Genomic DNA, 67,989 nt, shown 5'->3' with positions numbered 1-67,989 from the left:
ATATATATATCATTTTAAAATTAGATTTTAGTAATAAATAAGTGCTGAATTTTGTTAAATACTTTTTGCATCAATTATTATCATGTGGTTTGATTTTTAAGTCTGTTAATATGATGGATTACATTGACTTTTTTAATATTTAATTATTGCTGCATTCTTGGAATAAACCTTACTTGCCATGGTATAGGATTTTTTTTTTTAAATACATTGCTAGAGGTGCCTGGGTGACACAGTGGGTTGAGCCTCTGCCTTCAGCTAAGGTCATGGTTTCAGGGTCCTGGGATTGAGCCCCTCATCAGGCTCTCTGCTCAGCAGGGAGCCTGCTTCTACCACACACCCCCAGCCACCCCACCTCTCTGCCTACTTGTGATAGGCAGATTATCAAATAAATAAATAGAATCTTAAAAAAAATACATTCCTGAATTTGATTTTTCTTCTTTTCTGATATTTGCATTTAATGTGATAAAATTTACCTAGATGCATGGTTTAACTGCATCTTGGAAATTATTTTATGTTGCATTTTTATTTTGTTCAAAATATTCTCTAATTCCACTTGAGATTTCATTTTGATCCATAGATCATTTGGAATAATTAAAATAACTACCAAGTATTTGGAGATTTTTAAGTTACATTTCTATTATTGATTTCTACTTTAATATTACATAGAGAACTTACTTTGTATGATTTCAATTATTTTAAATTTATTAAGGTTTGTTTAATGACCCAGAATATGGTCTATCTCAGAGCACATGTGTACTTGAAATGTATTCTGCTGTCGTTGGATGAAGTGTTCTCTAAGTGTTTGTTAGATCCAGTTGGTTGATGAAGCTGTTCAGTTTTTCTATATCTTTGGTGATTTCTGTCTCCTGTCCCACTGATTACTGAGAAATGAAGTCACCAACCATAATTGTGGAGTTGTCCATTTTCCCTTTCATTTCCATCTGTCTTCACTTTTATTTTGAAGCTCTGGTACATACATTCATGTTTAAGATTGTTATGTCTTCTTGATGAATTTACCCCTTTATCATTATACAAAGTCTTTATTTATTTATTTAGATAGTGTGTGTGTGTGTGTGTGTGTCTGTGTGTGAGCATGGGGAGGGGCAGAGGGAGAGACAGAGAATCTCAAGCACTCCATGCTCAGCACAGAGCATGATGTGGGGCTCAGTCTCAGGACCCTGAGGTCATGACCTGAGCAGAAATCAAGAGTCATATCCTTAACCAACTGAGCTACCCATGTGCCCCATGCAATGTCTTTCTTTATTCCTGATAATTTTCCTCACTCTGAAGTCTACTTTGACAGATATTATTCTAGATCTTTCAGCTTTCTTTTGGTCAGTGTTTGCTTGGTATATTATTTCTTGATTCTTTTAATTTTAACTGACTCATATTTAGTGAATTTTTATAGATAGTGTATAAGTTGGTTCTTGATTATTTTATCCTTTATAATTGATGTATTTAGACCATCGAGACTAAATACAATTATATATTTAGCTATAGGTCTGCCATTTTGTTATTTATATTCTGTTTGTTCTATTTTCCATCCCTCTGTTCTCCCCTTTCCTAACTTGTTTGGATTATTTTAAATTTTGAAAGATCCCATTTTGTGAGAAGCATAAGTCAATCAGAGAAAGACAATAATCATATGGTTTCACTTATATGTGGAATTTAAGAAATAAAACGGATGATCATAGAGGAAGGGAAGGAAAAGTAAAATAACACGAAATCAGAGAAGGAGACAAATAATACGAGACTTTTAACTCTAGGAAACAAGCAGGGTTGCTGGAGGGGAGGTAGGTGGGGGATGGTGTACTGGGTGATAGGCATTATGGAGGGCACTGGGTGTTATGCAGTGGATAAATAACTGAACTCTTCATCTGAAACTAATGATACACCATGTTAATGAATTGAATTTAAATAAATTATAAAAATTTAAAAAGTTTCCATTGTAATTGATACAGTGACTTTTTAAACTTTATCTCTGTGTATACTTTTAAAAATTCATATTATATATTTTTTAAGTAAGAAATAAAAATACAGGGGCGCCTGGGTGGCTCAGTGGGTTAAGCCGCTGCCTTCGGCTCAGGTCGTGATCTCAGGGTCCTGGGATCGAGTCCCGCATCGGGCTCTCTGCTCAGCAGGGGGCCTGCTTCCCTCTCTCTCTCTCTCTCTGCCTGCCTCTCTGTCTACTTGTGATCTCTCTCTGTCAAATAAATAATAAATAAAACCTTTAAAAAAAAAAGAAATAAAAATACATCCTCTCAAGTTACTTCTGACTTTGTTTTCTGATTAAGTGACAGTTATAAATACAGTAGGGAATATAGAGAACTCTGAATGTAATTTATTTACTGTTTTTCATTTGTCTACTCCCAAAATGGATTTGAGGTAAACTTTATTGGTGTTATACATTTCTTTGCATGGATTCAACTTACTATCTAGTGTCCTTTTTTCAGCTTAAAGGATTCATTTCAGTATTTCTTGTAAGGCAGGTCTGATAATAATAAATTCTGCTTTTGTTTATTTGGGAATGTCTACATTTCTTCTTTATGACCCCCAATCCCCCAGTTTGTGGTTTTTTTTTTTTTTTGCCTTTTTTTTTTTTAAGTTTTGCTGGGTATAGAATTCTTGGTTGACCGTCTTTTTCTTTAAGCATTTTGAATATGTCATCCTACTGCCTTCTGGCCTCCATGATTTCTGATGCGAAGTCAGCTGTTAATCTTATTGAGGCTCCCTTATGACCCCAGTTAACCTTAGTTACCTCCTAAAGCCCTATTTCCAGATGCAGTCACATTGGGAGTTAGGGCTTCAACATATAAATTTTATAGGAGATACAATTCAGTCCATATTATTATGGCAACAGTGAAATTTTCATGTCAGTTATCGTACTTTTCAATGCTGGAATTTCTACTTTATTCTTTATTGATGTTCTCTATTTGGTGAGACACTTCCCTCATACTTTCATTTAATTCTTCGGACATAATTTCCTTTAATTCTTTGAACATATTATAATAGATGATTTAAAGTCATTGTCTACTAGGTTCACTTCTGGGCACTCACTGGTATAGTTTCTACTGGCTGCTTCTCCTCCCCGTTGAATGAGTCATACTTTACCATTTCTTTGTGTGTTGAAAACTGAATTTTGAAAATAATGTGACACCCCCACCCAACTAGTTTGGTTTTGTTGCTATTTTTTGGTGGTTTCCCTGAATTAATTCTGTAAAGTTTGCACTCTTTGTCATGGCCACTAAAGTCTCTGCATGGTTAGTTTAATTGTCAGCTAATGATTGGACAGATTTCCTTAAATGCCTTGAACCAATAAATCTCCTAGCCTTTGTTAAGGTCTGTGTGTGCATGGCTTCAGTGCTCTGACAGGCAGTTTACAACTAACTCTCCCTTTATCTTCACTTCCTGCTGTGAAGAACCTCAACAGTAGGTCAGAGGTGAGAGACTAGGGCCTTCTCAGGTCTTTCCTAGGCATGTGAACAGGCCTGCATATTCCTGTAGCCTTCTAGATACCTAGGAATATTCTAGGGCTTTTTATTTATTTTCTATATTTTTATTTTTTAAATATTTTACCTATTTATTTGACAGAGAGATAGAGAGCACAAGTAGGTAGAGCAGCAGACAGAGGGAGAGGGAGAAGGTGGCTCTCCGCTGAGCAGGGAGCCCAATGTGGGGCCAGATCCCAGGACCCTGGGATCATGACCTGAGCTGAAGGCAGCCCCCCAACCAACTGAGCCACTCAGGTGCCCCATTTTTGGGTTTTTTAGAGATCCCTTTGGGTAGCTCATTCCCAGATATTTTATTTTTAGTTTTTGTTAGCTCCAACAGGTAATGCTGCCTCAGGTAATGGTTGTCACTTATTATTTTTGATAATGCTTTGCAAATAGAATTGTTTGCACAGAGTAACCTCTGGATCAGATAAAATAAAGACATGCTCTGAGAAAGGAATTTTTTGGCAAACCGCCAGACATTTATTTATTTATTTATTTATTTATTTTTTTAAGATTTTATTTATTTATTTGAGAGCGAGACAGTGAGAGAGAGCATGAGCGAGGAGAAGGTCAGAGGGAGAAGCAGAGTCCCCATGGAGCTGGGAGCCCGATGTGGGACTCGATCCCGGGATTCCGGGATCATGACCTGAGCTGAAGGCAGTCGTCCAACCAACTGAGCCACCCAGGCGTCCCATCCGCCAGACATTTAAAATAGAGATAATTCTCTGGGGGATGGGGCTTTGGAGGAGTTCCAAACATGTTTTGTATTGCCACTTGCTGTTAGATTTGTGGTTTTCATAGCTACCATAGTTGTGATGTTGTTGGTTTTCAAGTCTACCATGGAGTTGGTGATAGGGGAGTAGGAATGGGGCGGGTTAAAATGTCACAAATCTCATTGTTCTTACTGAAACCTTTTTTTCCTGAGGAAAGCCTCCTTCAATTGTTGCAAGACTTTGGTTAATTTCCAGAGTTCTGAAAAAATTGATTTTGACAAATCTGCCTGTCTTGTCTTTGCTTTTACGAAGACTATATTTTTAGAAGTCCTTACTATGCCATTCCAGAAGTTGGAATTCCTAAATCTTTTTGAAGGGGTTGTTCTAGGGATTACAATATGTGTACTTAATTTTTCATAGTCTATTTAGAATTAATATATTACAACTTCCGGTGAAATATAGAAACCTTATAGCTTACATTGCCCTCCCCCATTTATGTTATAATTGTGATACATAGAGTACAATTACATCCCTTGAAAACTCCACCAGACAATGTCACATTTTTTTGCTTTCAACTCTCATGTGAATTTTAAAAACTTAAAAAGAGAGTTTCTATTATTTATGTAAATATTTGCCATTTTTATCATTCTTCCTTCATTCCTGACATTTCTGATGTGAAATTCACAGTTACTCTAATTGTCCTTTTTCTATGTGTGATACTCAGTTTTTCTCTGACTGTTTTCAAGATGTTTTCTTTGCCTTTGGTTTTCAGCAGTTCGATTATGATGCATTTGGGAATAGATTTCTTTGAGTTTTTCTTGTTTGGAGAGTGAGCTTCTGGAATCTGTAAGTTATAGGTTTTCCCCCATCTTTTGGAAGTTTTCAGCCATTATTTCTTCAAATATCTTTTCAACACCAAATATTTTTTTGAAGATTTTATTTGATTGTTTGAGAGAGAGTGTGCATGAGCGTGTGAGCACATACGAGTGATGCAGAGGTAGAAGGAGAAGACGACTCCCTACTGATCAGGGAGCCTGTGTGGGGTTTGGTCACAGAACCCCAGGATCATGACTTGAGCTGGAGGCAGATGCTTACCTGACTGAGCCACCCAGGTGCCCCTGTTTTTCTTTTATTATTGAGTATTATAAATTTTTTGGGTGTATGTCATTTGTCAGATGTACATATTACGAATGTTTTCCTCTCAGTCTGTGGCTTGCCTATTCAATTTCTTAATGGTGTCTCCTGATGAGCAAAGCCTTTTATTTTGGTGAAGTCTATTTTAACAATTTTCTCTTCTGATTAATGCTCTTTGGGTCTTTTGTGAAAAAATCTTTGTCTACTCCAAGTCTGCAAGGCTATTCTCCTATGTTTTCTTTTTTTAACTTCCTTTTTCCCCTGTTAGTGGAGATATAATTGACATACAGTATCAGTTTAAAGTGTATAACATAATGACTTGATATATGTATATACTGTGAAATGATTACCATAAATATGTTAATATCTATCACCTCACACCTCTATAATTTTTTCTTGTGATGAGAACTTTTACGATTTCCTCTGTAACTTTCAAATATACAATATATTATTGTTCACTATAGTTGCCTAATGTTTTTTATTACAAGCTTTATCATTTTTGCTCTTATGTTTAGGTCTGATCCATTTGATTTAATTTTGCATATGGTGTAAGGTAGAAATCAAGGTTCACCTTTTCTCTATAAATTTATCTAGTTGTTCCAGTGCTATTCATTGATTTTACTCTTATGTATTAAAAACTAGTTTTATTTTTAATTTTTCTATTTTTAAATGCATTATTTAATGCTTTACATTAAAATTACCAAAAAAATCACAAAATTTGTTAAATAATTCTTTTTCAATATAATTGATTTCCTTTGTAATTCTATATATTGTATTTTATGCCCTTCAAATTATTATTTTGAGAATGGGGCCATAAGCTTTAAGATTACCAAAGGTGTCCAAAACATACATATTTTAAGAGCCCCTGGTGAGGTAGAAAAACGTTTAGCTTTAGAATCAAAGAGACCTAGGTTTAAATGCTCATTTGCTGCTTCCTAGTTCTGTGACCTTGGGCACATCATTTAACCTTAATTCACCTTCCATTCTTCCACAGATTCCATAAATGTCTATTGAGCACCTACTACTAGCCACTGTATTAAATCTTGTGGATCTTATGGATTTAATACAGACAGATGGAGATAACCTTTCTTGTATAAAGTTTACAACTGACGGGGGTGCCTGGGTGGCTTAGTTGTTTAAACCTCTGCCTTTGGCTGGGGTCATGATCCTGTGGTCCTGGGATGGAGCCCTGCATTGGGCTCTCTGCTTAGCGGGGGGCCTGCTTTCCGCGCCCCCCCCTTCTCCACCTATTTGTGATCTCTCTCTGTCAAATAAATAAATAAAATCTTAAAAAAAAATAAAGTTTACAACTGAGTGGGGGAAACAAATGAGTCAAGGGGTCATTACACAACACTTGAGATAAGTACTTTGATAGCAGAAGGACAAAAGTATGGGAACTCAGGCATGGGATTCCCAAATCAGACTTACAGAGTCAGGAAAGATTTCCAGATAAGGTTGCTAAACACATCTCAGAGTTAAGCGGGGATTAGCCAAGCAAAAGGGAAGAAGAGCTATCCAGGTTGGGGGGGGGGGCGGTGAACCCTTAAGAGACATGGGGATGGGGAGAAAGTACCAGTAACACAAGGCAAGGACTGCAGATCGGGTCAGACGGAAGAGTTTTGTTGCCATCTTAAAGACAACCTAAGAGAAATGGGATGTCATTGATGGGTTTTAATCATTGACAGGTTGTGACAGAATCAGAATAAATTTTTAAAATTTTACACTACAGGCATCACCACTGGAGACAGGAACAATGATTTGAAGATTGGGGAAATCCTGTCGAGAGAAGGCAAGTGCATGGGTTGTGGCAATGGGGATGGAAAAGAATGTATACATTTGACATACAATTAGGCGGTAAACTCAATGAAGTGTATATTGGAGGCTCTAGGAAATGAGGGAGATGGGGCCATCTCAGATTTCCGGTTGGACCAACGGGATGAACGGTGGTGCCATTCACTGGAAAAAGAGCAGGCTTACAGGAAAACATAAAATCAGATTTGAATTTATCAGTGTGAGTGACTAAGTGAGGATGTTCAGCAGACTTTTGGCCATATTGTCCAGAAAATTGGAAGAGGGGATTGGGATGGGAAGCCATCTGTTTCCATATGGTAAGATGGCATAGGCAGAATTCCTTCTCTCCTCCCGGCCTTCGTTCAACATCTGTTGAGGATGTATTATACGCAGGATGTTGGGAATACAGCAGTGAACAAGGGGACTGGGTTTCTGACCTTAACCAGTTCACCATTTACCTCTCTCAACTTGCTCTTAATCTGTAAAATGAAAATAATAATGAGATCAGGTGAAATGTGACGACACCCGCTTTTTAAATTTTTTTATATTTGTTTCTCGTGCCTAGAGCGGGAAGGAAGATAACTGGGTTACTTTTGCTTTTGTACCCTTCCCCCTAGGCTCTTGCGCGCAGGCGCCCTGGACGGCCCTGGCTGGGGGTGGGGCGGGCCCGAACCCGTGTCTTTTTCCCCCGGGCCGGGACCCGGCCGCGCAGAGGGTGCGGGCTGCCCGTGACGTCATCAAGCTGCGCAGGCCGCAGGGCGGGACCCGAGCGCGACAGCGCGGCCGGCGGACCCGGCTGGCGGTGGGAAAACGAAACTGAGGGAGGAGGCGGCGGCTCTGGCAGCGGCAGGGCCAGGCCTGGTGGCGGCGGCGGCGGCAACGGCAGCCTGAGCCCCCCCCCTCTCCGCTCCCAGGCAGCTCACCCTCTCCCCTCAGCGTGAGTGCCGACGCGCGGCCTGGGGGGAGCGAGTGGGAGGGCGGGCGCGCGGGCGAAGCATCCCTCTCCCCTCCACCGCCGCCTCGGCCGCGCACTGGCGGTGGTGACCCTCGCCGCCCCTACTCTCTCCCCGACTTCCTTCAACCCTCCTCCGCCCCCGACCTGCTCCTCCAGCTCCTAGTATCCCGAGTTGCCGCTGACAAACGTCTCTGCGCACACATTCACACACTCACGTTGTTTTCAAATGAAAAGACTGGTCGGGAGAGAGAGGTGCTCATCTCCCTCAGTGAATAAGGGCGGCGAAACCGACACCCTGGGAGAGAAGACTGGAGAGGGGGATTTGAACCCTTTCCTTGGGGAGCAGCAGGTAGAACCAGGCCTTTTGCCTTACATGTAGAAGTTCCCTGCCTGGGCGCATTCTTCTGGCCTGTGTCGATCCGTTGAGCGGGGCACTGGTTAAGGTGTGCGGCCTTCCCTCTCGGGCGTCGGTTCTATCCAGTGGAAAATGAGAGGGTTAGAGTAGACGATTCGGAAGGCCTTAATCTAAGGTGGTTTGGGGAGGAGCATCAGTATCTTCTGCCTTTCACACAACTATTCACTCTCCTTTTTTGGCACCCACCCCAACGCAGTCCACATTGAGTTTCCCGTGCTTGCAGTCTCCCAGAGTCGTTAAGAATCAGATGGCCCTTTTCCCTTTTTTATGGGCATTTTGGGGGGCATTTAAGACGGTGGTTTAAAGTGAAACGTGGTTTTGCTTTCTCTTTGTTCAAGGTTCCCCGTTCTAACTTCCCCAGGATAGCCCCGGCCTGTGGCTAGTGAAAGGCTGCCTCCTTAGGATAAGATAATGTATTGGGTTGACTGCAAAGAAGTGAAACATGTGATTCAGGGTTTTGTGAGGTTGAGGGGATCAGTGGTATCGTTGCATTCATGGCTCTTGCAGCTGTGATCCAGTTAAAAGTCTATTTTGTACCTCTGCACCTCCCCTTCCTCAAGGAATTGCAGCCCAGCTGGTCACCCACCTGTTTGCTTCTATGTTTTGAGTTCTCTTTTCTGAGTCTCCTTATAGCCCATCAGTTGTGTGTAAACCACACTGTATTCACTACTACTCTCTTGTTCTTTAACTTGATCATTCCTTAAGGTTTCAGGATGGCATAATCACTTCATTCCATCTCATTTCCCGCCCGCTCCAATCATGCTTACCTCTCATATACCTACCAGTGGGCATGGATGATGGTGACATGGTGCCTGATCATCTCCATTTTTTTCATGGAGATGTATTGGTGTTGTTAAAATTATTTTTACACCATAGTTCATGATGTGGCTATCTCCAATTTGAATAATTTTCCCACCCTTCTATTTTCTTAGTCCTGAGTCAACCACTGCTTCTGTTCCTTATTCTCATTAAAAACTTTCCCAGTTCTTTCATGGTTTCAAACATCCTGAAATAAACCAAAACCAGCATTTGTATCATATTATGTAATCTCCGAATTGGTAAAATAATGATGGTGATGGAGCTATCATTCTGGGCTGGCCCCTTCACCTTGGAAATACTGGTTGATATTCACTAGGTTTCGTAATGTCCAGTGTACATTGTTGTCACACATGGCCAGTGTTGCATGAAAAGTATAGAATAATAAGTACCCAAGGCTTTTTCTCCCCTGTGGCTTGTAGAGTTGATCCATGACATTTTGGTAGATGACATCAAGGCCCTGAGGACTCTGGGTCTGTGAGCACCACACATTTTCCAGTAAAACTAACCGCTATTATTGAAGACTAGAGGCTGGCTAGTATCCTTCCTGGACCTCAATTTGAGAAAAAGACTATTCAAATGCTGGCATTGGAAGCTGTTTGGAATTGCCAAATCCCATCCCATTGATGATTTATATTTTGGAATCCCTGCTCTGATCCTAGTGGCTCTAACAGGGGCAGCTGACTATCTGGATTTATGGTTGCAGTAACAATGAAGAGGAGAAATGATCCAGAATGCACTGCCCCTATCAAGAAACAGAAGAAAAGAGTTGCAGAGCTTGCCCTGAGCCTCAGTTCTACGTCTGATGACGAACCTCCCTCTTCCATCAATCATGCAGCAAAAGGTATGCTTGCCCACATGATGTGAGGCCACTGGCCATCTGGTTGTTTGACTCCCTGGTGCCCGAATTGGGTAGAACACAGGAGTCTGCCCCCTAAGGGAAATTAGGCAAGTTCTACAGAGAGATGTTGGCTATAGACTCTCTTTCCTTCAGCCAATTCTACTAGGAATGGGCAACTTGTTTTAAATAATTGGAATTTTTACAGTAGAGCCTTAATTCTGTGGCTGGTCTTTCAGTAGGTGGCACTCTTTTGCTGCCTTAATTAAACCAGTTGGAAGTAGTGGTGAGCGCTGAGTGCCCTGTGCTGTTAATTGCTGTTAATGATCCTGGGGCTCTTTCACAGGGGATGGGCTCTTTGCTGCAGTGATCTGGCCTAATTCCCCTCAGGTTTTTGCATTCTGATTTCTCAATTCCCTCAACTGTTGTGATCAGAAACACCCATATGAATTGGAGCATCTCTGTTCACTGTTGACATTAAGCTCAAAAGAGTTCACTGATCTGGTTGAAACTAACATTTTGCTTTCCCTGTTTTTTAGGGTTATGGACATATGCAGTGTCCATAGATGCCTTTCTGTGAAAGAAATTGTAGAGTGCCTAGAAGCTTGCCTCAAATATCAAGCAGCTTCATTTGCATTTACCTTGACTTGCCAGCTGTATTCAATTCCTAGGGGTGCTGCAACAAAGTACCACAAACTGGGTGGCTTAAAACAACAGAAGTCTGTTTTCCATAGTTCTGGAGGCTACATATCTGAAATCCAGCTGTCAGCAGGGCCATGCTTCCTTTGAAGGCTCTTGGGAAGAATCCTTCCTTGCTTCTTCTAGCTTCTGGTGGTTGCTGGCAATCCTCGGTGTTCTTGGTTTATAACAGCCTAACTTCAGTCTTTGCCTCTGTCTTTCCTCTGTGTGTGTCTGTTGCAAATATTCCTTTTCTTAAAAGAGCATCAGTCATTGAATCAGGGCCCACCCTAATCTAATATGACGTTTTAAAAATTTGATTACATCTGCAAAGACCATATTTCCAAATATCATATTCCCTGGTGCAGAATGGACATAGCTTTTTAGAGGGACACTATTCAACCTGGTACGCCAGCAGTCTTGCATTTTGGAGCCTTTGCTGGATCATTGATCAATTAGAATGAAGTTTGGTAATAGATTGGTGACTGAAAGGGTGTAAAGCATCCTTTGAGAGTGGTAGGAAATACAATTTACAAGTGGTAGGCAGTTGTAATTGAAGGGCAGTTACTCATCAGTTGTACTGAGAAGCTGGTTCAGAAAGGAGAAGGCAGTTCAGCTGAAGCGTTCGGCGCAGCTGTGGTCTGGTTGAATAAGAGTCTCTCTTATAACCTTGTGTGTGAAGATATGAGTCCCTTTAAAGTTGTCACAGTGGATTCCAGAATAACTGAGAAAGGCTATCTGTAATTGAGGTACTAAGTAGGAAGGCAAAAACATAGTGGGTGTACTGGTTCTAGGGACTATGAAGAAAGGGAGTTTTGCTTTTCACCTGGGATTTGAGCAGCTTGGTGAAGGTAGAGTCTCCTTAGGTAGAGCTCTGGATTATTGGGAGAGATGACCTATAAGGAAAAAAAAGGGAGAGCATGTCTGGGAGAATAAATGTACTCAGGGGCTGGAGGTATCTAGTTCTAAGTGGATCTCAGGGGGCGTCTTCTTGTGGTAAAGAGAGGGCAACTGACAGGTAGAAGGAGGCATATGGTTAAGGGTCTTTTTTTTTTTATGATTTTATTTATTTATTTGAAAGAGAGGCAGTGAGAGAGAGCATGAGCGAGGAGGTCAGAGGGAGAAGCAGACTCCCCGTGGAGCCGGGAGCCCCATGCGGGACTCGATCCCAGGACTCCGGGATCACGACCCGAGCCGAAAGCAGTCGTCCAACCAACTGAGCCACCCAGGCGTCCTGGTTAAGGGTCTTTTAAGGGAACCAGTCTGATTTAAATTTCAAGCTTTTAAAATTGAATTGAGATTGTCCACCGCCCCCTGCATTTCCCTTAATTGTACCAAATAGCTTTAACCTTTTCTGGAAGTAGCACCATGTGATTCAGTTAGGATTGACTTGCTATTGTGTGTACAGAATGGAAATCTAAATGGCCAGTACCTTATATGCGTTTGGCAATAGGCCATATGGTACTTTATTTTTTGTTTTTTGTTTTTTTAGAATGTAAAAGAGAGAAAGGGAGAGGGGCAGAGGGAAAGAGACTCTTAAGCAGGCTCCATGCAGAGCCTGACATGGTGCTCAATCTCATGACCCTGGGATCATGGCTCGAGCTGAAATCAGGAATTGGACACTATACCCGCTGAGCCACCCAGGTGCCCCTCATCCTTTTTATTTTTCCGAGGCAAATAAACAATGCTAGATTTCCCTGTTTTAGCTTACTTTAGCTTTTTTGTTGTCATAAAAACTGAGGGCTGGAGTCTGATGTCTTTATCAGCAAGATTGCTCTCTCTGCAACCCCCCCCCACCCCATACCTGGCATGGAATAAATGCTCAGTAAATAGTTACTGAATAGAATCGATAGAAGGCAACAGTAGTATCTTTTCCAAGAAGCTTAAAATGCTTTACCTCTTTCATTTTGCCTATCCCTCCTCCATTCTATAGAAGATCATTTCATTAAGTAATTAGCATTTATATCATCTCTGTTCTGAATTGGCTTTTCTTTCTTTATTTTTTAAAAATTTTATTTATTTGAGAGCGAGAGAGCACGAGCTGGGGTTGAGGGGAAGGGCAGAGGGGTAGAGGGAGAGGGAGATGCAGACTTCCTGCTGAGCAGGGAGCCAGACAAGGGGCTTGATTCCAGGACCCTGGAATCATGACCTGAGCCAAAGGCGCCCCTGGAATTGGGTTTTCTTAGGTGTCCCTCGGATAGTGTGCCCTGGTAATTTACTGTCTCACCAGAAGATATATATCCGCTGAGATTTATATGCAGCTTTCCTAGTCAAGTCATTGCAGTAAAGCAAATGTGTTCCCTTTTGCTTCAACCACTTCTGCCTGGACGTACTGTTGAACAAGTGATTGAAAAACGCTCTTTAGGGAGTGCAAATAGAAAAACAAAAAAATAGTAGTTACTATTTCTGTCTTTCTGAGCCTTATTTGTGCTTTCTCTGCTAGATCAGTGTGATGCCTCATTAATAGATCTATTTAGTTTAATCAGTTTGTTTGTTTTACTTTATCAACAAGGTAAGTGTAGGGCCAGGTCAGAGATTGACACCTGACCAGAGTAACGAAAAAAAGGGATGTTGTTGTGATGGCCACTGTGGGATCATGTGTTCTTTTGAGTATTTTAAGAGGAGTTTGAAGGCATTTTTAAGCCTAAATAAACTCTTAGAAATTTGCTATTAAATAACAACCTTTTGAAGTAAGAAGAGGCAGATAGGGGTCATTTTTTTCTTTTTGGTTGTTTCTCTCAGGAAAACTGTGGTCTAGTCTCCAAGACAATTTTCTTTTCTCCTTAGCTGTGCATCCAGTGTGGGCTCCTGGCCCTCCCACAGCATGTTGCTTTGGAAGTTGCCAGGCCCTTTTGCAGGTACCACACTAGTAGTGCCTTTCCCTCTACCAGGTTTAATTCTTCGCTAAATAGTCTATTCTCCCTGAAACACCATTGCTTTACTGTCAGCCCAGATTCATGACCTTAATCAAAAACTTCCTTTATCGGTATCTGCTTAAATTGCTCTAACGAGTTACCATTTATCTGGCATGAAGGAGAAATTGAGTCTTTAAACAGGAATGAGTATATTCCATAGCAGTTGTTAGGCAGGTTGTAATATTTATTAAAACCCATAATGTATTCCTCTGTATCTGTGTGCTGCTCACCTTGGCCATTAGTGGTTGGAGCTGCCTCTCCGTATGTGTTGTCACTGTCATTTTTAATGTTGGCATGTTTGCCCTACTGTTCTGTTGCCATGTAAAAAATTTTTGCCCTGCTGTTCTGTTGCTATGTGAAAAAATTTGAACTTTTCTTCTTTAAAATGACTTAAGAGTAATGATTTCTATCAGGTAGAGAAGAAATCTTAAATGAAAACTCTAAATAATGTTTTGGGCTATCTTAGGTTTTAGAAGGGAAGCTCCTGGGGAGGTAAATGGGAACGCCACCCAGCTTTGGCAAGTTCTTAATGAAACTAATCATTTTAATAGACTGACCTTATTACTCCTGTTAATTTATATCTTCAGTACAAAATTGTCTGCTCAGTGTTTGCTGAATTCTTACCAGTCTCGGGAGATGAAATCTCCCCTTTAGTTATTGCTGCAGCCACAACAGTTGTCTTCTTTCCACCTGAAAAGCATGGCCCCAAAGGTCCAGGTGTGAAAATGGGCAGTGGCTGTGGCTGTCTGTGGACATCAGGACTAGTCTAGGCAGCTTTGTCTTAAATCATCAGACTGAAAACTTGCTTCAAATACCACATGAAATAAAAGACAAATAAGGCTTATCCAGCACACTTCTTGATCTCACAAAGAAATGCTTAGTAGGATGGATTTTAGCTTTCATTTACCTCACTCTCAGAACCTGTACAGACGTCTGTATGCTGGGTAACTCCTAGGGAAGGGGATGGAGTGGAAACATGTCTGTCCCAGAGTCTGGTGCTGGTATTTTGCGTTTAGGCACCACTGATTTGCCTAATGAGCCCCCCACCCAAATTTGGTTCTCCTTGTCATTTTGCTCCAAGAATGGTATGAAGACAAAGAAAACAAAAGATTTCTCTTTGAGATCTGAGGGTGGTTTGTACCCTGCATGGGGAGGAATGATGTTCATACCATTGATGAGTGCCCACTGCTGTGTCCTTAGGCAAACCTGACAGCCTGGCAACTCCACCTAGAGCTGGACCAAGGGCACACCCTCCTTTGATAAGGATACCAGGTTTTCCTAATCTTTTCGGAGGTTCATCTGTGAATCCCCAGAAAGCCGGTGAAAGGGATAGTAACTGATCTAACGTTGTAGCTTCTGGTGAGTCAGGACCCCAGGTCCCTGGGCTGCACAGAAAGAAACTTTGGGACTGTGCTCAGGGAGCCACCCACATTCTTGGCACCCCCCTCTTTCTGTACCAGTCAGTATGGAAGTGACTGAGTGAGTGGAAGTACGATTCTTTAGCATGTGGGCCCTCTCTTTTAGAATGTGCCTCTTTCTCTTGCATGGGAGATAGGAGAGACCCGGGGTTAGTCTCGAGCCACTTGAGAGGTCTTTTCCCTTAGATCTGCTGTCCTCTCAAGCTTGGTCTGGAAGGGAACCAAATTCTTCTCAAGGAATGGTACTTTATTTCTTTATAGCTGTATTTTTTAACTCTAATTTTCAAATGAATATATTCTTCTCACACAAAATGAAGAAAAGTGCAAAACAGAAAATAAATATAACCTCACCTCACAGTTTCCATGGTTACTCATTATTAATGTTCTGGGTCTTTCCTTCTGAGTGGCACTTTCTGGCACTCTGTGACATGTGCTGCGTTGGTCTGTGTAAGCAAGTCAGCTCCTTAGGGAACTGGATAGCTTTCTAAGAGGAAAGGAGTAGGGGTGCCTGGGCGGCTCAGTCAGTTAAGCATCTGCCTTCTGCTCATGTCATGATCCCTGCATCAAGCCCCACGTTGGGCTTCCTGCTTAGTGGAGAGTCTGCTTGTCTGCCCCTCCCTGCTTCTCATGCATGCGTGCTCTCTCTCTCTCAAATAAATAAATAAATACCATCTTTAAAAAAAGAAAAAGAGGAAGGGGTAGATTTGGTGCCTCTCATATGAGGTTATTCTCAACCAAAATTTCTCCTTACTAACTGCTTGGGAGCCAGAATGTTGATTTTAAGTTTATTCTAGTTTTTTTCAAATATGTTTGTAAGCCTTTTCTTTCTTCTGCAAAATGTTATATCACTAAAAGAAAAAAAATGTTTATTTTAGCTATCTGATTTTTGTGTTTTTTAAAAATTTTTATTATTTTAATACTTTCTTCATGGACCAATCTAAGTTATTTATTTAAGCCATCTCCTGCCATAAACAAAAGGATGGAAAGTCAGTATTCTGGTCATCATTTGACACAAGTAAGGGAGGTGAGCTTAAGGTCCCATATACTTTTCTGGTCCTCACGCGGAGTCATGGTCCAAACCAGTGCTGTGGTCCACGCTGGGTAGTGGTCCAGGTTCTCCTTATTCATTTTCATAGGTGGTTGGAAGTGGATTCATGTGAGAGTTATGGAATAGAGTGTGACTATCATCTCCCCTGGGAAAGGGCTTGGACCTGGTGCAGGAATGAGGTAGGCCACGAACTTGGGGCTCTCCATGCTCCCTGTGATGTGACTTCAGGAAGACGTTTAGCATACTCCCACATCAGGGAGCGCTGTGAGGTAGGGGAGGTCCTTCCACATCTGAGCAGAGCCCTCCTCACCGCCATGGGTGCCACTCAACATGGACTGCCCCACATGTGTCCCTGACTGACTTAGCAGCTCAGAAACCCAGGACCCACCTGCCATCACCATTTTCAACCTGGACCTTAGTTATCTGGTTTTTAAACTCTCTGAGAGTAGGATTATTTCTGTAGGAGAGAGGCCCATTGTATATACCATGGACCTTTTATAGAACATGTCCAGGCCTGGGGTGCCGGGGTGGCTCAGTGGGTGAAGCCTCTGCCTTTGGCTCAGGTCATGATCCCAGGGTCCTGGGATCGAGCCCTGAATCAGGGTCTCTGCTCGGCAGGGAGCCTGTTTCCTTCTCTCTCTCTCTACCTGCCTCTCTGACCACTTGTGATCTCTGTCTGTCAAATAAATTAAAAAAAAAAAAAAGAAGAAGAAGAAAGAAAAAAGAAAATGTCCTGGGCCAAAGTTGTCTGATCAATTAAACAATACCAGTGTTTTATTCCCTTTACAGGTCTGACAGATACCGTATTTCAACCTACTGGCTGGAGGCGTGGGGGAATGGGAGTTCTTAAATAATAGTCCAAGGAAGGCCCAATTCTCTATTAAGATATAGGCATTTCATACTCATGCTTAAACTCTTTGTTATTGTTTAACCTTTTTAACAAAAGTTTAAAGACTTAAAATTTCTTTTTAATGGCACCAGGTTATAAAGCTGCTTTAATTAAAACCGTCTTTGTCAAAGTTTTAACACTGGAACAAAGTTAAATGTACCTAAATGAGACTTGAAGCTATTTTTGGTAGTAGTACAAATTTCGTCCTATGGGTATTACTATTTTCAAGTTTTTTCTTGTATATGAAACTTTTGAAAGGAAAATTTATGTTTCAATTCCTAGATTACTTTGTACATGCCTCCCTCTATAAACAAATGTATTAGTAATTGATATATTAAGGCTGTCAATCAAGACTTAAAATTTTTAAAAAATTCACTGTAGTGAGTACTTAATTTTTTGTTGAATGGGAAGACTCGATCCAGGTGTTGGAGATGGAAAGTTGAGTGTGACACAGTTCTTGCTCTCCAAGAGTGACCCTGGCCAGTGGGATGGCATTTGTGCTGGATGATGTGCTGGTGGTGCTGCTGCCCCTGGAGCACAGTATGAAGGAGAATTGGGCCTGGGGGGCTGGGGAGAGCATTTTGCTCTTCTCAAATGCTAACTCTGAACAAGTCTATGTTCTCATGGGGAAGTGGATGAATCAGTGCAGTTAGGCTTTAGAATTATGATGCCATTGCAAATTATGAATACCTGAATAGTGACCTTCATGGATCTTTGAAGAGTTGTTTTACACTGCTGCCTTTCCTCAACACCTCCCACAAGCAGCCAGGCTTTGACTCATCAACACGGAGAGTTTAGTGTGTAGGCCAGGGTGGTGATGGAAAGAGAACAGTTACTTCTATAAAATGTCACAGCTCATTGTGAGCCAGCTCTTCTCTGGGGCAGTGCTGTAGACATACCCTCTTACCTGTGAGTTTGAAGGACCGTGAAAACAAAGGAATCTAGGAGATTAAACAATCAGACTGTTAGTCCCATGATAAAATTTTGAAAATGGAACTAAGTATCCTTGTTTGGAAGGTGATGTTCAAATAATAAGCAGCAGAAATAACAATTATATCTTTAATAAATACATTTTATATTTGACAGTGTACTTTCAGACACATTATTTCATTTAATCTTCATATAAGTCCATGTGGTAGGTAGTACCATCTCAGTTTTGTAGGGGAAAAATTGAAAGAATGGGAAAGGACACCTGATATTCTGAGCTCCCATCGTCTGTCAGGGACCATTAGGAACTTTCAGTGACTTGCCCAAGATAACACAGTAAGAAGTAGAGAAGACATTTGACCTTGGCTCATTTAAAGAACATGGTGTGTATAGTGCATATACTGAACACTAGTTGAATAAATGAAACTTGGACTTTTAGAGGCTACTTGGTGCCATAAACTCACCTGAGCATTTTCTTTTTTTCTTTTCCAGCATCTACCACGAGCCTAAGTGGGTCTGACAGTGAGACCGAGGGGAAGCAACACAGCTCTGACTCTTTTGACGATGCATTCAAAGCAGACTCCCTTGTGGAGGGAACTTCTTCTCGCTATTCCATGTATAATAGTGTCTCCCAGAAGCTTATGGTATGTCAGTGCTTGGGTTGGGTTTCTAAAGCTCTACCAACGGAGTAAGAGAAGGGAAATTGTATTGATGTGAAAAGAAGAAAAGCTAGGGCATGAGTTTTTCTTTTGCTTTCTAGTAGAGATTTAGTAGAGAGTGTGGCCCCTTTTTTAACAGAAGTATCTGTCACATTTGAATCATCCATGGGAAGTGGCTGTGCAGGCCTGCTTGTCCTGTCCTATCCAAAGCTGGATCACCCTTTGGTCTCCTTAGTAATGAAAGCTTATCGTGAGTACATGTGAATGTACTTCCCTACACATGGACGTGTGTGGTTGGGTAAAGAGGCTACATCATGGGAGTTTTTGCTCTAGTGAGTGATCTCAAGAGAATGACTAAAATCCTGCTCACTCCATGTGCCCAAAAATAAATGAGAGTAGTACAGTCTTTAATATGACTTTGAAAAGAAGGTCCAGTTTTCCTTCCTAGCTTCTTTACCCCATTGATATACCAGAAGAAGAAAAGTGACTAGGAAGACCTGCTGGCTTTCCTGATAAAACTTAAGTGTAAGTGCACAAAGGTTAGGGAAATCCAAGTTTGCTTTCTGGCTAGCTTTAATATTACAGGTATTAACTCCTCTGTTTTCATTTGGATTCATTAAGGAATGGGAACTGCCACTTCTAAGGTCATAGTCAGGATTCTAGTTGGGGGGCTGTAGATTTGGGGAAGTGGACAATGGGGAGGTTTGTGACTGAGTCAGCCTTTTTGTTCTGTTTTGTTTTTAAAGATTTGTTTATTTATTTATTTGAGAGAGAGAGTGGGAAGGCAGAGGGGCAGGGGGAGAGGAAGAGAGGGTACCCCTCAGTCAGCCTTTTTGACCTGGAGAGAGATTTGTGGCTACTTTAGGAATACTCTCCAGCTCTTGAGTTGGTAATACCCCTTCCAAAGGGAATATAGACCTTCAAGAGGGGATTACATTTTCTTAGGGTTGGAGTTATTAGATAGGTCCTTGGGCTTTGGGATTTAGGTCTCTGTTTTGGGGTATATATCTGGGCCTAGTGACTCTAGAGTTTATGTGAGCTTATGGACAGTTGTGACACTTAAAAAAATATTCCCAGGGCACCTGCGTGGCTCAGTCAGCTGAGCATTTCAGCGCAGGTCATGATCTCAGGGTTGTGAGATTGAGCCCCTCATCGGGCCCTGCACTGGGCATGGAGCCTGCTTGGGATTCTCTCTCTCTCTCCCCACTCTCTCTTTAAGAAAAAAAAGGCCCTTATGGTACTTATGGGTCCATACCTCAGTTTTACATGAAGCGAGTTCAAGTGGGCTCCTGCAAGCCCTCACTGTCTTTACATAGTAAGGCTATTTGAGTGGCTGCGGGTACGGTCGACTTGCTGCTTGAAACAGTTCCATTGTAAATTATGTTCTCTTTACCAACTCAACTCTAGATCTACTTTTCACTTAATCAGAGAAATTAACTAAAAGGGTAGTTGTGCAGATGTCCAGTGAAATTCATTAAGTGCTCTTGGTGCTTTTAATTAGAGCTATGAGGTGCCTTCTCATTTATCCAAGTTCTGGTTGCCCTAGACTTTCACCTCCAGAGTAAATAGCCACTGCATGCACAGATAAACTGTAGTTACTTATTTATGCTTATTTTCTTCATTAGGCTAGAAGGAAAACTTTCAGCCTTACTTATCTGTGTTTCTCAGAGTTTAGCATAATGTCTGACACATGGTAGGGGCTGAGTAAATGTCTGTTGGTTTATGCAAGTGCTCTGTTATTATCTCTTTATTTATATAAATGCTCTATTTTGTCTCTTTTACAGGCCAAGATGGGCTTCAGGGAAGGTGAAGGATTGGGTAAATACAGCCAGGGTCGGAAGGACATCGTTGAGGCCTCTAATCAGAAAGGCCGAAGAGGCTTGGGTCTGACACTGCAGGGCTTTGATCAAGAGCTGAATGTGGACTGGCGAGATGAGCCAGAGGTAACTGGTGAGGGGAGAAGGAGACTGGAAGGCCAGCTTGTGTTTTCATGTGCATGGCTCTAAGTAGCCATGTTAACAAACTAGAAGTCTCCAGAGGCAGTGGAAATTTGAACTGAGTTTTTACATGGAAGGTACTGTGGGTGTCCAGAATGGAAACAGAAGAGATATACTGAGGGAGATATGCTAGGCTGTTGATTTATTTTCTGTTAACGACTGTGAGTAGAAGATGCTGGAAGGCAGAGTTTGGTTCCACAAAGAACTTGAATAGATATGCCTTTCCACTAGTGGCTAAGGTACCTTGTAAGGCAATGAGTTCCCTCTGTTGAAAGGATTCAAAGCGGTTGAGTGAGGACCTGCTCCCCCATTGGGTGAGTGACTGGATTAGGTGCCCTCGATGGTCCTATACCTCTACAGCTTTATGACACCCGAGCTCTGTGTAGGTGTTTATTTATACTGTGTAGCTTTCCTGGTGTGGCTTTAGTCTGCTTATCTGCTTGGGTACTAGTTTGTTTGGACCTAACTACCAAAAGAGACTCATATCCTTTTTCATGGCGCAGATGATGTTGAGATTTTACTTTTATTCATTGGTATATGTCCTGTCTTATATCACAGAGAATTCCAAGTAGGTATAGTGAAACAACTAAAAATAATGATGAAATATTGCCATTATAGAGTTGAAGCTAGAGAAAATAGAACACAAATGTCTAGTCTTTTATGTAGCTGGTGTAGTTGAGCTTCACATGTGGCCGTGAACTCTGGAGAATTGATATTTTATTTGTCTGATGTTCCAGTTCAGGAAAGAATTCCCGTGAATTGCACATGACAAAAGCCTAATAAGGCTTCAGAGTAAGATGCTGACAAGCCAGGAGCTAATGGCTTCGGGCGGGGGGGGGGGGGGTCCTGCTGTGTTGCCTTGTAGTTGTAAGGAGATGAGACCAGCAGAATAGCAGATGAGACAGTGAAGAATAGGGTAAATATTTGTAATTGGGTCCTAGATGTAGGTTTTTACCTCAGAAATTCTTCGTGCTTTTTGGGTCCTCATTTGTATGAAAACCAGTAAAGAGTCCCCATCCTCCTAGTGGGGCAGAATTAGAACTTAGCTAAACTCAAAGTCTCAAATTTGCCCATAGAAATCTCTATTTTTCATGGAGACAGGCTATTGAAATTCCTTTTTGAGGCAAGGCTGTCCTAATTGTCATTTACCGTGTATTAATTTTTCTCCTACGAAAGATGCTCTATTTCTTGGTTAAGAGTTTGTCTTAACTATTAGTTGGTATCCACTTCTTTGAGGGAGAGGAATCTGTGTTGCCTCAGGTGGCTGTCCATCACTGCAGAGGAAGTGCCTGGTGGCTTCTGCAGTGCAGGATTATAGAGGGCAAGGTTTGACCCTTCACAGACAGCACTTTGCAGTCCATTTTTGTTCCTAATGTTCATGCTTCTGTGGAGAAGTTGAGTCTGCTTACACTCTCCAAAGGGACATCCCAAGTTTACATGAGCTTTTTTTCCCATAGAGTTTATAACTTACAACCATTTATAAATGGTTAAAGGTGATGAATTTGACTGGGGGGAGGGGGAGCTGTGATTCACTGCCAGATTCATTGACAAAAGGGCTTCTGTAAATTTTCTTTTAAACTTTTTCTGTGTTATTGATGGTTGGCTTGCCCTCAAGACCTTGCATTGTGTTACCATTTTATGCCTTTCAGAGCATGTAATATTACCTTTAATCACATTGCTTCAGTTTGCAACGGTGAATCTCTTCTCCATACTTGGTTGGGAGGCAGTGGGTAGAGCTGCCATGCAGGTTAGCCACCTGTTTAGGTTTTATAATCTGTGTCTCTAGCTCAATGAACATAGTCCTGGCTGCACATTAGAATCATCTGGGGTCTTCTAAAAAAATATGATTATACCAAGTTTCTGCCTCAGACTGACAGAATCATATACTCTGAGGATGAGGCCTTGTTATCAGTATTTTTTAAAGGACTGCGGAGAGGTATTTGGCTTGCTGAGTTGGTGGAGCGTGCAATTCTTGATCTCAGGGTTGTAAGTTCGAGCCCCATACTGGGTGTAGAGATTACTTAAATAAAATCTTAAAAAAACAAAAAGACTGCAGATATTTCTTATATATAATGTAATTCAAAAATTAAGAGAAAGCACCATTGAGATGCCAGTTTCTGCTTTGGGATTGAATAGGCAAGGAATCCTATTTGTGAATAACACTTTAAAGGGCATTGGAGATGAGACTCATTGCCATTGGTTCTTCCTGGTATAATTACCTTTTCATAGACTTCTATCCTGTGTGTACTTCTCTGTGTCCCTAGTAGTCTGATTGTAGGCCCTTTCAGTCAAGGATCATGTCATTTTTAACTGCATTCTGAGTACTTAGCCCATAGTACATATTTATGAAATAATATTGGAACAAATGAAAGAAACTTTGAAGGTTTGGGAAGTTTCTTAAGATTCAAACTAGAATTGTAGCTGGCCTTCCAAAGTTAACCCTCAGTATCCTGGCTCAGTTCTCAAGTCTGACCAGCACATTTGGCCTCAGCTTTCCAGACCCTTCCATCTGTCTGAATCCCTTTTGATTGTTTTTGGGGATGCCCTTGCAAGTTGGAGCATAGCTCTGATGGGCCATCTTCCTCGACTTACTGTCCTCTTTTTTGTTTGTAGCCCAGTGCCTGTGAGCAGGTGTCATGGTTTCCAGAATGTACCACTGAAATTCCTGACACTCAGGAAATGAGCGACTGGATGGTTGTGGGAAAGGTAGGACTTCAAGAAAATGTACCCCGAATTCTTGGCACTTACCTCCTGACTTTTCTCCTTGAGTCCAGTGTGTCTGTATGTATACTCATAGTGTAAGAAAAATGTGAATCTGACATTACTGGCAAGAATAAAGTTTTGTCAAGGTGGTGTGTCAAGGGGTTTACAGGTATGCCCCTGGGAGATGTGACAGTGTTTTTTTCTCCTAGTCATTTAACTTGCAAGGCAGCACAAAATGCATAACTTCTGTCTTTCTCATGGATGCTTTTTAGAGTAGCTTATTATACATTTGTGTATATTCTGGTCACTGCTGGGCACTGTTCCAGGTAGATGAAAAGACACTGTCCCTGTCCACAGAAAAATAATGAGGGAGTTGTTACAGAGGGAATTTGTTTAATCTCCTTCTGGAAAACTACGAATAAAGTACATAGCTACCAAATCAGTATGGTCTAGAGAGCAATTCTCCAAGTGTAGGGCCCCCTGGGGATCTCCCAAGACCCTTTCAGGGGCTCTACAGGGTCAAAGTTATTTTCATAATGATACTGGAAATTTACGTGCTTTTTTTCACTCATTCTCTCACAAGTTCCAGTGGAGTCTTCTAGAGGCTGTATCACAACCAGTTGAACGCAAATGCAGAGAGGAGAGTCTGGCCATCTTACATTAAGCCAAATAGTAAGAGATTTGTAAAAATGAAAAACAGTGCTGCTCTTCTCATTAAAAGTTTTTTTGGGAAATATAGTTATTTTTCATAAAAATATTTATGTTAACATAGTGTGTTCTTTTACACTGAATAAATTGTGTTAGTTTCTAATAATAAATGTTGCTGTGTATATATCCCCCACATAAACAAAAGCTCTCTGGGGTACTTAGTGGTTTTGAAATGTGTAAAACCTGAGAACACCCAAGTTTGAGCATCGTTGGTTTAGAGATAGCCTCACTGAGCCATGAGGTTTGATTTGACACCCCTGTGAGGGTCTCTTGAGCCCTCGTTATCTCTGATGCTACCAGGTCAGTGCAGTTGTACCCCTTACAGATCAGAGGCTTCCTGGTTGAAGGACGGGCTTCTTTCATTTAAGGGCAGTCCCCATCCTTCTGCCTCCATGCTCTGGGGGCAGACAGCTAGAATGTTTCCTTCCTGTGTGCTTTCTCAGCCTCAGCATTCATGAGTCTTGTATCCATATGGTGCTCTAGTCAGAGCGCCCAGGGGGCTGCTTCATCTCCCAGCCATCTGGAGTACAGCCAGAGGGGTTTAGGATTTTCTCTTTCCTGCACCTCAGGGATTGATGTTCTTGGCAGAGACTCAAGCCCCTTCTTGCTCTACTCACTTAGAACCCTCATTTCTCCATTCATTCCCCCAACTGCAGTCATACGTAGTCATTATCGATTATTTTCTTCTTTCTGTAGAGAAAGATGATTATTGAAGACGAGACAGAGTTTTGTGGGGAAGAGCTGCTTCACAGTGTGTTGCAGTGTAAGGTAAGGCCTGTGGGGCTGGAATACCTTGTGTGAGGGCATGTGCTGGGCTCTTACAGTTCTTTTGAATTGGTTGGGGGTGGGGGACCGAAGTTTAGCTAAGATTTTTCTTGGAGATGAAATGTGTGGCTTGCCACATTTCTCCAGTGTATCCTTTTCCTGGGGCCTTGTAGTATTATGCTCTTCCTGTGGTTGGTAGCCAGGAAAGGCTCCACTTAACTTCAGTGGGTCGGTCCATCACAGTCCTGAGGGGGCGTGGTGTAGTGAAAAGTTTGGAATGATTCTTTAGTGTCGGGTAGACCTGAATTCACATCCTTGTGAATTTAGGCCCTTCGCAGCTTTCTTGCTGTGTGACCTTGGGTCAGTTGCTGCTCTGAAGTTTCCTCATCTGTAAAATGGGGAGAAAATACTTCCCGGGATTGTTTTGAGAATTAAATTGGATAGTCAGCGTGAAGCCCCTAACATGCTGGGCAAATGTTAGTCTTTCCTTGATAGCTTTCGGTGTGAGTTTGTGTCGGGAGGTACATGACCCAGGCAGGATGAGCCAGGGAAGCTCTGAGGAAGAAATGGGTTAGAGAAGAAGACTCAGACCAGCCTCACGAAATTTTTTTTGTAGGCAGAGGGTTGGGAATATCCTTAAGGTGACTGGAACTCTGGTGAAGTGAGGCTTTTTTTTCTAAGGGAGAAAATAGAAGAAGGGAGAAGGAATCCCTACTGTGTGGGTAGGTGCCATCACAAAACACTGGTTTTGGTTTGCTTTGCCCTCTGAGTGAACCTTACTATCAGTATTCTGGTCCCTTGGAAAGTTGCTGCTGGACTGAAGAAACAGATTTGCTCTGAGGATTTGTGATGCCAACAGGTGGCTTTGTGCCTACCCACAGGTGCCATTTATTAACCATTTTGCAGGGATATATAAATAAATGATAAATACATTTTATTTATCATTTATTTTTTACCACTTCATAGGTGAAGTAGTTGAGGGTCTGAGAGATTGAGCAGTTTGTCTAGGGTCACACAACTAATCATTTCAGAGCTGGGATGCGGCAGTATTGTAGCTCTTCCAAGGGCTGAGATGGGCTCCTTAAGCTCTTAAGTCCCCTGTCCCTTCCTGGAGGGTGATGCTCACCTTAAGGTTCTGACTCTCCCTGGGCAGAGTGTGTTCGATGTTCTGGATGGGGAGGAGATGCGGCGAGCTCGGACCCGGGCCAATCCCTACGAGATGATCCGAGGAGTCTTCTTCCTAAACAGGTTTGCTGACATTGCCCACCTCTCCCTTCCCCTGACATCCACTGTTCCACCTATTCATAGCTTTCCATACATCTGGTGTATTGAGTTGTGCTTTTCCGTCTTTATTGCAGGGCGGCCATGAAGATGGCTAACATGGATTTTGTGTTTGATCGCATGTTTACAAATCCACGGGACTCTTGTGGGGTGAGAACAAAATTCTTTGTCTGAATTCATAGTGCTAAATGGGCTTACGCTTCAGTGGCCTAGAAATTGCCATTTGTGCAATGTCAGGAGACTATTCCTGCTATGTGAGAGAGATTTTGCTTTGAGCTTCTCAAATTAGGTCCCATGGTGCTTCCTGTGGTCCCAGGGATGCTCCAGTAAGCAGTTGTCTCTAGGGCTTCAGGCCCAGAATTGTAGCCCCCAACTCTGCAGGTCCTGCTGCTCACCCCAGGTGGGGGAGGGTAGGGCTTACAGCTGCGGCAAAGGGACATTTCTGGGCAAAATCAGCAGTTGTGACATCTGTAGGCCTAGGGAGCAGGGAGGAGGAGGGTAAGAGATAGAGTTAGGGCCCTCCTCCTGCATCCATCAAACATGTATTTATCCAGCTCCTACCATGTGCCTGGCACCAGGAATATAATTTTGAATGAGATAGATGGGATCCCTTCCCCTGTGGCGTTTAGGTTTCTGGAAGTTCTGGTGGATTCAAGAACTGGCAAGGGTGTGGGGTGGGGATGTTTGTAAAGCCTTTCTGTGGAGGCCAGTTGCTGCCAGGATGAGTATGTAGTCTTTACAGTGAGCTTGTTTTCCAAATTCAAACCTGTGACATCATCTGATTTGTGTGCTGTGGCTGGTATGAGAAGGGAGTGCTTGGGGAAATGTGATGTGAGTATTGAATGAAATGTAAGCATCTGGGTCCTTTCACTGGTCCGTTTAAAATCAGTATCCTGTCTGAAAATCTAGGCTGTGTTGTTCAGTGACGGGTTGTGGGGCAGGAAGTACAGCACTTACATTGTAGGTGGTGTGGCTTAAGTTCATCCCTTTTTTGGGCTTCAGCTGCCTCATCCCTGAAATTAGCTCTACTATCATGTCAGAGGGTTGAGGTAGCACCAGAAGCCTTTAGGATCTGTTCCAGTTCTAAGATCTGTGATTTCGGATATGACCACTTTCCCTTTCTGCCGTTCTGAACCAGCTTCATGTGGGATCATAATTATTAGATTTTGGTCCTTCTTAAGAAGTGGTAGAGCAAAATGATTTTCTACTGTGCTCCGTCTCATTTCTCTGAACACAGACACACCATAATGATAGAGAAAAAAGGAAATTTCATTCTAGCATTCCCTTCAGGGTTTCAAAGCACTTTCACTCAGTCCTAAAAGTTAGTTCTCTTTGACAGTGACGGGCCAGGAGCCAGCTGTTCCCAAACCTGTTTCTGCTTCACTCTGCTTCCACTAGGCTCTGATTATCTACCCGCTAAAGGAACTTACTTTCCAAGTTCTTTAGTGTTTCAGTTCCACCTCCCTTACTGCTTCCCTCCATGCTGGCAAAACTGGCATGTGGACCCCTCCAGCCCATAGTCATTTCTCTCCCCCAGGTCTCCCTCCCTGTTTTCCAGGACCAGCAGGCAGCACAAAAGGCCTCTTGGAGTTAGCATCTTGAGAAAATTAGGTTGATATAATGTTGGTATAATTTTCTGAGCTCCAAATGATTTCCTTTAAACCCCTGCCTAGCAGAGGAGCTCTGTCAGGCTGCTGGGAAGCCACATCATTTTGGGCTTTTGATTGTAAATGCCTCCAGCAGCTGGGATCTGGTTATTGTCTTTTGCTGTCAGGAAAGCGAAGGAGGCACCAGGGTTGTACCATTCAGGTCAAGGGTGGAGATGTTAGTTACATAGGAAAAGGCAGCTGTGTTTGTAATGCTTCAGGTACCTTCTGGACCTGAACTGATTGTTACTGGCCATGGAGAATTGCCCTTTCAGAGATGTTTCCCTGCACTCCACTATAGGAAGTGATTTCTCTCCAGCCCCTACTGTTTTCTTCTCTCTTTTTATCTCTCTTTTCCCCTGAGGACCAGAGTGTGTTTTTCAGGTGAGCAGGGTGCTCTAGCACAGTCACCCGTAGAGACAGGAGTGGCTGAAGGGTTTGCTAGGGTCTCAGTAGTTCTTGGATCAGGCAGGTTTTAGAAGAACATGGAGAACTTGAAGCCTGAGCAGTGTGGGGAGGTGGGAGGTGGGGGACTATGAAGTTTTTCACTGGCATTCTGGTTCTGTGGGTTGTGGTAAAAGGAGAGAAGAGACTATGTAGGGAAACGAGTTATAAACAAGAATTGGAAGAGACAAGGGAAAGAAGGGAGTTTAGATTCTTGGGGGATATGCTAGCCTATAATAAACCATAACATTATGTGTGGGCTTTGTGTGCTTGGGAATATTGCTGAAGTAAGTAGATGTTGTCCATGAAGCCTTACAGGAGACAAAAACTGAATGTGGATCTTAGAATTGCAGTGGTATCTTAGAAGAAATTAGACAGCACTTACAAAGTACCCACTGAGCTTGAGTACTGCATGAGGTGATGGAAAGGGACAAGAATTTTGATTCCAAGGAATTTGATCTAGTTGAATATTGTATCATCTTATGTTTGTTTAGTATTTACAGTTTATAACCATCTTTGACATATGGTACTTTAATCCCACAATAGCCTTGAGAACCTACATTAGTCCCAATTTACAGTTGAGGGAGCTCACGCTTAAAGGCGTAAATTGTATGCTGCCTTTAACTGCACAACCCGTAAGTGGCAGAGGTGAGAACTCCAGCTGTCCTTTCTATGAAAAGACCTTCTGGTCATGACCTGTGAGGGCCACATGTCTTGAAATCAAAGAATGAAATCATACTTAATGCCCTCTTTTTGGAGGTAATATTCTTTCATTGATTCATTTTCCTTCCTTCGCCCAGCCTTCCTGAGCCAGCAGCTCTCTGGGAAAGCCTACAGCCTGGGCTAGGTATGGCCAGTGGTGAGGAACGTTGTTTTTCCTCTTCCCAGTGTGTGCAGGCCTTAAACTTGTGACTCTTGCCTCCTTGCCACTGTGCTGCCTAGAAAATGTCACATAATGTTCTCAGTAAATGCCGTTAGGTCTTTTTTTTGTGTGCAAATGAATATAATCCAAAAATATGAATAATTGATGGCTCAGGAACAAAGAATACTGGGCTAGATTGGTGGGAAAGAAGAGCAAGAACTGATACATCTCTGCATGCCTGGGTGGGCTTGTCATAGGATGATGAAGTTTATTTTTAGCTGAAGTCAGTTTCTCCAGAGACTTCTTCACTGTTTTGATGAAGCTGGATAGCTATCATGAGAGGCAGGGCCCTTTTCACCCAGAAAGTGATGAGATTGTGAACATTTGTATTTTCCATTTCTTTCTTAAAACCTTCCCCTAAAGCTTTCTGATCTTTATCTAGCAGTTACAGAACTCTGGACAAGTACTCAGCCATGACAAACCTAAGCTCCTTCTCGCTGGATGTTCCTCAGGGTCTTCTTTAGTCATTTGCTCTAGAGCTCAGCCTCTTCTTGTCACCAGTGCAGATGGCATATCCACTGTGCCTTGGAGCCAGGTCGGGACAAGTAGAATTCGCCCTCTGTGACCAGGTGTATAGAAGGGAAACACAGTATGGGCCAGTGCTGGGTTCAACTTAAATATCAGATTAAGAGTTAAGAGGTACTGGAGTGACCAAACCTGTAATCCAGTAAAAATTCAAATGATGATTGTAATGTAGTTATTTCTGAGGTGGGCGGGCCCTCTGGGGGCTGCACACCAGCGTCTCCTTCACCCTCTGCCTTGTTGGCCTCCAGCTCTGCACTGCCGCCCCATGCACCTGGCCCGCAGAGGGGCAAAGGCAGGAGAAGGGAATGCAAAAAGGAGGAGACTCAGTGCACTGTGGTATCTTGGATTGGATTCTGGGACAAAACAAAGACTAATAAAACCCGAATCAAGTCGAATTTAGTTAATAGTGTACCAGTGTTGGTTTCTTAGTTTTGACAAATGGCCAGGTAAGATGTCAACAGAATTGGAATCTGGATGAAGAGTATATGAGAACTCTGTCTTTGCAGCTTTTCTGTAACTCTAAAATTATTCCAAAATAAAAAGTTAATTGGAAAAAAGTAGGGAGAGTCGAGAAGGAAGAGAAGGGAAGCAAAGGCTGTGGTTTGGAAAGGTAGGCCCTATGATTGGGAGGGGGAGATGTTAGAGCCCCTCAGGCTTTGGATGGGAAGACCTGAGTCTAGCAGTCAGGCTGACTGGATTCTGAATAAGCTTTCTTGCATGCAGGCTATGAACAGGTTGCTTTTTGTCTTGGTGTCTTTTTTTCTCTGTAAGTGGGGGATACAGCATCTAGTCTACTCAGTGGGACTCTTGAATGCAGGATATGGTAAGGAAAAGACTCTGAGAAATAAAAATGCATGCTCAGATTCCTATTAAGATGCTTTTATTAGGAGTCTGAGCTGGGCCCTATGGTTGCGGGCACCAGGGGTATTTTGAAGTAGGGATGGGCAACTCCAGAGGGCAGGGACTGCAGAGGGTACATCTCCTGGGTGTTGCGGCCCTGGCGGGAGCTCTGCACTATGCTTGTTGAAAGGCTCATTTTACTCCCCCTGCATTCTCCTTCCTGTTCCCCATTGAGCCAGACTTTTTCCCTTCCTCCCTTGTCCTCCACTTGCCTTTGCAGAAACCACTGGTAAAGGACCGGGAAGCTGAGCTTCTATACTTTGCTGACGTCTGTGCAGGCCCAGGCGGTTTCTCGGAGTATGTGCTATGGAGGAAGAAGTGGCATGCAAAGGGCTTTGGAATGACTCTGAAGGGCCCTAATGACTTCAAACTGGAGGACTTCTACTCGGCCTCCAGTGAGCTCTTCGAACCCTATTATGGTAAGGACACAGAGGAGGAGGTCCTGGGGGCAATGGGAGACTGTCCTCTGTGGGGACTCTAGGTCAGAAGCAGTTATTATCCACTGGGCATGTTTCCTTTACTGGGTCCCTCAGCCTGGGGTTTCCAGTCCATGTCATGAAGATCTTGGTTCCCTCTAGACTGTCTCTTTTTACCTCAGGCCTGTAGGATGCAGGTTAAACACTCCACAAGGCAAACTCTCATCAAAACCATATTAAGTCCTCTTTTCTTCTCTTGTGGTGACAGGAGATAATGAAACTGCCTGATCTCCGGCTGAGAATTGGCAGAGTTCTTAACAAATACAAACCCCATGCCTGTCTCCAGCACTGTGCACCGGGTGTGGAATGCACTGGGTAACAGACAGCTCAGCAGCCCCACGCAGTCCCCTCCACTCTTTCTTGATTGCTGTGATTTGGCAGCAAATCCCAAGTTCTTTCGTAACAGTTCTTATTTAAAAATTGATACTGGTTTCTAAGTGTCGGTGCTTTATTATTTTATTTATTTATTTATTTATTAAAAGATTTTATTTATTTGACAGAGATCACAAGTAGGCAGAGAGGCAGGCAGAGAGAGAGGAGGAAGCAGGTTCTCTGCTGAGCAGAGAGCCAGATGCCGGGCTCGATCCCAGGACCCTGGGATCATGACCCGAGCTGAAGGCAGAGGCTTTATTAACCACTGAGCCACCCAGGTGCCCCCATGTTGGTGCTTTAAACACAACTTCAGTCTTGGAGAGGAAGTTCCTCTGTTTCAGTTGGTGACTCTTCACTGGACAACTCTTTTTGAATTCTGCTCTATTATAGCAGGGCCCTATTTTTGCCTCTTGATCCATCACTACAAGGCAGCTTGGCAGGATAGATCCTGTAGTGAGTTGCTCCCCACAGGGCCTTTTCTCCTGGTCCTCAAGGAGAACCTGTGTTCCCAGCCCCAGAGTGCTTGTGTCCCAGCTCCTGGGATGCAGAGGGTGGATGAGCTGAATGTGAATCTTGTGCCCTGCCAGGTGAAGGTGGGATCGATGGAGATGGAGATATCACCCGCCCGGAGAACATCACTGCTTTTCGGAATTTTGTCCTGGATAACACAGATCGCAAGGGTGTCCACTTTCTGATGGCCGATGGGGTAGGTGATCTTTTTTCCACAGGGTGATGCTTTAGGGATTTATCATGTTAGAGGCTTATTTTGTTTTATTTGGTCCTTTGCTGCCCCAGAGGGTGGTGGTTCACTATTCAGATAGTAGGGATGTGTGATGTATGTTTTTATTCTTTTTGCACACATTTTCAGTGATTCTTTTGTCAACATTGTAATGTTGTGGACATCTTTGCTTGGAGCAAGTGGATTCTTAGCTCACTTCCTCAGAGGGCCTTGGTTGGCTGTAAGAGATGGTAGGTGAAAACCGTGACCACAATGGACTAGGCAAAAGTGATTGGGAAGAACATTTCCATCATTTGTCACCTGGGTGTGTTTCCTGGTAGAGGCTGTCCTTACGCCCCTAAGCCTCTGGATGGCTGACAGATAACCAGAAAACCAAAGGCAGCAGCTCGGGGGAACCCACAGGAGGCTCTGGTTGGAGGTCAGTGGTTGGGCTCAAGTGAATATTCAGGGAGCCTTGTTCTTTGGGCAGCTGCTTGAGGTACAGAGGGCATCCCATTATGATGCTGCTGGAAATCTTTTCTGCAGAGGGCCGCTACTTCCTCTAAGAGGAAGGACAGAGAATGTGGCAACTGCTCCAGTGTCACATGGCTAGAATTGAGAAGAGCCTCAGAGGTCCTTGGGTGGCCTCTCAAGCAGTAACAATGTGGAAAGGTGAAGGAACGGGCAGGATGCCAGCACAGGATCTGAAGATGCCCTGTCTTACCAAAGCATTGTGCACAGCAGGGAACAGCAGAGAGAGGCTTGGGGGATAAAGGGAAGGGGGGCTGCTGCTGCTGAGCAGACGTGGGGGCCTAAAGGTGCTTTTGAGGCTGTTAGTGCCATGTGGCTGGCAGCCAGAGTGCAAACTCGAGGGTTGTCTTTCTGCTTAGGCAATATAGACTGATGACTTGGGCTTTTTTTTTTTTTTTTTTTTTGATTGACCCTACAAATAGACCTGCATTTTGAGAAAAATCTGTAAATCTGGAGGACATGGCTAAACAATTTTGGCCTCTGAATCAGTTAGCTATTACCGTTGTAGGACTGAGTGAGGGAGACCTGGTCTGGCTGGAGCTAGCTTAACAGAGGTCAGCCTCCTTTACTTTTTAAAAAAATTGTGATAAAAAACATACACAGTGTTCCATCTCAGCCATTTTTAAGTATACAGTTTAGTAGTGTTAAGTATGCCCCCCATTTTTTGAAACAGATTACCCTGCTTTTTTTCTTTTTGTGAAATTGAAACTCTGTGGCCAGTAAACAGCAGCTCTCCTCTCCCTGGCTCCTCCAGCCACTGGCCTCCTTTACTTTTGTGTGAGCTTGACTCTCTGCTCCTGTTGGCATCTCACAGGCAGGGAGACCACTCGAGGAACCAGAAGGCACATTCTTTGAACAAACACCCTGGCCAGAGGCCCTGCCAGCTGGAGGGAGAGGCTCCAAGGTCTTGAGACAGGAAGGGGGTTTTGGTCAGCAGAGAAAGAGAGATTACTGTGACAAGAGTTGAGCTAACTTTTCTTCTGTCACCATACTGGGGCCTGGTCGGTGATCAGAACAGCACAGTGGCTGAGTAAGACCAGGCAGAGCCGTCACACCACTCCGTGGCTCTTGGGATGAACAGGGTATTCTGTTTCCTAGCTTGTAGTTGGCCTATGACCAGCCAGTATTTTGCCTCCGTCCTCCCTTACTCTTCCCCTGGATTCCCACATGGGTTTTACACTTTTTTGGACCGTCTCCTTGAAAAAGTAGACTTGGTTCTACCCCTGGGAGCGATGAAGCAGAAGGAAGGCCCTGTTCTAGTAGTCAGGCCTGGGTCCTAGTGCTGACTTCACCCATGAGGTGCCATACGACTGTGCCAAAATAAATTAAACGCTGAGCTGTGTCTGTATCAGTCAGATGGTGGAAGTCAATGAAAACACTTGAAGACCTCTCAGTGAGGATGGGGTAGGGATGAATGAAGTCCTCATTGTGTCTCTTTCCTACTCCGCTTCTTACCCTCTCATTTCAGGGTTTCTCCGTGGAGGGGCAGGAGAACCTGCAAGAGATCCTCAGCAAGCAGCTGCTGCTCTGTCAGTTCCTCATGGCGCTGTCTGTTGTCCGAACAGGTGACACTTCTCAGCTGTCTCCCTGGCCTGAGACCCATTAGAGGCCCCGTTGGACAGGAGCATGTACAGGGCTTGGGAGTAAAACAAACAAAAAAACCCTGCTTATCTCAGGTGACTAAATGAGGCTAAATGAGGAATTTAGGGGAGTACATGCTATAGAAGCCCCAGAAGCCCCTCGAAAGCGGAGTCTTCCCCTTAAATTGCCTCCTTTAATGGGCCCAGGCAGTGGGTCCTTGGCTTTGTCGTATTTATTCCCTGAGGTTACCTTACTGCCTCCTGGGATAGAACCCACTGACTGCTGTTGGTGTTTTTGCTCGACTCCAGGAGGCCACTTCATCTGTAAAACCTTTGACCTATTCACACCATTCAGTGTGGGGCTCATCTACTTGCTCTACTGCTGCTTTGAACGAGTGTGTCTGTTTAAGCCGATTACCAGCCGTCCTGCCAACTCAGAGAGGTGAGGCTTTCCTCTCCGTTCTAATCAGACTAGTTGACTGCGTGTTAGCACAGCACATCCTGCTGCATCTCTGACAAAACTACTCAAGCTTCATTAAAACCCTGATTTGTAAGGACGTAGTTAGAACCAGTAGGAGATCGGATTCTGACCCTCTTGGTTCTGTGGTGCGCCACTTCAGCCTCTGCCTCCTTCTCCACAAGCCTGATTCCGCACAGTTAGGTGGGGGATCCTTGGCATGGTCCAGGAAGGAGAAGGTGACCAGAAGAGGGGGCACCTGGAGGGACATGGGCCGGGCAGGGGAAAGGGGGCTGCCAACCAGAGGCACTGCTGTTATCCCAGTGGGGACACGGTACGCAGTGCTCCTGCGTGATGTGAGAGAAGTTGTGGCCAGTCTGAACTGCTGTGTGGCTTGTTAAAAACACAGGTTTCTGGGCCCCATTCCTGGAGAGTCTATTAAGTAAGTCTGTAGTTTAACAGACCCCCTGGTGATGGTGATGCAGCCGGCCTGGAATAGGGCAGGAACTGCTGCCGCAGAGGGGAGAGATACAGCCCAACATAAAAAGGAAAGAATTGAACTGAACTTTTGCAGCAGAGTCTGTGCTGTTCTTTGTGCATGGACTTAAGTCTGTTTAGCTTTATGACTCAGCAGGGAGTTTGGGGTGGAAGAATGTGGGGGAGAAGCCCTTGCTCAGTGGACTGACAGGGTCTCTTTCCCCAGGTATGTGGTGTGCAAGGGCCTGAAGGTGGGCATAGATGATGTGCGGGATTACCTCTTCTCAGTCAATATTAAACTCAACCAGCTGCAGAACACCGATTCTGACGTCAACCTTGTGGTCCCCTTGGAGGTGATCAAGGGAGACCATGAATTTACTGACTACATGATACGATCCAACGAGAGGTGAGCAAGACAGGGTGTTTTTTGCTGACACCACTGGGGTATCAAGGAAGACCAGAGAATAAAGGACTGAATGACTGGCTCTTAGTATCACTTGGTCAGTCCTAAAAAAATTGGTAACTAGGATGGGTCTGCTTGTTCCAGAGCTCTTTGGACTTTGAGGAGTTGGGGGACCCTCATCCTACTCCCATGCCCTGTTCCAGTGTGGCCAGTGGGAACCTGGTTGGTACAGCCCTGCCCATTGGAGCCTGAGGATGACAGTGAAACCTGACAGAGAGCGGCCTTGTCCTGTGTCCCTGGAGGCAGGAGTGACTGCTCTTGAATTGCCTCTGTTTGTGAAAGGCTGTCATGGTTGTTGTCTTGTGAAGCTCCCTGTTTGGAGACAGGAGGTGGCTAGGAAGCAAGGATGCAGCATGCTTTGGAAGTTTCTGGTATTAAAGCTTTTTTGCCAGTTCATGAATTCCCCAGTCGGGTGATCTGAATGTTGTTCTGTTTTTTTTTTTAAACCTTCTTTGATTCCCACCCTCCGTCCCCGCTTCTTGTTACTGGTAGTAATTTAAAGTAGTGACAGTTGGCTCAGTCTTCTAAGTGGGCAAGCCCGAGAGAAAAATTTTTGGAGGTACGTTGGAGAGTTGTATAGTAGCAGTGAATCAGTACAGGTGCTTTCTCACGGAGCAGACAGGTGTTGGAAAGGTCATTTCTAAGGGTACAGTCCCTTCTCCCAGAGAAGTCTGAAGGTATGGGTGGCCTTGGAGAATCACAGAAGAGGAAGTCTTTACCCGTTTATCCATCATCCTGCAGTATTTTAATTCTCCACAGTACTGCCACCAAAGTGCTCTCATCTTGATGGTAATGGGAGGTACCAAGGTGGAGCAGATGCTGAGCTTCAGCATGTTATACATGAGGAAGCAGGCTGAACTGGTCTAGAGTCAGCAAAACCACAGCTTTGTAACATTTCTGGACTTCTTTTTGCTGAACTGTGTTATCGTCTGCTATGAGCGCATGTGGACGCACGGCAGAGCTGGACTTCTCAGGGGAGCCTGGGAGGCTCCGTCGGTTAAGTGTCTGCCTTCGGCTCAGGTCCTGGTATCAAGCCCCACATCCTGCTCCCTGCTCAGCGGCATGTCTGCTTCTCTCTCCCTGCCCCCTCTACTCCACTCATGTTCTCTCTCTTACCCACTCTCTCTTGAATAAATAATCTTAAAAAAAAAAACAACAAAAAACAAAACTGGACTTCTCAGTGCTCCCAAAAGTTCAGTGTTTAAGCAATCCAATATCAATCCATTCTCTTTTTTTTAAATTTTATTTATTTAGTTGACAGAGAGAGACAGTGAGAGAGGGAACACAAGCAGGGGGAGTAGGACAGGGAGAAGCAGGTTTCCTGTTGAGTGGAGAGCCTGAAGCAGGGCTTGATTGCAAGACCCTGGGATCATGACCTGAGCCAAAGGCAGCTGCTTAACAACTGAGCCATCCAGGTGCCCCAGTTCTCTTTCTTTTCTTAAAAAGATTGATGTATACTTCCATAATTGAAGTGTAGATCTTTATGTGGACACTTCATTTTTGACAAATGCATATATTAATGTAGCCTACATTTCTATTAAGATTTAAAAAAAAACCCAACATTATGGTAACCTCAGGAAATTCCTTTGTGTCCCTGTCCTGGCATTCTAGAACTTTGTATAAATGGAATCATACATAGACACTTTTGTGTCCATATTTTTTTTCTCCTTACTATAGTGTTTCTGAGATTCTTTCTTGTAGTGTTTGTTTGTTCCTTTTCATTGCTGAGTAGTATTCCATTGTATGGACATATCAAATTTATTCTCTCTTGATGGACACATACTATATTTCTAGTTTGGGGCTGTTATGAATAAAGCTGCTAAAACACTTTTGTGAAGGGCTTTTGATGGACAAATGTTTTCATTCCTCTTAGATAAATATCCGAGAACAGAAATTCTAGATCATAAGTTAGATGTGTATTTAACTTTTTAAAAATGCCATGCAGTTTTCTCAAGTGCTTATACCAGTTTATACACCCTCCACCAGAGTGTGAAATTCTGATTGCTCTATGTCTTTGCCAACATTTGGTATTGTTAGTCTTTTTCATTTTTGCCATTCTGGTAGAGGTGTAGTGTTTGACTGTTGCGGTTTTTTTTTTTAATATTTTTAAAATTGAATAGTGTATTAGTTTCAGGTATACAACATAGTGATTCAGTATTTATATACATATATGAAATGGCCACAACAGTAAGTCTAGTTACCATATGTCACCATACAAAGTTGTTACAGTATTATTAACTGTATTCTTTATGCTGTACTTTATATTCCTATGTCTTATTTATTTAACTGGAAGATTGTACCTCTTAATCCCCTTCACCTATTTTGTCCATCCCCCCCAATTCCTTCCCCTCTTTCAGCCATCAGAGTGTTGTCTATATCTGTAAGTCCGTTTCTGTTTTGCTTTTATTCATTTGTTTTGTTTTTTCTATTCCACATATAAGTAAAGTCATATGGTTTTTGTCTTTCTGTGTCTGACTATTCACTTATTTTACTTATTATAGCATAATAGCCTCTAGGTCCGTCCATATGGTTGTAGATGGTAAGATTTTGTTCTTTTTTTCATGATCAAGTAACATTCTGTTATATATATTCATCTTCTTTATCCATTCATCTATTGATGGACATTCAGCTTGCTTCCATATTTTGGCTATTGTAAGTAATAGTGTGATGAACGTAGGAGCACCTATGGGCTTTTCAAATTGGTATTTTTGTTTTCTTTGGTTAAATACCTAGAAGTAGAATTGCTGGACTATGGTAGTAGTGTTCTGTATTTTTAATTTTTTGAGAAAATTCTATACTGTTTTCCATAGTGTGTGCACCAATTTACATTCCTACCAACACTGCACCAAGGATTCCCTTTTCTCCACATCCTCCCGAGCATGTGTTATTTCTTTTCTTTTTCATAATAATCATTATGTGAGGTGGTATCTCTTTTGGTTTTGATTTGCATTTCTGTGATGACTAATGATTTGAGCCTCTTTTTATTTGTTTATTGGCTGTTTGTATATTTCTTTTATGATGTGTCTCTTTAAGTCTTTAGACCATTTAAAAATTGATTTGTCTTTTTCTTAAATTGTAGGAAATCTTTCTCTATTTTGAATACAAGTCTAGTTTCAAATATGTGTGTTGTGAATATTTTGTCCTAATGTGTGACTTAACCTATTTATTTTCTTAATGATATCTTTTGATAAGCAGAAGTTTAAAATTTTTTATCTTTTTTTAATTGTGGTTACGTATACTTAAAGTTTACCATTTGACCCTTTTTAAAATATATAATTCAGTGGCATTAAATATAGTCATTCACATTGTTGTGGAACCATCATCACTGTATATTTCCAGAACGTTAATCATCCAAAACAGAAACTCTGTATCTATTAAACAATAACTCCCCATTTCCCCCACCCCAAGCCCCTGGTAATCTCTATTATACTTTCTAGCTTTATGAATATACCTAGTCTAGATACCTCATATAAGGGGAAATCATACATTATTTGTTCTTCTGTATCTGGCTTATTTCACTTAGCATGTTTTCATGATTCATCATGTTGTAGCACGTGTCAGAATTTCAGTCTTTCGGGGCTAAATAATATATTCCATATGTATATACCACATTTTGTTTATCCATTCATCTGTTGTTGGACATTTGGATCATTCCCACATTTTAGCTATTGTGAATAATACTGCTCTGAATATTGGTGTGCAAGTAACTGAACCCCCCTTTCAGTTCTTTTCTGTATATACCAAAAAGTGGAATTGTTGGATCATGTAGTAATTCTACTTAAATGGCACAGCTACTGAAGAACTGCCATACTATTTTTTACAGCATCTGCCCCATTTCACATTCCCATCAGATTTCTCCACATCTTGATCAGCGCCTGTTATTGTCTGTCTCTCTTTTTTTGTTGTTTTTTGTTTTTTGGATAATAGCCATCCTAATGGGTATGAAATTGTATCTTACTGTAGTTTTGACTTGCATTTCCTAATCACTAATGATACGTACATATTTTTATATTGGGCTATTTATGTACCTTCGTTGGAGGAATGCCTGTTCTAGTCCTTCACCTATTTTTAAATTGGTTTGTTTTCATTGTGGAGTTGTAGGAGTTCTTTATATATTCTGGATATTAATCCCTCATCAGATATATGATTTGAAAATATTTTCTTTCCTTCTTTGCCTTTTTCCCCGTGTATTGATTATGTCCTTCAGTGTATATTTTCTAATTTGATGTAGTTCAATTTACTTTTTCTTTTATTGCTTACGCTTTTGATGTAATATTTAGGAAGTCATTACTGAATCCAACATCTTAAGCATTTTGCTCTGTTTTCTTCTAAGAGTTTTATAGTCTTAGCTTTTTTATTTAGGTCTTTGATCCATTTTGAGTTAATTTTTATAGATGTAAGGTAAGGGACCAACTTCATTCTTTTGCATGTAGATATCCAGTTTCCCCAACCCACTTGTTGAAATGACTGTTCTTTCCTCATCGAATGGTCTTGGTACCCTTGTTGAAAATCATTTGATCATATATGCAAGGATTTATTTCTGGGTTCTCTGCTCTGTTCTTTTGGTCTATATGTCTGTCTTTATGCCAGTACCACAATTTTGATTACTCTAGCTTTGTAGTAAGTTTTGAAAGGAGGAGGAGGTCTGAGTCCTTCAGTTTGTTTTTCTTTTTCAAGATTATTTTGGCGTTGGGGTCCCTTGAAATGCCATATGAATTTTAGGATGAGTTTTCCTGTTTCTGCAAAAATTGCCGTTGGGATTTTGATAGGGATTGCATTGTATCTGTAGATTGCTTTGGATAGTATTATCATGTTAACAATATCGAGTCTTCCAATCTATGATCACAGGATGTTTTCCCATTCATTTATGTCTTTTTCCATTTTTGTCAGCAGTGTTTTATAACTTCTAGTGTACAAGTCTTACAGTTCTTTAATTTATTCCTAAGTATTTTATTTTTTTTTTGACACTGTTGTAAATGGAGTTGTTTTCTTTTCTTTCTTTTTTTTTTTTTAAAGATTTTATTTATTTTATTTGACAGGCAGAGATTACAAGTAGGCAGAGAGGCAGGCAGAGAGAGGAGGAAGCAGGCTCCTTGCTGAGCAGTGAGCCCGATGCGGGGCTTGATCCCAGGACCCTGAGATCATGACCTGAGCCGAAGGCAGAGGCTTTAACCCACTGAGCCACCCAGGCACCCCTGGAGTTGTTTTCTTAATCCTTTTCAGATTGTTCATTATTAGTGTATAGAAATGATTGGTTTTTGTGTGTTGACTTTTGTATCCTGTAGGTTGGCCAAATTTGCTTATTAGTTATAATTGTTTTTGGTGGAATCTTTAGGGTATTTTGCATAAAAGGTCATGTTATCTGTGAACTGATGTAATTTTACTTATTTTTCTTTCAGTTTAGATGCCTAGAATTTTTTAATTTTGATGATGAAATCTAATTTATCATTTTTTTCTTTTTGTTAGTGATTTGATTTTTTTTCCCTAAACAGTCTTAGCCTACACTAAAGTCATGAAAATATTGTCCTGTTTTCATCTAGAAGTTTCATTTAGATCTGTAGTCCCCCTGAAATTAATTTTTGCATGTGGTGTGATGGTAAGGGTCAAAGTTCTTTTTTTCCCCCTATAGATACCCGTTTTGCCACCATTTGTTAAAAATACATTCCTCTTTCCATTTAATTGCTTTGGCACACTTTTTGAAAATTATTTGACTATATATGTGTGATTGATTACATCTAGAGCATTCTGTTCTATTCTATGAATCTGTTTGTCTGTCCTTTGTCATATTCTCTTGATGACTGTACATTGAAACAAATTACCTTGAGGTCAGGTAGTGTATGTTCTCCAGCATTGATCTTTTTCAAGACTTAGCTAGTCTAGGTTTTGTTTTGTTTTGTTTGTTTGTTTTGCAGTTCTGTGTAATTTTAGAATCAGTTTGTCAGTTCCTACAAAAAGCCTCCTGGAGTTTTGATAGAGATTACACTGAATTTATGAATTAATTTGGTGAGAATGGACATCTTAATAAAATTGAATCTTCCCATCCATAAATTAAAAAATGGCCATTTATTTAGTTTCTTTAATGTTTCTTAGCAGAGTTTTACAGTTTCCAGTATAGAGGTCTTACATACCTTTTGCTAAATTTCCTTAAGAATTTTGTGCATTTGGATGTATTGTAAGTAGTATGTTTAAAATTTTATTTTCTAGTTCATTGCTAGTATGAGGAAATACAATTGATTTCTGTATACTGACTATATCCTATGAGAATGTTTCATTTACTTACTGGTTCTATGAATTTGACTATTTCAAATACCTTATATAATTGGAATCATGCAGCATTGATCTTTCTATGACTAGTTTATTCCACGTAGCATGATGTCCCCAAGGTTCATTCATGTTGTCTCATGTTGCTTAATTTGTTTTTAAAGTTGGAATAATACTCCAGTGTATATGTAAAGGAGTGCCTTGTTGGCTCAGTCAGAGTATGTGACTATTGATCTTGGAATTGTGAGTTTGAACCCTACATGTGGTGTGGAGTTTACTTAAAATAAAAAATTTTTTAAAATACTCCATCATGGGGCGCCTGGGTGGCTCAGAGGGTTAAGCCTCTGACTTCGGCTCAGGTCATGATCTCAGGGTCCTGGGATCGAGCCCCGCGTCGGGCTCTCTGCTCTGCGGGGAGCCTGCTTCCTCCTCTCTCTCTGCCTACTTGTGATCTCTCTCTCTCTCTGTGAAATAAGTAAATAAAATTAAAAAAAAAAAATACTGCATCTGGGGCTCCTGGGTGGCTCAGTGGGTTAAGCCTCTGCCTTTGGCTCAGGTCATGATCCCAGGGTCCTGGGATCAAGCCCCACATCGGGCTCTCTGCTCAGCGGGAAGCCTGCTTCCTCCTCTCTCTCTGCCTGCCTCTCTGCCTACTTGTGATCTGTCAAATAAATAAATAAAATCTTAAAAAAAAATGCTGTATCATAGGTATATTACCACTCTTTTTTCATCTGTCAGTGGACATTTAATTTAAGTTGTTTCTACATCTTAGCTATTGTGCATAGTCCTACAGTGAACATGGGGGTACTGAATCTTTTCAAGATCCTGATTTCAGTTCTTATTGATAAATACTCACAAGTGGAATTGCTGGATCATATGGTAGCTCTGTTTTTTTTTTTTTTTCTTGTCTTATTGCACTGACTGTTCCTCCAATTTGATGTTGAATTGAAGTGATAAAAGCAGATAGCCTTGCCTTATTCTTGATTTTAAGGATAAAGTGTTTAATCACTCATTATGTATGATGTTGCTGTTTTTTTTAGAGTCCTTTATCAGGTTGAAGAGTTTTATTCTATTTTGACTTTGTTTAGAGTTTTTATCATGAATGGATGTTTAATTCTGCCAAATAATTTTTCTGTGTCTATAGAAATTATGTTATTTTTCTTTATTCCCTCAATACAGTTACATTGAGTGATTTTCAAATGGTAAACAAATCTTGCATTTTTGAATGCAGTTTGATTATGAGTATCACTCATATATTGCTATATTTGATTACTAATATTTTATTGAGTCTATATTCATGAGGTACATTAGTCTCTAAATCTGTATTCTCTGTTATTCTTAATGAATTAACCTTTTGTTATTATGAAATATCCTTCTTTATCTCTAGTAATACTCTTTGTCTTGAAGTTTATCTTGTTTGGTATTAGTACAGCCACATCAGCTTTCTTTTGCTTAGTATTTATTTGGTTTGTGTTCTTATGTTCTTTTATTTTCAACCTGTCTTTGTAAATAACATATGCTTGGATTTTACCTTCTTATCCAGTGTGACAGTCTCTGCCTTTTAAAAAATTTTTTAAATTATTTTTATTAACATATAATGTATCAGTCTCTGCCTTTTAATTAGAGTGTTTAGTACAGTTACATGGAATGTAATTATTGATATGTTTGGGTTTAAATCCTCTATCTTGGTGGTTTGATATCTGTTTATCCTGACTTCTTTTTGTTTCTTTGTTCCTTCTTTCCTTTTTTGGGGGGGAGTGTGAAATTTTGGTATTTTTCAATAGTCCTTTATATCTTGGGCTTTTTCTTTTACATACCTTTCATGTTATGTTTTAGCTGTTTCAGAGATTACAGTATGCATCTGTAACTTACCATGGTTTACCTTCAAAAAGTATTCTATTCATGAACAATGTAAGAACCTTACCATAGTAAATATACATTTACTTGCATGTGTGTGTTCTTATTTCATATAAACCCTACTTCACTTTGCTGTTATTTTAATTTTAAATTAAAAGTCCATATCATCTTTTTAAAGAGATTTAAAGGTACACATGCCTGTACAGGCATATTTCAGAGATAATGCGGGTTTTGTTCTAGACTACCTCAATAAGGTGAATATTGCAATACAGCAAGACAAATGAATTTTTTTTGTTTCTCAGTGCATATAAAGTTTTGTTTATACTATACTGTAGTCTCTTAAGTGTACTGTAGCACTATGTACAAAAAACAATGTACAAATCTTAATTTAAAAATACTTTATTGCTAAAAAATGCTAAGCATTGTCTGTGCTTTCAGTGAGTTGTAATCTTTTTGCTGGTGCACAGTCTTGCCTTGGTGCTGATAGCTGCTGACTGAGCAGGGTGGTGGTTACTGAAGGTAGGGGTGGTTGTGGCAATTTCTTAAAATAAAACAACAATTTCTAAAAATAAGACATTTGCCACACTGAATGACTTTTCCTTTCATGAACAATTTCTCTGTGCATGCAGTGTTGTTTGATAACATTTTACCAACAGAACTTCTTTCAAAATTGGAGTCATTCCTCTCAGACCCTACCACTGCTTTATCAACTAAGTTTAAGTAATATCCTAAATCCTTTGTTGTCATCTCAATAGTCTTCATAACATTGTCACTGGCAGTAGATTCCATCTCAAGAAACTACTTTCTTTGCTTATCCATAAGAAATAGCTCCTCATCTGTTAAGGTTTTATAGCATTTCAGTTTCATCTTCAGGCTCCAGAGTTTGCTGATCACAGATCACCATGACAAATATAAAATGATAATAATAATAATAATAATAAGTTTGAAATATTGTGAGAATTACCAAAATGTGACACGGAGACATGAAGTGAGCAAATACTGTTGGGAAAATGGCACCAATAGGTCTGCTCGACACAGGGCTGCCAAAAACCTGCAATTCGTAAAAAATGCATTATCTGTGAAGTGTGGGCATGTGAAGCACAATAAAACAAGGTATGCCTGTATTTGTACAATTGTTTTTTTAAAGGTCCTTCATATTGACTGACCTAGTTACCTGTTTTGGTGTTCTTCATTTCTTTCTGCAGACCCAGGTTTCTATTTGGAATCATTTCCCTCTGGCACAAAGAATTTCTTTTAGCCTATTTTTGTTGGGCAAGTGTGCTAGAGTGATTCCTTCAGCTTTTGTCTTTTGATAATGTATTTATTTCCCTTTCATCTTTGAAGGATATTTTCACTGGATATAGAATTTGAGGTTGGCTATGTTTCTATTTCAGCACTTGAAAGATAATTTTCCATTGTTCTCTGCCATCCTTGTTTCTGATGAGATTTAGTCATTATTCTTAACTGTTTTTTGTGCATGTCCTGTGTCCTTTTTCCTCTGACTGCTTTCAGGATTTTCCCTTTATCTTTGTTTTTAGCATGTTGACTATGATGTGTTTATGTATGGTTTTCTTTGTATTGATTCTGCTTGGGGTTCTCTCACATTGGATCTGTGGATTGATTTCATTTATCAGTTTGGGAAAGTTCTTGGCTATTATCAGTATTTTTGTCCTATTCTTTTTTCTGCTTCTGAGACTCTCCTTATTTATTTTGAACTGTTTCCTACTGTCCTATAGAGCTTCAGTGCTGGTGGCCTTTTTCACTTTTTTCTCTCTTTATTTTTCAGTCCCCAGGTTTACTGATCCTTTCCTCTATTTTCAGTTTGCTATTAAGCCCATCAAAATCATTCTTCATCTATAATATTATATATTTTATCTTTAGAATCTTTGTTTTTTAGAAGTGTGGTTTCTACATCTCTGCTGAAATTCTCTGTTTTACATGCACATTTTCTGCTAGATCCTTTAACATGTTTTTTAGTTATTTTAGGTGCCCTGTCTGATCATTCCAACATTCACACCCTTTTCTGGATCTTGTGCTGTCAGATTGTTTTTCTTCTTGCTAGTTGGTCACATTTTCTTGCTTTATCACATGTCACATACTTTATTTAATGCCAGACATTGTGTGTAAAAGAACACTGGGGATTAAAGTAGAAAGGGCAGTTGTTAGTATAGGGTTTAATCTGTAGTTGAACTGGGTCTGGATTTTGTTGTTGCTTTATTTAGAATTAGTTCACTACTGTTATCAAATTTTTAAGGATGGGATCAGAACTTGCCTTTTAGCAGGACTTGGGAGCTGAGTGTCTTCAGGGTTTGACTCAATTCTGCTTTATTATAAGCAGAACCCATGTAACTCTACCTTGGGGTGTGGTCAAGGGAGTTCTCTTTCATGTCTCCAGCTTCTGCCCCAAAAATAGATAGCACTGCTGTGGCCGAACTTCTCTTTTTTGGTAATCCTTCTGAAATTAAATCTTTCTTTTTTTTTTTTTTTTCCCATCTCTCTCTCTAGCCACTGTAGTCTGCAGATCAAAGCTCTGGCCAAAATCCATGCCTTTGTTCAAGACACGTAAGTGTTGCCCACTCCCCAGAATTCACCTATTTCAAGGGAAGATCTTTTCATTTTGCTCTATGCTCTTTGTTTATTTCATTTCAACAAATGTTTTAAAACATCTACTCTTTTATCTTATACTCTGCTGTGGTCTGTGAAGCATGCTAGAGAAGTATATGGCATGAACCTTGCCCTCAAAGACTTGGTGTTTGTGTTTGGGTAGAGAAGAGGAAAAGGATACAGCACGAGTTATTAATAGTGTTTCAGAGGAGGTAGAGTGGCACAGTATGAATAGCATATATGATGTTCAGGGGACATGGAGTAAAGAGTGGTCCAGAGAGGGGAGACGGACTGGTAAAAAAAAATTAGCCCTCTGGTAGGGGGTGAGCAGAAGCTGATCCAACATTCTGGGACATAGTGACGTCCACTGGGATGGACTTATTGTGGCCTCTCTCAGCAGAGGAGGAGCCAGAACATGCTGATGGGTCATTGAGAGAAGGCTACTTGGGGGAATTCTGGCATCCAGGGTGATCAGGGAGATGGTCTCCCTTCCCTTTGTGGTGGAAAGGGGAGGTCATTCCATTTTGTGTACCTCTGAGTGCCCATCTTTAACTGGAAGAGCTGTGTAAGTGTTGTTAGCACCCTGAGCTGATGGCATTGTGGCCTCAGTGTGTCCACACACGTTTACTCATATGGGCTCCCTCTCTCTGGGGTCCTGAGGGGTACACTTCTTAGAGGTTTTAATCACTTATTGGCTTCATTTTCCCAGGACCCTGAGTGAGCCTCGGCAGGCAGAGATCCGGAAAGAGTGCCTTCGACTTTGGGGGGTGAGCATCTCCCCAGCCCATTGTTGCTCCAGGGCAGGGAAGCTGTAGACAAGAATGAATTGACCAACCCTGTCACCTTAGGATCTCCTCTTGTGTGAAAACATCTGCCTACCCTCATGACATTTCAGAGCTGGCTGTCTCAGCACTGACAGGAGTTACCTTCTTCAGCCTTTCACTGTCGGTGTGGTCCTATAATTGGGTCAGAAAGGACAAGAGTGGTGGGTGACCAGGCCTCATTTTGCTTCTGGGGCCCTTTACAGCAGCACTGGCCACAGTGAGCCCCAGAGGGAGGGAAGTGGCCTTTGTGGTGTACAACCACAAGGCCTGAAATCGGGCAGTGGCTGGATTACCCATCTCCATCTCCTGCTTTCTAGCCCCCTTTGTTAGGTGCCATTGTCTTTCCCCCTCTCTGGACCTGTCTCCTCACCTGCATAAGCTCACACACAGCCTTTGTCGAAAGTGCATTTGAAAATCAAAGCTCGTTTCTGTCTCCTTTCAGATCCCAGACCAGGCTCGAGTTGCTCCTTCTTCCTCAGACCCCAAATCTAAGTTCTTTGAGCTAATCCAGGTAAGCTTGGTATCTGGTGAAAATAAAGTTGGAGAGGCCTAACTTTAGATGTGGAAGTATCACTGAGATGCCCCAGGCGTGGCCTCCAGAGGGTTTGTGCAAATACCTTCCAGGCTCTGAGGGACTAGGCTGAGGCCACCATAGGTGGTATCTTCGGTGTCGGGTGATGCCTGAAGATGCTTGTCCAGAGATGTGATGTGCTTAGCATTCCCACTTGCCCGAAGGGTAGGGCTGGCTATCACTCCTTGGCAAGTTCAGGGTCACATGAGATTTGCCGGCTGGGGAGACAATGAAGTGTGGGATGATCCCAGGTAGGGGAGCTAGGTGGAGGGCCGGGGGAGGCTGACAGGGGAGCTCCACAGTGGGGCTGGCCTAACCCTGGACTCCCTGTTCTGTTTCTGGTGAGCTGGTCCTGGAATAATTCTGCCCTGTTTTTTTTCTACCACCTGACTTCCAGCTTTTCTCTGGGCTTCATTTAAATCTGGCCCAGATCATGGGCCATTGTGCTGGTTTTATGGGTTCAAGGATTGGGGAATGTGGTTCAAGATGACCTCGAAAGAGTAGCATGTGTACATTTTTCTAAATGGGGTGGAGAGGTCACTTAACTGCTCTCAGACTAACTACTGATGAGCCCTCACCTTCAGTTTTATTGAAGGGGTGGCTTTTATATTCTGGTGACATTTCCTTATGGCTCTGGTAAATTGATCTGTACTCAGGGACTCGGTGTTCTTTCCCTTCCCAGCCTGTCCTAATAGGTCCTAAAGGAACACTTCAAGCAGATGGAATTAGATCCCAGTTAGTGCCTGGTTAGGTAGAGCAGGGGTGCAGGTGGGTATGTTTTAGAGAGCCAGTGCTTCCTGTCCCTCACCCTTCCCAGCCTGCCCCTGCCACCATACAGTCACCCCTACTGAGCGTCTGTCCGTTCCCCCAACCCAGCCGTGTTTTCTCTGACCCGGGGCTGCAGGGCACTGAGATTGACATCTTCAGCTATAAGCCCACGCTGCTCACCTCCAAAACCCTGGAGAAGATCCGCCCAGTGCTCGACTACCGCTGCATGGTGTCTGGCAGCGAGCAGAAGTTCCTCATCGGCCTGGGGGTAAGTCTGCCGCTGGCTTCCCATCTAGTAGTTGGGGTGTGGAACCTTGGTCTAGGTCTGTGGGTCTGGACAGATGCCTGCCACACTTGGTGTATGTTCCCTTGGCACCAAGGAGCTGGGGCTTTGACCCCAGGGAAGATATTTCTTAGAGCTTCACTTTCTTCCTCTGAGTTAGCCAGGTGTCAGTCAGCCATATTCAGTTTTTCATCCTTTCAGTTCACACATTTGCTTACTCATTGCTGTGCATTGCTAAAGGGAACACTGCTTCTTTTCTTGTGAGATTAAGCTTCCTAGCCTAGCAGAATGGTCAGCAGGCTAATATGGTTTGAATCCACACAGCCATTTCTTTGCAACACCGTCCCTTGTCATCCTGATTTGCTCTGGAGCCCTTGGAGTCTAAGATAAGGGAAAGCCTTGGCAATTTTTTTTTTTTTTTTGGTGAGAGAGCATGTGTATGAGCGAAGGGGAGTTGGGGAGAGGAAGAGAGAGAATCTTAAGCAGGCTCGTTGCCCAGGACTGAGCCCAAGGATCTCAAGGCCCTGAGATTATGATCTGAGTCAGAACAGAGTCGGATCCTTAACTGACTGAGCCTGCAGGGGCCCCAAGCCTTGTCAATTCTGTATCTTAATTGGGTAAAGTCATCATTGCTTTCTTTCCACTCTGCCTTGTATCTTTGTGTAACTTTATCTCTGCTCCCTCATATACTTTGTGTTCTCCCACACTTGATCTTTTTCTCTTTTTACTTTCTGTACCCCCACCCCCTACCCCCCGCTTACCGGATCTTTCTGGAAGCTCACCTTAGAGATACATACACTAAGCTTGATCTTTTTTGACGGTCACTCATTGTGGACCTAAGCCTTTTGAATGGTGCCCTGAGCCTGTTCTGTCCCACTAGGACCACCAGATCCCTATCGCTGAAGCATAACGGCTAATCTCTCCTAGACATTTTCTTCTGACATTTCCCAGTCCCATCAGCTTATAGCTGCCAACTGAAAGCTATTTTGAGAAGTCTCTCAACGCCTTGATCTCCATGCCTGCTTGAATGGGCCCTTTCTCTCTGCCCATAGAAGTCCCAGATTTACACATGGGATGGCCGCCAGTCAGACCGCTGGGTCAAGCTGGACCTGAAGACAGAGCTACCCCGGGATACTCTGCTGTCTGTGGAGATCGTCCATGAGCTGAAAGGGGAGGTCAGAGGTGGTTTTGCTCACGTGTTCTGGTCCTGCCAGCAAAGCTGTATAGCTAAGCTCCCCCTGAGTTAACTGGGTTATGTTGTATGTGGTGCCTCATGGGGCCCAGGGCTGGAGGAAGGCTTTGTAATGATTCTTCCTCCTCAGGTAGTTGCTATAAACCATGATATGTTCAGGTAGGAAGGACCATAGTCCCCATGTTTATAAGAGGGGATCTAGATCATTTTTAGGCAGCGAGGACCCTAGTGGGCTTGCTGGTATTTTTTAAGCTGCTGGTTTTGTTTTTACCAGGGATCCCTTGAGCTTTGGCCGTTAGAGCCATACAGATGACTTTCAGAACTGTCCATGAAAATGACAAGATTGGGAAGCCAGGCTTGGAAGCTAGGAACCTGGAGGGCCATGGTGGTCTCCTCTCCCTGGGTCCTAGGGGGCTCATCAGCCAAAGCCTCAGATCTGTGCCTGCTCAGAAGTCTGGGCCAGTGTGGTGCTGAGAATGAGCTAGGAAGGGGGAGGTGGGGCAAGAGAAATATCCTGTGTTTGGCGTCCTTCCCTTCTCCGGCTCTAGGTAGAATGCAGGCCAGAGTGCCGGGGTGGGCCGAGTGGGCCCCAGGCCAGTGCCTGGCAAGGTGGGCAGTGTACTTGTCCTTCTAGGGTAAGGCCCAGCGGAAGATTAGTGCCATCCATATCCTTGATGTCCTCGTGCTGAACGGCAGCGACGTGCGGGAGCAGCACTTCAACCAGCGGTTTGACCTGGGCCCTGGGGAGGGGAGGGCTGGGTAGGCCAGGGCAACCCTGTGGCAGCAGCCTCGGGCTTGGCCCCTCCCCTGGGCCTTCCTTGCTGAAAGATAGCCTTAGTTTCCCTTCCCACTGGCCGGTTCCAGGGGCAGGGAGAGGAGTTACTGTGGGCACTGCACAGGTTGCTAGGGCATGGGCCTTGATGGCCATAGATACCAGCACACTCTGTTTTGCCATAGCTGTTCAGATCAGAAGTGATGTTTGTGTTAAGGCTGAGCAAGATGATGTTAACCTTGCAGAGAGAGGAAGGGTCTCTACAGAACATGTCTTAAGCATGGGTGGTCCCATTTCAGTCTGTTCATCTGGATCCCTTTTATTTGTGGATGGGTGCCTGGTCAGTTGTGGGCAGGGGACAAAAAGGAGGGACAGCTGACACTGCCGTGTTGCTGATGTTACTCCTAAGGTGGTTCTTCTATGTGGTATGCTGTGGTATCAGTGGCTTGGGGTGAGTGGACACACATAAGAAAGATGATACTTGAGGTTATAGTGGGGGGAAACCAAGCACACCTCAAGGCACACTGCAGGAAAGCCTCCCAGGGTGGAGCCGAACCGGGTGTGGGAATCCAGAGAGAGGGCAGGCCTTCGTAAGGATGGCAGTGCAGGGTGGGGTGGGCTCCCTGGGGGTGGGAGGGCTGCATCTTAGAGCAGTTGTGCTGCACGCTTGGAAGTGTTCCTTCATGGCTGCCATGGAAATGCTCTGGGGGCGGGGGTGCTAGCGGAGGTGCCTTTGCTTGCCTCTGACAGCCTCTGTTTGAACTGTAGAATTCAGCTTGCTGAGAAATTTGTGAAAGCGGTTTCCAAGCCCAGTCGGCCTGACATGAATCCCATCAGGTGAGCATGTGGGCTCTCCCTTCCAAACCCCCGTTCCCCATTGCCGCTTTGTGGCCAGTGCTGGCTTCCGCATCCTATGGAGGATGGGAGAGCTCAGTAGAGGGGACCAGGCAAGGTTGGCTTTAGATAGGACTACACTTGGTGAGTGTGAATTGTTTGGGGGGGAGGTTTGCTAGGATAGGTGTCTCCTTCGCCCCAGAGTCTCTCCCCATCTGCCTGTCCCTGTGGGCCAACCTCCAGAGGAGAGCTTCATTCCTAGGGGTTAAGGTGTCTGCATTTAAGATGCACGTGCTCCTGAGGGTGCTCACGAACCTTGTGAATCGCACGTTCACGCGCGAATGTCATTAGCATATCACCTGGCCTTTTCAATTTTTTTTCAGTTAAGAAAAGGGTGCTAAGGAAATGGGAGTTTTTGAACATGAAAAAGAGAAAGTTTGTTGTCACGTTAGGTAGTGTGAAAGTTCCAGGCCTCTGAGGGAGGAGAGGAGGCTGAGGACAGTCAGGGATTCAAAGATGGAGAACAGACTTTCCTGGCTGTGCCCAGGTCAGAAATTATTACCTTTGGGGCTTACGTGACTAGAGACTGAGGTGTCCGTTTACACTTCATTTAGAATCTCCTGTTGGCCAGGTCCTGAGGGCCACCTTCCAGGGACCCTCCCTGTGTTGCTGGTGGTCTGGTTGCTGGGGACCTTACCTAGTAGCAGTTCCAAAGATACATTCAAGGGCCCCCAGAGGTGGAGGAGCCCTGTGCCTTGGGTAGGGACCCCCTACCCTGTATGGTAAAAGGCCCGTTAGAACTGTTTGGAAGTAACTCTGCTACAAGAAGCCCTAAAATCCATGGTAACAGATCTGGGGATGAGCGTTGACCTTGGTGCTTCTGCCCATGGCAACAGGGAAGATGACCTGGGGTGGGAATGCTGGCAGAGACAGCTTTGTCTGCCTCACCTTGCCCTCTCGCCCTTCTTCCATAACCGTAGTTGTGCTCCCCCGTGGCCTGGGGCAGGCCGAAGGTGGTGTTTTGTAGCTCTGAGCTAGCGGCATGGCTGTGAGGGACAGCACCGAGCCAGACTGGGGTCCTCATTCTGGTGGGTTGGGAGTACAGGGGCCTGAAGCAGAGGACGAGGACAGGCACCACCTCCTGCCTCCTGGCTGCTGCCAGACAAGAATGTCCGCCCCCCAGTCCCCAGGAAGCCTTTGTCCTCTGTCCCTCTACACACAGGGTGAAGGAGGTGTATAGGCTGGAGGAGATGGAGAAGATTTTTGTCAGGTGAGTGACTCTCCCTTTGCTCAGGATTTGAGAGGAGTTGGGGCGGGGGGTGCAGTGTTCTTTTTTTGCAGAGATGGGTTGCAGGTGAGGCAGTGAGTTGGGCCTGGCAGGCTGCCTCTGACCCTGCGGCTGCAGCCAAGAGTCCCCCAGCTGAGAGCTGATTCAGCACTTTGTCAGGAGGGGAGCAGGGCAGGGGTGTGTCAGGCAGAAATACGGGCTCACTGATGCTGTAATAGTTACGATTGTCCCTGTGAGGGGCAAAGCGGCAAGCTGCTTGAAATGCTATAAATCCCTGTTCCTGGTGCTGACAGAGATCGAGCCTGGGGTGGGGGGTACAGAACTGCTTCCTCGGATCCTTAGTGATGTGTGGGCTGCTGCAGTCTGTGGCTCTCATCCTGGGCCTGTGCCCACCGTGGCCATGGGAGCTGGGCGAGGCCTCCGTGGTCTTGTGTTAACTCTTTAGTGGCCACTGCAGTGCCTTAGGTGGTAGACTGAAGGCCCAGTGGCACCTCTGATCTCAGACTCTACCCTACTGGTATCACCCTGAAACCTCCAACAGCAGCAACAGAGTGGGGCCATCTGTCACTTTCCTGCCTCCACTGCTTAATCGAGAGTTCAGAGCTGGAGTCCTCCATCCAGCTCTACACAAACTTCCTTGCTGTGTGGCTTGGAACCACTCCTGTCTCTGCCTCAGTTTTTTTTTTTTTTTTTTTTAAGATTTATTTATTTGACAGAGATCACAAGTAGGCAGAGAGGCAAGCAGAGAGAGAGAGAGAGGGAGGAGGAAGCAGGCTCCCCGCTGAGCAGAGAGCCCGATTCGGGGCTCGATTCCAGGACCCTGGGATCATGACCCGAGCCGAAGGCAGAGGCTTTAACCCACTGAGCCACCCAGGCACCCCTCTGCCTCAGTTTCTTATGTTGAGCTGAGATAAAATGCCATGGATGGTGAGATTTTGGTATTAGCCAGAGGCTAATGTGAGGGTGCCCTCACTCTCTCCTGCTCTCCCTCCACGTATGGACTCACACTTCCTGTTTACTTACCTTGGGGAAATCAGGTTAGAAATGAAGATCATCAAGGGCTCCAGTGGCACTCCGAAGCTCAGCTACACAGGGCGGGATGACCGGCACTTTGTGCCCACTGGCCTCTACATCGTCAGGACAGTGAATGGTAGGTGATGAGGGATAGTTCCCTGTCCGCTTCCTGCAGCTGGGATGACTGGCCCAGACCCTGACTGAGCCAGAGCCAAAAGCTGCCTGCTGAGGTGCATAGCAGCCAGGCTGGCATTTCCTGGAGGTGATTTTGGAGGGATGGGGACTGCTTTTCCTCCCTGGGGATTGGGTTGGGGCTAGGGAGAGAGAAGCCCAATTGGTCTGTGCACAGATGGTGTCCTCATGGCAGGAAAAGGGCCTTCTTCAGGGGGCAGCAGCAGATCCAGAAAGTCAAGTTTGGCCATTTGCATCTTTGGTACCGTCCCTTTTTCCTCAGTGCCCTCTGGCTAACAGAGCCCTCTCTTTGCCAGGGTCCTGGAGTTGTTGCCCTGGTGGCAGGTTGGTAGGACTGGGGTGGGGTTGCTGAGAAGTAATTATTTTAGTTGTCCTTGAGCCTCTTTGGGCTGGTGATCAAGGCTGCATCCTCACAGGCTATTCTCTGCCTACGTTTTGGGAAGGGAATGGAAGAACAGGAGTGCAAGACACACCCTATGTTGGTCTACCCCTGTCCCCCATGAATAATGGATGTCCTTTATAACCCTTCCTTCTTCCTTCTGCCAGAGCCATGGACTATGGGATTCAGCAAAAGCTTCAAGAGGAAGTTCTTCTACAACAAGAAAACCAAAATCTCTACCTTTGACCTCCCCGCAGACTCCATTGCCCCCTTTCAGTAAGTGGCCCTCCTCTGTGCCTTCCCCTTCTGCAGCTTCAGGTGCTCCTGCCAGGATGCCAGCCTTCTTGGGGCACACCCCAAGTCCTGAGAAAGATGGCTGCCCAAGCAGGGGCTCCCCTGTGCTTGGGCCAGGCTCCTCCCAAGGGTAGGGATGTGGCCCCCTTTTGCGCAGAGAGGCTCAGTGCAAGGCGAGGGATGCTAGAAACTGCTGTAATGTTTGGGGGTCCTCGGTGGGCAGGGCCTCACCCAGGCAGGGCATCTGCCCCTTGGAGCAGCCACTGTTTACATTACTTTCCAGTACTGGCCTGCTGGTAGGAACTTAGGGCCTGCAGCCCAGCCTCTTGGGACTCAAGGTCCTAGTTGTCCATCACAAGGACCCAGTGTCCATTTGCCAGATTGTTAGTTCTAGGTTTTGACAGTAGCCAGCAGCCCTAATGTGCCTATAATTAGCAACGGACACTAGTTTCTGTGGCCACACTGTTTTAATAAAGCAGCATAGACAGATAAAATAAAGCAGCACAGACAGATAAACCAGGAATATCAGTAATTGTAGGAATCCAATTGGACACAATTAGCAGCCTCTTTTGTTGGGAAAAGCTGATTCTGAAAGTCAGGGAGGAGGAGTTGGGGCCTACTGGGTACCTTCTGGCCACCAGAGGGAAGACCCTAACCTGGAGTTAAATGACTGCCCCCCCCCCCCACCAGACCCGATTCTTAAGAACCAACCTTCTAAATCACGGTCGCCAGGGCTGGGGTGGTCTCTTGGTCCTGCACCACCTCAGTACAGCCCTCTGACTTCCTTTCTCTTCCTTCTCCCCAGCATCTGCTACTATGGCAGGCTCTTCTGGGAGTGGGGGGATGGCATCCGTGTGCATGACTCCCAGAAGCCCCAGGACCCAGACAAGCTGTCCAAGGAAGATGTCCTGTCGTTCATCCAGACACACAGCGCTTGAGGGCGTGGGGATGCCCACCTCTGCCGATTGACCTGTCGTTCTCTGAGTCAGGGCGCTCTTCAAGGAGAGGGACTGGGGAGCGCAGTCACTGCAGCCTGCCCATAAGGGGTGGGTGGTCTCCTCTCCATTCTCCCTGAAGAACTCAGTCAGGGGCCTTCAGAGGACTCTGTCCCAGAGGCATTCCTTCTGGGACATCTTTTGAACTTCCCTCCCCGGAGACCTGCCTGCCAGGGCTCAGTCTGAGGATGCTGCTCCGACGGCGGGTTGGAGGTCAGGGCCCAGCGAACGTGCGGCCGGTGGAGGACCTGTCAGAGAACAGCAGGGCGTTGGCTCTGCCATTCTCTCTTGTATCCTGTAGACTCACTTTTCTGAGTTTCGTGCACTGCCCTGAGGGCGGCCATGCTTCTGCTCTGCCCAGCTTTTTATTGGGCTGACCCCAAGTGGGTGTAGGCCAGGGGCAGCTGCTGTACAAATCAATGTTTTGTTTCTTTGAACTTGCTCTGTTTTGATGCCAAGTTGGAGAAGATTTGGTCTCCTCCCCTGACTCCTGTCCTGGTCTTCCCTGGAGTTCTTCTCAGCCGGACCTCTGATAGTCCCGCAGGCCGGGAAGGGAGGCTTATGGGCCACACATCCTGACACTGCATCACAACACAGGTAGTGTCTTGGCAGTGGGTGTGACTGCCTTCCTGGGCCACACCCCCTTTCAGTCTGAACCTTGGGCAGCTCTAGAGGAGGAAGCAGCCTTGACCTGCCTTTTTCTGTGCCCCAGAGCACTGGTCCCCTGGCAACACGGGGTGCCTCTGGGGTTGGGTCACACCTGGCCCTTTGGCAATCATGGCACCGCCATTTGCCACAGCTACCTTGCTAACCCCTCCCTTCGTTTTTCTTGCCCAGTAGGAAGTACAGTCACTTTTGTTTGTCCTTTTGTGGTCACTCCATTTCCTCTGTTTTGGCAGGGGGGAAGAGGGGAAGCTGGGCAATAGCTCTGGGTGGGGGAGGGCACCTATGGTTGTTTTTAATGGGAAATACCTCTCAGAGATGCTCCTATGGACTCCCTAGAGCAGCATCCCAGTGCTGGGCTGGTTTCCATGGAGATAAGGCACTGAGACTTCCCCAGAGGTTGGAACTATACCTGGGCGGGGGGCGGGGGGGGGGGTCTCCAGCCAGCATCCAGCCTTTCCCTCCCAGGATGGCGGCGGCACCGCTGAGAAAGCTGTATTTCCACCCAGTTCTGGGTATATCGGTGTGTCTTGCAGAATCTTGAATCATTAAAGATAAACATATTTTTAATTCCTGTGTGGCACTGTGCTGGGGCTATTGCTGTTTGTCCTTGGTGCTGTGTGGTCTGGGATTGGCTTAGATGAAACTGCTTGGGCTGGAGAAGGGGGGAAGCTCTCTGCTTAAGAAGAGGGGAAAAAGCAGGTTGGTTTACTCAGAGCCTGTGCAAGTTCCTGGGCCCTGCAGGCCCTGCTGCTTGCTTCTGGAGAGGGCCCCAGAAGAGTCCAGAAATTATGCAGCTCCTGTTGGAAGCAGCGACTGGAGAATGAATGAATCTATAGCCCAGCGGGGCAGGGAGGCACCTTCCCCCACTCCACATAAATCACACGGCTCACTCCATGGTGGCACTGTGACAATCCAGGATCAGTCTGTGTGACTAAAATAACAGAGGCGCCAGACCAATTAGTGTCACTAGACCGGAGGAAAAGGGGAGAGAGGATTTCGCTGACCCCTAGCCAGCCTCCCTTCCATTCTGAGTCTGCACTGGGGAGTGAGAGGGGCTGCGCTTGGGGTTAGGCACACAGGTGCCGATGGCGCCTCCCTCTCGGCTCAGGGCTAGAGCTTCTCTGCCAGCTCCACAGCTCTGGTGCTGGCCTCCCATAGCTTGCCTCTGCTTGGCTCCTTCCTTCACTCTGGCCCTGAGGGTCCTTCCTTGATGTCTCACAGCCTTACCTCCCAGGGCAGCTCCTTTCCTCGTTTTCACTTTCTTAATTGGTATAGTCTCCATGCCCAGCCCTACTGTGCTCTGCCTTGCTCCAGCCTCCCACTCCTGACCCTCTTGGTCCTGGTGTGCTGGGCGTAGAGTTGGGGCAGCGGGGTATGCGTTTGCTGTTCCTGGCCCCTGCTCCGATCAGTCCTGCCATGACTGCTTCTCCCAGCGAGCCCTGCCTGATTTACTGGCCACTGTCACCATAAGTCTGTCTGGTCATTATCATGGCTCTTGCTGCCCATTCCCTCTGCCAGGCCTCACCAGCCCTGCTTGCCTCTTGAAGATGGATTAACTCCATACCCCTGTGGGACCTCCATCTGACCACTTCAAGTCCCCAGTCACCCCCTGTGCACAGGCTGCATTTTTTCTGCCATAATTACAGGCAGTGGCAGACCGGAGGGCAAGACAGCATGTTTGGTGGGGGCGGTGGACAGGTGGTGCCATGCCTAAGCCTTGGAAATGGCGCCCAGAATAGTTTTGGCTTTACAAATGCTTTCCATGCTCTTATTCCCCACTTAAGCTGGGGACTCACCTTTGCAATGCCCCTTTCCCCCACTCCTGAGTTCTAAGCTAAGCACTTTCCCTTGAACATCTTTTCTTCCTTGATTCCCGGGTGCCACCCTCACTGCCCTCCAGCTGCAGTCAGACTATGACATTTACTCAGCAGACGGGAGAAGCCTGGCTGTTCTTTATTGCCTTTCCCTTGGGCTGAGGGAGGAACCAGCACACAATCCTTCTGGAGACCCAGGCCCCACAGCAGGACCAGGGGGTGAGGGGCTGGACCGACAGGAAGCCCTGCTCCAGAGTCTGGGTTGGAGAGAAATTCTCCTGTGCCTTGGTTGTCTTGAGGCTTGAAGGGCCTGGCTAGTAGTGACCAGGGGGCCAAGGTGAAGCTTGTGCTGATTGGTGAAATCTCTGGCTCACATGGTCCAGTAGGTGTAGATGAGTGTCAGGAGGAGGAAGATGGCCACAGAGAGCAGCATGTTTTTCCGGTTCTCCTGTCGAAGCAACTTTAGCTCCTTCTCTGGGAGAAAACAGGGTGGTGAACAGATAGTCTGGGCCCATCTGCTACTCGCCTCTGCCTCTGCTCTCTGGCAAATGCGTGTACACACTGTTGAGAGCAGAGGTGGTTCCTGCCCAGCTTCTCCACTTCTTTATCCACAAAAATGACTATCCTCCTTGGTCTGCCCAGATTCTCACCACCTCTGGCTGCAGGTCCTGGCCCAAAGGCATCCCAGCACCCAGTGCTGCTCAACCATTCTTCAAGTGAAAGTGGAGGATGGAGTGTGTAAGGTCATCAAAAAGGCCACAACTGATAGCCAAGCTAGGTGCTGACATGGCATCAGCAGGTGAGTGCTCCGACCTGCCACTGCTGGCAGGACATGGGTGTGGGGTGCTTTGTGGTGCTCCTCCTTGCAGGGGGTCTCATCTGGCCAACTAGAAGCTCAGGGTGGCTGGGATTTTTTGGGCCTGACACTGGAGTAGATACAGGGTGGGGGCCACACCATCAGTGCTTCTAGTCCTGCCCCCGCGGCATGCCCAGCTAAGCAGGAACCAGGGATGCTAGGAGAAGGCAGAGTGTGCCCACAAGGTGGTTGGGCTCGCCTCTAGAGGAAGCCAGTCCTATTCTAGAGGAAAGGGCATCCATTCATCCCCTTGTGTGACATGCAGGTGGGTGGTACCGTGCTACCTTTCAGGTAAATTGAGGGCTGAGTCTGCGATTGTAAAAATTGCTAGGCTGGAGGCAGAATGGGTATCCCTCCCCTACTTGTGTGAAAGAGTGGGTAGGTACCTGGAAATCAACTCTGGGCAGGCCAGACTGAGAGTGGGGCCCAGGTAGGGGGTGTGTGTGTGCACACGTGTGCTATGCTTACAATGTTGATTCAAACTGGTCCCTCTGGGAGAGTCCCTGTCATCTGGACTGTTCTGGGGCTGATTCTTGGCAAGTCTGGTCTCTCAAGGGGAGAACCAATCCAAGAGGTCTGAGGAACCTCTGCAGACCATCTTCCTCTCAAACTGGATGGGGTAGGGTTGGGGCCAGGAGCGGGTTGGGGGGGCAGTAGTCGTGCTCCAGCCCTGCACCCTCCTGGCTCTACCTGACTTTGCCCCCAGCCCCCAGAAGGTGGCAGCATTGCTCCACCCACAATAAGCCCTTCCTTCACCTCTAGGGTTTTCCTGGGATGAGGTGGGAGGGGAGAGGGGGGCGTGGTACTGATCTCACTCAGTCTGGGTGGATGTGAGAGTCTACTACCATTCCCCTTCATCACACAGAGGAAGAACAGACCCGTAGGCTTCTCTATCTCCCCTGGAACAAAGGAACAAACCTGCTTTCCTTCCAGACTGCCAGGCTTACAGAGGATTCCTAGAGCCTTGGCAGAGGGGTGGGGAGCTGGGGGGCGGCGGGGGTGGGGGGCAGAGGGGAAGGGTGGGGGCGGGTCACGGGGTGGTGTGGGAGAGGGTGCGCTCCCTCCCAAAGAACCCTCTTGATGCCCATGACCTGATGGGCTCCCTGGGCTATCTGTCCCCTCCTGACCCTGGGACTGGAGGATGAAGCTGGTAAAGGAAGGGAACTTTCTTACCGTAGTTGGAGGCTTTGTTCATCAGGCTGTTTTTCTCCTTCTCCAGAGACTTCCTGTGAGGAAAGGAGGAGTTTTATGGCTCAAGCCCTTTTCTTCCCATCTGAGGGGCAGCTGACACACGGGGGCAGAATGGACCAGGTGAACAGGGGCCCAGATCTCTAGTGGCAAGGGGCAGGGTGAAGGAAGCTCAGGGCCAGAGCCTCAGGATAAATATGAGGGCGTGGGGGAAGGTGGGAGTCCAGGACAGATGTGTTACCTGGCCTCTGGGCTCAGCTCTGCCCCACAGAGCCTGGAGTTCACAGCCTCCAGGTCTCTCCGACACTGTGACAGCTTCTCCTCCAGCCCATCGATCTGAAACACACAGCACACCCAATAACTAGAGATGGGTGCTAGAGCCTTAAAACTTTCAAAACAATTAGGATCTTGGAATGGGGAGGAAGGAGCCTCTAGGAGTCTTCTTGGACAGTGCCCTGCGTCCCCTGACCCTGGCTCCCCAGCCTGTTTTGTTGTCCCCTGCTTCCACACAGTGGGGCCCCACCAGAAGCAGCTCTGGGTGGGGTGCGGTTTTCACAGCGGCCCTGCCCCTCTGGACCAAGCCTGGGTTGGGGACAGACAGGACCAGTCCCTTAGTCAGCTCTGCCTCCCCAGCACACAGCCCTAATGTGCAGACCACAGGAGCCACCAGGGCTGGGGAATGCAGCAGGCACCTGGGACACAGGCCTAGCCTAGAATGCAGTGAGGTGCTGCCTTCCCCCAGTGCTCCACACTCGTGAGGGATGGGTGGGGGGGGGGAATTAGACATCTAGGGGACAAAAAGCAGAGGTGCTTTTTGCACTGACACACTTAAGGTGGCCTTAAGTTGTTAAGAATATGTATTTTCCCATGAGAATCAATAAAATCCACTGAGTGTAAAAAACAACAACAACCATACAGCTCAAAAACTTCTTTCTGACTTGGTTCTTGTGCAAAAACATTATCAAGGCAGCTGTAGCTTGTAGGGCAAAACAGCTAAGCTCCTCAAAGGCTGGCTGCCAAAGGTATAAGTTTTCCCATTCTGAGACAGACTGGAGTCCCCCCTCTCCTTACTGGCCTCAGCCAGTTCTTTAGCCAGTCCCTTCCAGAAAGGCCCCTGTGGAGACGGTAATCAATGATTACACGTATGGATCCCAGTGTTTCAAGTGGGTGTTTTGGGGCCCGTGTCAGAAGAGATGCACTTGAAACCTTCTGCCCCTCTCCCTGGCCAGCACCTACCCAGCTACTTCTGGGTCAGCCACTTTGCCTTATCCCAAGGCCTGCCCCAAATAACACACCATCTAGTCCCTTCCCTACAGCCTCAGCTGGCTGCCAACTCCAGCTCCAGAAGCTGGGCCCTGTGGGAGGGAGCAAATGAAGAGCCCTGAGTTGACTGCCTGGTTAACTGTATCATTTTTCCACTAATTGGCACCAAACGTAGGATTGTCCTGGGGAACAGCCTTAGCAAGGAGCTGCGGCCTGGACCTGGGGAGGCCAAAGGCCATCCAGGAACCTGTACCGCAGGGAAATAAGCACCAGGCAGCCAGGCTCAGGGAATAGTAACAGCCTAATGTGATAGTCATGAGAAGAGCAGGTGCTTCAGGCCACCACGTGACCCACTCGCCATAGCGAGTACAATCCAGCCTCTGGGGACCCTACTATCCCATGGTATAGAAACCTCAGCCAGGCACCAAATTCCACACTAGATCCCAAAGCTTAATTCTTGAAGCGCTACCTCCTCCACAAGGCCTTCTCTGCTGCCCTTGGCTGGAGAGGTACCACGTCCTTCCCTTGGCAAATGAATTAGGCCTTCTTTCATAAGGCTGACAGCACATTAGGTCATCCCAGCTATGAGCATCCAACCTCACCTTACCAGACTCTGGGAACCCCTAGGGCCTATGGTGTAAACTTGTAACCCAGGGATCAAGTGTTGCCCAGTGCGGCCCATTCCACTTGTGTATATGACTGCCTGGCTCCTAAGGATGCCTGATTTTGTAGCTTCTATCCTAGAATGGTGGCCACCAGTCTCTCTTTGTGGTCACCACAAAGGCCTGGCCTACTTCAGTCTTTGTGTTTGTAGCCTTGGAGGAATGACTCGGGTTGGACATGGATGGGCCAAGGAGCTAGGAACAGATCTAGACCTCATGTAGCAACTCGAGCCTGAAACCCTCCCCTAGAGCCCACAGAAGCCTGAAGAAGCTAGGAGAAGCAACTATACTTGCATACAGGTTATGTACTTTGTGGATAACCCAGTGCAAATCTTCAGCCTAGGTTAGATTTCTTCCTGCTGCCCCCTGGGCCAAGTCCTAGTTCGCATGTCATTCTGGGGAGAAGCAGCTTGGGGGATTTCGGTCCCTAAACACCTTTGGAAGGCTACCAGGTGCCCAAACAAGTGGTAATTGGCCCAGAACAAGGCTGGGAACTCATGCTAAGCAAAATCTTTAAATTGAGGTTGGCAAACCACAAGTGGCCAAGCCAATCTGCCGTCGTGCTCTGGGCAGGGCCTGTGGAGCTGGCAGTCGGAGGCCTTTATCTGAACAAGCCCAATTTATCTGCAGTTCCACTGAATATCCCCACTTTCATTTACCACTTTTTAATGAGGCTTAAACGGACGAACACAAATCAAGGTTTTAGGGACTCAAGTTCTAACCTCCCTCTATGAATATTTATGTCCTGCTGACAGCTCTCTCTGATTCCCTTCTAAATAGCAAGTTCCCCCCCCCTTTTTTTATAACCCAGCTGCTTGATGTGGGCTGAGTGAGGGGAGGCTGAGACTGTCAGAAAGCTCTTCAGCAGGCCACAAACCCATCCTCAGAAGGTGACCCCGCTGGCAGTCAAACACCCCGCAGCATTTGCTGAAGCAGAAGCTGGCTCTCAAGCAGCTATAATAATGGGTGCAAAGACTTAAGAGTTACCCGGCTACAAGAAGGTAGGGAGGGAAGGTCAGGATGCACCTTTTAGTTGTGCCTGGGGTCATGAGTGGTGCCTACAGAGTGGGGCTGACTCAAATGGACCAGAAATGGGAGAGAGGACCCAGGAAGTAGGCCTTAAAGGAAGCCGCTCCTTGGGTTTTCAGTCAATTCTTGATGGCATTTATGTGAATTATGCACTTTGCAGATTCCCCAGTGCAAATCTAGAGGCCTTGGGTAGCTTTCTCTCTGCTGCCAGGCTAAAGGCAACAGAGGACAATATGGCCAGCATAGGAGAGAGGCCACAGGATTAGGGCCAGAATAAGAAGACAAATGTCAGGAAGATTTTAAAAACACAGGGTCAAAACTGGACAAGCAGCTGGGAGCCCAAGTGCGCAGAAGCTTGAAACTGCAGGTCCTGAGAAGTATTGTAGTAAGGCGGGTGGGCTGTAATCAGGTGCCTCAGCTTGCTGCTCACTTGCCCTCGAAAGGACTTCCTTAATTCTGTGCCTCATTTTATTCATGTGTAAAACGAAGTTAATGGTTCATATTTCAAAAAGGTTTTGTGAGGATGCTATGAGCCAATACATGTAAGGTGCTTAGAACAGTAAGAGTTAAATAAGTGTGTGCTGTCATTATTAGCCGGAATGGTTTTCACTGGATCTTTGGGGAACAGAAAGAAAAGTGAGTTAATGTGACAAAGTAAGAGGAGACAGAAGTGTGGGTGTGTGATGGAAAGGAATCTCCACTCATCACTGGCTGGCACCAGTGGCAAAGGGAGGCCATCTAGCTGGGATATGGCTCTCCTCTGAGTCTACAGAGTGGTTCAGCAATGGGGTGAGGGGAGAGGGGGCCTGCAGGGTAGCCTATCAGAACAGCACCGCCTCTAAAGGCTAGCCCATCCACCTGGCTTGGAACATAGCATGCTGGGAACCTCATGTCCCTGCCTGGGGCTAAAACCAGGCTGGGCTCTTCAGCCAGCACCAACTTGCTGAGGATGGGCCTGGTGGCACCCGACGATGAGGCCCAGAGCAGCGTCTAAGGGCAGACGGACTCAGGTGTGGTCTGGGCATGAATGGGCATCTGAGGAGACGTGGAATGGCAGGCAGGGCCTGGCAGACGGAGACCATGTTTACCCACACCATGGCTCTACAGGAAGCAGAAATGTGAAGCCCCAGGACTACGGCAGAAAGAGGCCCCATCAAAGAGATCGGACCAACTCTAGGAGGAAAAAGTTACGCTCGAGGCCACAGAGGCTCCCAGGACTCCTGCCCAGCAGAATGGATACAGGGTCAACTGGCAGAAAGAGTGTGGCCGGCCCAAAAGTGCCTCAGGTACTGAGACTTTCCTGGAGCTACGGGGGCAGCAAGGCTGGCTGTAACTGACTGTCATAGGCAAAGTGGTAACGGCTGAAGTGAGAACTGGGATGAGGCACTCATTCAGGTAAATGTAGGAGTGAGAATGGATACCCTCAATGTAATATTACATTATATATAATTATTAAATTAGTAATAAAATTACATTACACACACATACACATAGTATTCAGAAGACCAAGCATCCCATTTTTATACAAGGACAAAGAACACTGTCTCTCTGAGATGATGATGAGCAGGTGAAGCACAGCTACAAAGGGACACAAGAAGTCTGAAAGATGGTGGGGGGAGCTTAGCAAACTCTGCCTTCTAGCATTACACACAGAGCTGGGGAGTTGGTAGTTGTGAAAACTCATGCGCTACAGTTCAGGGGACTGAGAGGTAGGTGGTAAATGTGCAGGGTGTCCTGGTAGGACAGTTGATTCACCCCAAGACGAGACCATGGGGACTGCTGGTCTGAGCACAGAAAGAAAGATGCAGAGTGGAAGGGAAAAAGTATACATGGCAGGGAGTGGAAGGGAGCTGAAGGTCCCAGAGGAGGCCCTGGAACGGGGATCCAGGAAGTCTGCACTCGATCAGGAAAGGCCCACGAGTGATTCTACTGCAGGCAGACTGAGAGCCACTGCCTTTCTGACCCAAGCATGGACTGGGAAATCAGAGTCTGGAGCCTGGGTGGTGTTGGAGGGGGTGCGTTTCCTACATAATAATGTGAAGATCTGAGGTCAGCGGGGCAGGCAGTCAAGGTCAGCAGAGGCCCCACCCCAGCCAGATGGGGCCGCTGATCCTGTTGGCAGGTGCCAAGGGAAGTGAGGGCTTTTTCACTCCCAGTCACCAGGGGCAGAGACTTCCCGCAGCCTTCCCCCTGTGCCCTTCGGATGTGGCTCTGAGTGCCGTGTGCTCCATGTGCTGTACCTGCCAGTCATGAGCCCTGAGCCAGCTAAGCAAAATCCCTCTGCCACCTGAGTTGGGGAATAACACCTTATTCTCAGAGCTTTAGGGAAGTCTCCCTGGGGTCCTATAACGCCATAAAACCACTGTGTTAAGAGAAACTGTAAAGTTCGTCTGAAATCCCCATGAGGCATCTTTTCAGGAGTGTGGAGCCTCCTGGAATTGAAACCCTGAGTGAGGCCTCTTTGGAGACAGAGAACCTTAGTGCCAGCTCATGCATGGATAACTGCCCAGCACACTGGTCAGATCAGGTTCCCTTGGGGTGTAGTGGGGCCACTCCAGGTCCAGCGGCTGCCGAGCCCTCATGCACAGCTCATATCCTGCTGACAGGCATAAGCCACAGGCTGCCACTACCCTGTTGCAGGTGCTCCTAGTGAGGGCACCTGAACGGTGCTCCCAAGAGCCTCTCCCCAGCCTGGGAGGCGACTCCCCCACCCACCCCAAGCCACTGTCTAGGGCGAGGCTTTCTTCAGAAAAAGGCAGAAAGCACCCTCAGGACTTAAAGCTCTGGGTTACACAGGCCACTGTGCTTTCTGGTTTAGGAACTTATTTCCGGTTTTCCCAGACTTGCTCTCAGCTTCTGGCCACTGACTGCCAGAAGTTAACCTCAGGAGTCAGGCAGTGTCATGGGGTTATATCCTACAGCTCCCTGGCCAGGTACTTGCTGATAAAGAGCATGGTGCGGGGGTATGTAGATGGCACAGCACAAGTCAAAACAACTTACAGAAGCCGAAATCCACCCAACATTAAATCACACTACCAGCAGCAGCCAACACTTCCATAGCGTGTGCTCTATGCCAGGCACGGTTCTCAGCACCTCATGCACAGAACGCTCACAATAACCCTATGAGGGGGTAGTAGTAGCATTAGTCAGTGGTCCCCCCACCTGCTGGGAACAAGACCCCAATGGATGCCTGAAACCACAGATAGTACTGAAATAAATAAATAAATATAGTATATGGTATACATGTATATATATGGTCTGTATGGTGTCTATATATGGTATATATATGATATATATATGGTTGTGTGTGTGTATATATATATGTTTTTTCCTATACGTACATACCTATGTTAAAGTTTTATTTATGTATTAGGTACAATAAGAGGTTAACAACAATAGCTAGTAATAAAACAATTATGGGTGCGCCTGGGTGGCTCAGTTGTTGGGCAACTGGCTTCAGCTCAGGTCATGATCTCAGGGTCCTGGGATCAGGCCCTGCATTGGGCTCCCTGCTCAGCAGGAAGCCTGCTTCTCCCTCTCCCACTCCCCCTGCTTGTGTTCGCTCTCTCACTGTCTCTCTCTCTGTGAAATAAATAAGGAAAATTTTTTAAAAATTAAAAATTAAACAATTATGACAAAAGGGGATATATAAAAGTTATGTGAATGTAGTCTCTCTCTCAAAATATCTTACTGTACTATATTCACCCTTCCTGTGCTGATGGGAGATGAAAAAATGCCTACATGATAAGGTGATAGGAGGTGAATGATGTAGGCATTGTGGCAATATGTCAGAAGGGGGATCATCTGCTTCCAGGCTGAGTTGACTGTGGGTACCTGAAACCTCAGAAGGTAAAACCATGGGTAAGGGGGAACTCCTGTATTCACCTTTTGCAGATGAGGAAGCTTGGGCTGTGGAGATGGAAGTCATTTGTCCAGGGTCACAGGGTGCACATGGTGGGCGCTGGGCAGTCCAAGTCTGTGCTGTTAGCTGCCACCCAACATACCGACCTACCTAAGCCTCTCAGCTCCTGGGAATAACCCCCAGTCCTTGTACTCCAGGCTAGGCAGTTTGTGCAGCTCGTGTAGGCTACCAATGTCTGCAGCAACTCTGCAAGGAAGGGGCTGTTTCTGTTTTAGAGAGGAATAAACTCCCAGTGTAGAGATTTTAATCAAGGTCATGTAATTGGGAAGTGGCAGAACTGAGGGTCTGAATCTGAGGTTTTTCTGCTTCAGAGCTTATGTTCTTTCCAACATTTCAAGCTCTTTCTCCAGAATCCCTCATGAAAACATTCATGAGGACAAAGAAGGGTTCTGTGGAACAAAGTCATTCCACATCCCAGTCGAAGCCAATCTAAGCTTGTTGATCTGCTTTCAACAGATTCTCTACTCCGAATAATCTTGTACAAGGGCTTTGCCTGGTCTCTGTCCATGTAACAGATACTCTCTGTGAGGCAAGAACCTGACTGAAATCTGCTTGGAGACAGCGAGATGGGAGCAGGGTGCATATACTCATGTTGAAGGCAACTACCCACCCTTCGACTTCCAGCTTCTCGAAGATCCCTGCCCCCCTACCCCCCGCCCCAGATTGCCTAAACTGCCACAGCACCCTCCAAAATTCACACAAAACAGACCCAGTTTTGAGAAGGAGAAAGGTGAGCTAGGGTAGGCTTAATAAGCTCTTCTTTCCCTAGTGGGTAGCAAGGCCTTTCTTTTCACATGCCAATTCAC

The 67,989-nt window shown here is 45.0% G+C and overlaps 1 protein-coding gene and 1 pseudogene across 6 annotated transcripts; one reads left to right on the top strand and one right to left on the bottom strand.

Annotated features, from left to right (window-relative positions):
• Nucleotides 1-7,918: 7,918 nt before the first annotated feature.
• Nucleotides 7,919-56,646, top strand: CMTR1 (cap methyltransferase 1). 6 transcript variants are annotated; one of them, XM_032862317.1, is made up of 24 exons: nt 7,919-8,069; nt 10,025-10,162; nt 18,524-18,675; nt 20,475-20,633; nt 23,301-23,393; nt 24,795-24,866; nt 26,017-26,111; nt 26,222-26,294; nt 30,802-31,000; nt 32,017-32,135; nt 34,147-34,243; nt 34,568-34,700; nt 35,419-35,598; nt 46,279-46,335; nt 47,087-47,144; nt 47,644-47,712; nt 48,677-48,808; nt 49,876-49,998; nt 50,650-50,741; nt 51,556-51,624; nt 52,844-52,891; nt 53,413-53,585; nt 53,801-53,836; nt 53,947-54,042. In XM_032862317.1, the coding sequence occupies exons 2-23, from the start codon at nt 10,030-10,032 to the stop codon at nt 53,821-53,823; spliced, it is 2,349 nt and encodes a 782-aa protein (XP_032718208.1). In that variant the 5' UTR covers nt 7,919-8,069; nt 10,025-10,029; the 3' UTR covers nt 53,824-53,836; nt 53,947-54,042. The 6 variants fall into 6 exon arrangements, with proteins under 6 accessions (XP_032718208.1, XP_032718210.1, XP_032718209.1 ...); XM_032862319.1 differs by having other exon boundaries at nt 7,920-8,069; nt 53,451-53,585; XM_032862315.1 differs by lacking the exons at nt 53,413-53,585; nt 53,801-53,836 and adding exons at nt 54,662-54,770; nt 55,594-56,646 and having other exon boundaries at nt 7,935-8,069; nt 53,947-54,059.
• On the bottom strand, nt 16,288-16,616 carry LOC116870505 (annotated as a pseudogene).
• Nucleotides 56,647-67,989: the final 11,343 nt, after the last annotated feature.

The sequence above is a fragment of the Lontra canadensis genome, unplaced genomic scaffold, assembly GCF_010015895.1.
Source record: "Lontra canadensis isolate GAN:19392208 unplaced genomic scaffold, GSC_riverotter_1.0 scaffold23, whole genome shotgun sequence".
NCBI classification, from domain to species: Eukaryota; Metazoa; Chordata; class Mammalia; order Carnivora; family Mustelidae; genus Lontra; species Lontra canadensis.
Note: the sequence above shows the minus strand (reverse complement) of the source record. Positions and strands in the feature narration are given on the sequence as shown.

What these genes read in the sequence shown, in the direction of transcription:
- CMTR1 (XM_032862315.1), top strand. Translation starts at nt 10,030, where the DNA reads ATGAAGAGGAGAAATGATCCAGAATGCACTGCCCCTATCAAGAAACAG. An exon ending in ATCCACGGGACTCTTGTGGG is followed by an intron (nt 26,295 to 30,801) that starts GTGAGAACAAAA and finishes TTGCCTTTGCAG; the next exon opens with AAACCACTGGTAAAGGACCG. An exon ending in GCTGTCTGTTGTCCGAACAG is followed by an intron (nt 34,244 to 34,567) that starts GTGACACTTCTC and finishes GCTCGACTCCAG; the next exon opens with GAGGCCACTTCATCTGTAAA.